General features: G+C 37.2%; 7 protein-coding genes, 2 long non-coding RNA genes and 1 pseudogene across 12 annotated transcripts in view; 5 read left to right on the forward strand and 5 right to left on the reverse strand.

The window, feature by feature from the left end:
- The window catches only part of agtrap (angiotensin II receptor-associated protein), an 11,644-nt gene extending 10,490 nt beyond the window's left edge, over positions 1-1,154 (forward strand). The window contains exons 5-6 of one of the 2 annotated variants that reach the window (XM_059529046.1): positions 1-345; positions 888-1,154. The exon at positions 1-345 is cut by the window's left edge and continues 32 nt beyond it. In XM_059529046.1, the coding sequence (XP_059385029.1) occupies positions 1-93 (93 nt within the window). In that variant the 3' untranslated portion in view covers positions 94-345; positions 888-1,154. Of the gene's footprint in view, positions 346-866 lie in introns of both variants that reach the window. The other variant, XM_059529045.1, reaches the window with a different exon arrangement.
- Positions 1,155-5,917: 4,763 nt separating this feature from the next.
- On the forward strand, positions 5,918-9,949 carry ctbs (chitobiase, di-N-acetyl-). The gene is made up of 7 exons (XM_059528717.1): positions 5,918-6,168; positions 6,863-7,001; positions 7,376-7,584; positions 7,668-7,839; positions 8,212-8,309; positions 9,170-9,331; positions 9,466-9,949. Exons 1-7 carry the CDS (start codon positions 6,052-6,054, stop codon positions 9,691-9,693), a joined length of 1,125 nt encoding a protein of 374 aa, XP_059384700.1. The 5' UTR covers positions 5,918-6,051; the 3' UTR covers positions 9,694-9,949.
- A 101-nt stretch (positions 9,950-10,050) lies between these two features.
- LOC132118970 (uncharacterized) lies at positions 10,051-11,370 on the forward strand. The gene is made up of 2 exons (XR_009426085.1): positions 10,051-10,651; positions 10,761-11,370. It is a non-coding gene; the product is annotated as an uncharacterized LOC132118970 (long non-coding RNA).
- A 939-nt stretch (positions 11,371-12,309) lies between these two features.
- On the reverse strand, positions 12,310-24,008 carry spata1 (spermatogenesis associated 1). Its single transcript, XM_059529048.1, has 12 exons — positions 23,910-24,008; positions 23,682-23,788; positions 22,946-23,063; positions 22,572-22,625; positions 22,175-22,484; positions 20,953-21,088; positions 20,760-20,814; positions 20,357-20,453; positions 20,139-20,264; positions 13,327-13,511; positions 13,065-13,163; positions 12,310-12,982 (listed from the first exon to the last, which is right to left on the reverse strand). The coding sequence occupies exons 1-12, from the start codon at positions 23,946-23,948 to the stop codon at positions 12,911-12,913; spliced, it is 1,398 nt and encodes a 465-aa protein (XP_059385031.1). The 5' UTR covers positions 23,949-24,008; the 3' UTR covers positions 12,310-12,910.
- Positions 19,286-20,724, forward strand: LOC132119242 (uncharacterized). The gene is made up of 2 exons (XR_009426136.1): positions 19,286-19,844; positions 20,382-20,724. It is a non-coding gene; the product is annotated as an uncharacterized LOC132119242 (long non-coding RNA).
- Positions 24,009-24,930: 922 nt separating the features above from the next.
- On the reverse strand, positions 24,931-28,919 carry rpf1 (ribosome production factor 1 homolog). The gene is made up of 9 exons (XM_059528720.1): positions 28,612-28,919; positions 28,226-28,282; positions 27,248-27,328; positions 27,061-27,156; positions 26,814-26,967; positions 26,605-26,687; positions 25,907-26,088; positions 25,470-25,596; positions 24,931-25,346 (listed from the first exon to the last, which is right to left on the reverse strand). The coding sequence occupies exons 1-9, from the start codon at positions 28,855-28,857 to the stop codon at positions 25,305-25,307; spliced, it is 1,068 nt and encodes a 355-aa protein (XP_059384703.1). The 5' UTR covers positions 28,858-28,919; the 3' UTR covers positions 24,931-25,304.
- A 650-nt stretch (positions 28,920-29,569) lies between these two features.
- LOC132118957 (deoxyribonuclease-2-beta-like) lies at positions 29,570-32,104 on the reverse strand (annotated as a pseudogene).
- An 884-nt stretch (positions 32,105-32,988) lies between these two features.
- uox (urate oxidase) lies at positions 32,989-36,085 on the forward strand. Of its 2 annotated transcripts, none has more exons than XM_059529049.1 (8): positions 32,989-33,133; positions 33,244-33,456; positions 33,816-33,932; positions 34,712-34,793; positions 34,915-35,101; positions 35,239-35,362; positions 35,569-35,652; positions 35,962-36,085. In XM_059529049.1, the coding sequence occupies exons 1-8, from the start codon at positions 33,113-33,115 to the stop codon at positions 36,034-36,036; spliced, it is 903 nt and encodes a 300-aa protein (XP_059385032.1). In that variant the 5' UTR covers positions 32,989-33,112; the 3' UTR covers positions 36,037-36,085. The 2 variants fall into 2 exon arrangements, with proteins under 2 accessions (XP_059385032.1, XP_059385033.1); XM_059529050.1 differs by having other exon boundaries at positions 34,715-34,793.
- A 599-nt stretch (positions 36,086-36,684) lies between these two features.
- samd13 (sterile alpha motif domain containing 13) lies at positions 36,685-40,129 on the reverse strand. Of its 2 annotated transcripts, none has more exons than XM_059529053.1 (5): positions 39,991-40,129; positions 38,675-38,834; positions 38,428-38,467; positions 37,937-38,048; positions 36,685-37,614 (listed from the first exon to the last, which is right to left on the reverse strand). In XM_059529053.1, the coding sequence occupies exons 3-5, from the start codon at positions 38,463-38,465 to the stop codon at positions 37,471-37,473; spliced, it is 294 nt and encodes a 97-aa protein (XP_059385036.1). In that variant the 5' UTR covers positions 38,466-38,467; positions 38,675-38,834; positions 39,991-40,129; the 3' UTR covers positions 36,685-37,470. The 2 variants fall into 2 exon arrangements, with proteins under 2 accessions (XP_059385036.1, XP_059385035.1); XM_059529052.1 differs by having other exon boundaries at positions 38,428-38,470.
- Positions 40,130-40,921: 792 nt separating this feature from the next.
- Positions 40,922-48,501, reverse strand: prkacba (protein kinase, cAMP-dependent, catalytic, beta a). Its single transcript, XM_059529054.1, has 10 exons — positions 48,185-48,501; positions 46,707-46,768; positions 46,489-46,617; positions 45,230-45,328; positions 44,973-45,055; positions 44,748-44,874; positions 44,538-44,633; positions 44,338-44,460; positions 41,602-41,766; positions 40,922-41,500 (listed from the first exon to the last, which is right to left on the reverse strand). The coding sequence occupies exons 1-10, from the start codon at positions 48,360-48,362 to the stop codon at positions 41,375-41,377; spliced, it is 1,188 nt and encodes a 395-aa protein (XP_059385037.1). The 5' UTR covers positions 48,363-48,501; the 3' UTR covers positions 40,922-41,374.
- Positions 48,502-60,572: the final 12,071 nt, after the last annotated feature.

Consider the following 60,572-nt stretch of genomic DNA (forward strand, 5'->3'; position numbering starts at 1 on the left):
TACCAGTCCATTGACCATCAGGACCAGTCTGGCAGCTCTGCCAGCTCCTACAACCAAGCAGAAGGTGGCAAACCTGGGCCAAGTTCCTACTAAACAAAGACCAAACCCAAAATATAACCAACAAGCTTTCTCTGCTACCAAGGCCATAATGTATAAGTAATTTTTGATTGGTTTATGGAAATAATTCTTTTAAGAATATTATTTTTTGTATTTCGTGGATAGATAGTACAAGCTTCAAAAACATGAACAATAGTCTTTTAGCAAACTATTTAAACAGCTGTACATTTAGTTGTTTTTCAGCCTGAGGTTTGTGAAGCTCATAATGTTCAGTTTCATCTTAGAAAGGTCTCCTGAAGGTGTTTGGCAGCTGCCAAATGTCCATCTGTTACTGTTGGTGAATTGTTATTTCTTTTCCAAGACAGTTTGTTATACTCAGCATACTGTAGTTTTCTACATTTATTTACTTAATTTTAATTTTGTTTTATTTTTTTTGCATTTGGACTCCAACATTTGTTTATTTTGTAATTCTATCAAGGATTCAAAAGATTATTGGGTTCCACTTTATATGAAGTGTCCCTAATACCTGTGTACTTAAAAAGTAACTAGATGTGTATGTAGTATGTAACCACAGTGTAAGTACACATTGGTACATAGTATCTACAGCTATAATATTTCTGTAACTACACACATGTAACAACCCTCTGAATGGTTTGTGTAAGTACAAATGTGTAACAGGACATACTGTATATAACTCCATTTTGTAACAACATGTATAAGAGTAATCGGAACCATTTGATCCAGGGGAAGGAGATGGGTAGTTTTAGGGGTGGAAATGGGATCCAGGGGGTGGAGATGGGTAAGTTTAGGAATATGTAAAGTGGGAGGAGTTGGATCTCGAGTTGGAGTTGGTGCACCACTGTAATACCAGTGAACTTACATGGTAACTCCTCAGGAACTGTCCTCTTAATATAAAGTGGACACCAACCACAATTTTTATGTAAAGCCTAATTTCCTGGCCACTGCAGTGTAACATCAGAGTAATTACATGATACATCTAATATAAAGTGTAACACTTTCTTTACCAAAAAGTGCTAATAGTCCTGTTACACATTTGTATTTTCATTACCAAAAAGTGTTACCAATGTCCTGTTACACATTTGATTCTTGTTACACCATATGACATGCAATCTGTTCTATATTTATGTAGTTCAATTCATTCAATTATTTATTTGCTAAGCTGTTAAATTTGGACATCTGAGAATTGTGATTTCCTCATTCTAAAGACATATAAATGAAAAGTGATAAATTTGATCCAGGAATTAAAAAAAAGAAATTAGATAAAAACAATTATTTAAAGGAGTGTAAAGCAAACATTAAAACATGGAGATTATGTCTTTTAAAGAAAATTCTGATACCAATATCACCAAATTTGTAAAATAATCATTTCACATCAATGTTGCGTTCCATGTTCGAAAGAAAGTCATGTGTAATGATAAAAGCATTTTATTTTTGGCTGAGCTATTCCTTAAAACAACCGTGAGTGTTATTTTAACAGCTTTAGAAGACAATAAAATTTTACATGTATGTACTTTTGCAGTATAATGCAGTATGTTTACATGAATAGGAAGGCAGTATCGTCATATATGTCACAAGAAGTTATAATTAAAATTCTTAAATCCTAAGAGAATAGTTAACTTCCCTGTTCACATGTATGAGGAAGTTCAGGGTGCTGAATGAACTGAAAGTAGTAGAATGGCAGATGCATGTACATCTAGAAGTCTTTTTCTCCAACAGAGGGTGCACTGTGGCTCATGAAACACCATTCACACTTCAGGTGTTGTTGTAGCTGGGTTACATAACATAAAAAACACAAAAAGAAAGAATAACTAGAACCATATATTTACATTTGCTTTCGGTTATTTAGCAGATGCTTTCATCCAAAGTGACTTACAAATGAGTATACCAGTCAGTTCATTAGGGGCCAAGCACCGAAGGTGCGAGGCACCTATTGTTTTTGTTGGCGTTCTTCTTCTTCTTATTATTATTTTAATTTACATTAAAGAAAACTTAATAGCCTAATCTTAAATGCGTTTTGGTATAACACACTTAATTTAGTGAAATATCTCTGTGAAATATCACATAAAAAGTTGTCTGTTGTGAATACTTTAGCAATGAATGATGCACAGCTCACACGTGGATTCCTATTGAAATTACTGAATTTCACAAGCGAAAAATTGATGAACAATGGTGAATGTGACAGTACCATTATTATTAAAACCAAACAGAATAAACAAGACAATAAATGGCTTTATTAATATGGCTTCATGTGATAAATTGATAATAAGATTTAATTACATAATCCGCTTAGAACAGATGTGCATTGAAATGAAAAAAAAAAAAAAACCTAACATAAAAAGGTCAAAACTGGAATTATAATTTATAAGTATGAAAATAGTCTCTTATTTATAATTTTTTATTAGTAGTATGCAGTAAAAGAATAACAAATAGCCTACAAATAGATATAATAATAATAATGAGGGTTACATACGTTAATCTAAAGCATATTTTATCAGAATCACATGAAAAAGTCTTACATGCAATAGAATTATTAACACTTTCATTGTACAGAGAGCGAAGAACTGTTACGACCGGAGACCCAGGGAAACACAGGAGACAAGAGATCCAGTTGCAGTGTGGGTTTTAATGGGTAATCCAAATCAGCATCCAACAAGCCAGGGTCAAAACCATAAATCCATCCAAAAATAAACAAACAGGGAAGGAGAGGGAACAGGAAACTCGGAAGACGAGGACACTCAGAAGGCGAGGAAACTGGGTGACGGAATGAAAGAACTCCATGAAGACAAACAGAAAAGTTCAGTGTCCCAGGGCCGAACCGACAGGGCAGGAATCCAGAGAGGAGCCAGGTGGAATTGGAGCCATGCCGTCAAGACAGAAGCCCACCAGGGCGGTGCAGAAGACCACCGCATCCGTGCGGTCGAGACAGAAGCCCACCAGTGCAGCGCAGAAGACCACCACCTCCGTGCGGTTGAGACAGAAGCTCACCAGTGCGGCGCAGAAGACCACCACCTCCGTGCGGTGGGGACAGAAGCTCACCATTGCAGCGCAGAAGACCACCGTATCCGTGCGGTCGAGACAGAAGCTCACCAGTGCGGCACATGAGACCACCACCTCCGTGCGGTGGGGACAGAAGCTCACAATTGCGGCGCAGAAGACCACCACCTCCGTGCGGTCGGGACAGAAGCTCACCAGTGCGGCGCAGAAGACCACCACATCCGTGCGGTCGAGACAGAAGCTCACCAGTGCGGCGCAGAAGACCACCGCATCCGTGCGGTCGAGACAGAAGCCCACCGGGGCGGCACAGAAGACCACCACATCCGTGCGGTCGAGACAGAAGCTCACCAGTGCGGCGCAGAAGACCACCACCTCCGTGCGGTCGAGACAGAAGCTCACCAGTGCGGCGCAGAAGACCACCACCTCCGTGCGGTCGAGACAGAAGCTCACCAGTGCGGCGCAGAAGACCACCACCTCCGTGCGGTCGGGACAGAAGCTCACCAGTGCGGCGCAGAAGACCACCACCTCCGTGCGGTCGGGACAGAAGCTCACCAGTGCGGCGCATGAGACCACCACCTCCGTGCGGTCGGGACAGAAGCTCACCAGTGCGGCGCAGAAGACCACCACCTCCGTGCGGTCGGGACAGAAGCTCACCAGTGCGGCGCAGAAGACCACCACATCCGTGCGGTCGAGACAGAAGCCCACCAGGGCGGCGCAGAAGACCACCGCATCTGTGCGGTCGAGACAGAATCTCACCAGTGCGGCGCCGAAGACCACCACATCCGTGCGGTTGAGACAGAAGCCCACCGGGGCGGCGCAGAAGATCACCATATCCGTGCGGTCGAGACGGAAGCCCACCGGGGCGGCGCAGAAGATCACCATATCCGTGCGTTCGAGACGGAAGCCCACCGGGGCGGCTCAGAAGATCACCATATCCGTGCGGTCGAGACGGAAGCCCACCGGGGCGGCGCAGAAGATCACCACATCCGTGCGGTCGAGACAGAAGCCCACCAGGGCGGCGCAGAAGACCACCACATCCGTGCGGTCGAGACAGCAGCCCACCGGGGTGGCGCAGAAGATAACCACATCCGTGCGGTCGGGACAGAATCCCACCCGGGCGGCGCAGAAGACCACCACCTCTGTGCGGTCTAGACAGCAGCCCACCAGGGTGGCGCAGAAGACCACCATATCCATGGGGTCGAGGCAGAGGGCCACCACAGTGGGATCGATGACACAGGAGAGTAAGTCTGGTTAGGTAAGTCTGAAACCGAGAACATGAACAAGTTAAGGGTGGACTCCGTGGTCACGACAGGATCATTCGAGCGCTGAGAGAGTTCGGCTGAGACATGACGAGGCTCTGGAAGTTCAGCCGAGACGTGGAGAGACTCTGGTACATCCGTGGTGTACATCCATTGGTGACTTGACTTTGCCCATGAAGATAGTCGGTGACTTGACTCTGCTCATGAAGATAGTCGGTGACTTGCATTTGTTCATGAAGATCATTGGTGACTTGACTTTGCCCATGAACATAGTCGGTGACTTGACTCAGCTCATGAAGATAGTCGGTGACTTGCATTTGTTCATGAAGATCAATGGTGACTTGACTTTGCCCATGAAGATCACCGGTGACTTGACCTGACTCTGGAGGGTCACGGGAACCTGACTCGATTCTGGAGGGACCAGACAGCGTGACAAGAACATTTACATTAATCATCATTAAAATCATCAAAAAATATTAAGTTATCAGTCAAGACAATTCAATCTCAAAATATCCCATTATAATCACTGAAGCTATTTGCACTGTAAAATCAATATCTTATACTAACATTTGAACGCACATCTGCACTTCTTTGTTTCTGATGAGAGAGCAGAATAAATCAGCGAGCCTGTGCTCTGTACAAAATGGTCGCCGTGATTTTACCAAGTAAGACATGTTCCTGGATCAACATCTTTTGATGATCCTGGATCAACATTATTGTCCAAAAATATCGATTTAACCCAGTCCCTACCCCTAGACCTAACCCTACCCATAATTTATTCGAAAAAAAAAAATGGGAAATGATAGCTGATTAACAAGGCTGTAGAGGCACCTAACCCTGACTGTAAGCCTAAAACATATATTTTCTGAAAATTTATATCTCAATTCTGATTGGTTTATTGGAATGTTGTTCCAGGATCAACAAGGATGTTGATCCAGGAACATGTACTTGGTGAAATCATGCTCGCCGTACAAAACACCGGCGTTACAGCGATGACTCATCTGAGCGCCTCTGATTGGTCCTTGCATTCATAAGCTCAACAGAATCGTATGTGATTGGTTATGATCAGTCTATGGTTATAATGTGCAGAGCTGTACAAATGCTTCTGTCTCTGGCTGTTACCAGGGATTTAATTTTCGTCAGATAGAGAGAATAAAAATTAAGCTATGATCTCTTTTTTTTCTGATCTTTACATACAGTTAGGTATTTGACTTCAGATTTGACTGGGATGTCATAAATTTGAGCAATAAATAGAATCTTTTATGGATAAAAGTTCACATTTATGGAGCTGACCTTTCGACATTTTAAAACTGATCGATTTGCCACAGAGATACCTTTCAAATTACTATTTTGAATGTGGATGGCTAATAATTGCATAGGAAGTAGAATAAGGTGAGATAGGGCAGCCTTGAGGGAGTGGTACCATGTTGTAATTTGATTGAAGCATTTGGCATTATTGTACAAAGTTTGAATCACATTAATAAAATCTATTTATTTACCATACGTTTTACATCATGGAAAGCATGTCATCGAATCAGACCAATGGAAACAGCCCGATTCAGTTGACTCCGCCCCCTTTGTGGTTCAGTTTCATGTGTATTTCGCATCTATCCCTCTCATTTCAGTGGTGTCACATGGCAGTATTGTTTCTGTCTTGTTGATTTTTAGACAGAAGTTGTGTTCTTCATTACAGTGTTTTATCATCTGTTTTAGCATCAACATGTGGATTACTGTATCTCTCTTCGTGCTCGCTTTGACCGCGCAGGTGTGGGCCAAAGTTTGCCCATGTGCACGAGAGGAACTCTGTGAACCCGTCCGATCCCAGCCGGCGTTTGAGGTGAGTGACAGTCACTTAAACCACAATTAAAATGTGTGAATTGTATTGCATTAGATTAGAAAATATCAGATTAGCATATGCAAACAAATAATTTACTCGTTTACTTAATTAGCCATTTTTGGGAAACCTTATGCTTGAGCGTGTCATGTGATTAATGCCATGGCATGCATGTGGCTAATAACTTTTTTGATATAATTGATAATTCAACCCAAAAATGAAAATTATATTGTCATTTACTCACACTGAAGTTAATCCATACCTGTATATATTTCTTTTTGACCAATGAACACAAAATACATTTAATCTTTAAGATTATTATGTGAATAACCAAATAGTTGATGGTCCCTAGTGTCCTCCATAAGTATTATGGAGTCAGTGGTGACCAGAAACTGTAGAAGAGTATCATACAGGGTAAAACTATACACTTTATATTTGACATCAGGTTTTTTTAAATTTATTTTTTTACTCACAGCCCAATTTCATCAGCAGCAATTACTGTTACTTGCTGTATTGTTGAGCATTTTATAAATAAACTGATTTGTAAGCACAATCACATTAAATGTAAGGTTTAAATTTAAAATACTCTCTATCACATAGTATCTTGCAATAAAGACATTAAAAACATTTAAAAACATTTTTCATAGTGAGAGAAAACTGCTAAAGTAAATACATGTAATTAATGCATATTTTCCAGGTTTTTGTATTTGATGTTGGGAAAAAGGCTTGGAAGTTTTATGACTGGACCAAAGTGACAACGGTTGCAGCTTTTGGAGAATATGATGCTGAGCTCATGTGTTATGCTCACTATAAAGGAGCTCGTGTGGTCCTGAAAGGTAGGGTTCGACTGAACATATAGCAAACTTTTCACTCTTTTATAAGCATGATGTAGCCTATATTTCAACTCAAACAAGATTTTTACATGTTCTAAACAACATGTGTGGCACTTTCTCCTTGCAAAATCCACCATCACGATGCTAGTATATTGTGGGTTATTGCCAAGGCCTTGCTATTTAGTTTCTTAGGGTGTTTCTAGGGTATACTGTCTCTCCTTCAATGTAATAATAATAATATCCCACCTATTTTCAGCAAGCTGTCAATATACTGTACTGTATGTGGCAAAATCTAAAATTTAAGATTAGGGTTTCTTCAAATCACTAAGTATGGGCAGTAGTAATAGTGACTATCAATGATCAAAATATTTGCACAGGAGATGTACCACTTTCATATATTGTGGATCCAGTAAATAGGACAGCTTGGATTCAGGAAAAAGTCCAGTTGGCAAAGAGTCAGTTCATGGATGGAATAAACATAGACGTTGAGCAGGCAGTGGAGACCAGTTCCCCTGAATATTATGCTTTGACAGCCCTTGTCAAGGAAACCACTGAAAGCTTCCACACAGAGATCCCAGGCTCTCAGGTAAAACAGCATATCACTGGAAAGTGTGTCATATAGCTACTTTAAAAGCCCTTGACATACTGTCTTCTTATCTTGAATCGCAGGTATCATTTGATGTGGCTTGGTCGCCCAAATGCATTGATAAGCGTTGCTATGACTACCTTACCATTGCAGATTCATGCGATCTCTTGTTTGTTATGTCCTATGATGAGCAAAGCCAGATCTGGGGTGATTGTATTGCCATGGCAAATGCCCCCTTCATTCAGACACTGACAGGTAAGTGATTTCTTGAAAAGTTAAAATAAAATCTCCCTGTTTTTGACAATATTATCTTGCAAGGCATTAGAAAAATTACTTTGCACTTTTGTTTGAGCCCATGCTTTTGTACTTGTGAGTAGCACTTATTTCAAAACAGGTGTTCTACATAGTTTGCCCTTTGCCACAAATGTCAAATCTGACATGTCTTCCTAGATGACATTTCCAAAATATCCCTTCCCTGTATGCAGTCATCACTGCATATTTATATAATTTTTTAAACACGATCTTTGGATTATGTTGGTTGGACCATAACATTATTAATAATGCCTGTTTTCATGTTACCTCCCATTTTATAATAATGCACACCTAAGGTTTAGACATGTTTTTCAGCTTATGATCAATACATCAGCATGAACATAGAGCCAAAGAAACTTGTTATGGGTGTTCCATGGTATGGTTATGACTACAGCTGCCTTAATTTCACAAAGGTAAACCATTTATTTTCAGTACTTAATTTAAAATGACATGCTTGAAATATTTCAGAGTTTAAATCAATATTTTGTGTGTAATTATTTATGTGGCAAATAGCCGTATACAATGTGGAACAACTTATAGCCGGCAGGTTGTTATCACAAATTAATCTTTTCCCATTTTATCTTTTACATAATTTAAATACTTCCCCTCACTCCTGCACATGTTCTGTTCTTATACAACTTACTATTCTGCAGTCTTGCACAAATTATTACAATTATGGCCAGATCCAACATACAAACACTGTTAATAATTGTGTATGCAAACTGTGGATCAGCAAATGTAAACTAAATACAATTTTGAAATAAAAAATTAGTGGGATTGCAGGTGTGCTCATTTATTTTTCTGGATATTTCCCACATGAATCTCATCAGAGTGGGTATCCAAGCTTTTCTAGCAAGATACCATCATTAAGCTGGTGCTTAATATTGCATTAAATATGATTAAACCTTTTAATTTCACAGTTTCTCCATGTCAAAGTTTTTGTTATCAGATCTGTTAATGCCATTTCCGGTCATCTATTTTCTGTAGGCCAAGATTTCATAATACAATAGTTTGCGTTCAATAGACCATACACAGAATATTACCACACAAACATACATTAAACAAAAACAAAAGGAATGGACTATGATGCTTATCCGACCCTTGATTAAACACAAATACAGAGATTAATAACACTGAATCTCTGGTTCGTTGTTATAGTACAACAGTAAGCTAATGGTATGTAAATTAGGTTGAGTTGGGTAGTCAATAGAATAGATAAATTATGTTTTTTAAACAGTTATGTTGTTTGGCACTCTCTTTGTTATTATAACAGGAAGGAACATGTGCAATTCCAAAAGTGCCATTCAGAGGGGCTCCATGTAGCGATGCATCCGGTAAACAAATTCCCTACAGCATCATGATGAAACAGATCAACAGCTCAATTTCAGGAAGACTGTGGGATGACAACCAGCGAGCTCCATATTATAATTACAAGGTACTGTATCAATTCTGCATGTCTCAAAAGTTTAATACCTACTAAAAACACTTGTAAAAACAACATTTTTAAGTGGACAGTTTCACGTTAGACATGTTATCTTTTCCCTTAAATGAATAAGATTTTATTAACAGGACACAGAAGGCAGGGTCCATCAGGTGTGGTATGATGACCCTGAAAGCATTGCTCTGAAGGCTGCCTATGTATCACAACATGGTCTGAAAGGAATCGGAATGTGGAACGGAAATCTCCTGGACTACAGTAGTGATCCAATCGCCCAGCAACAGACGGAGGACATGTGGAACGCCCTTACACCTGGGGAACACAGGGAGTCTGCTGCAGTCTTATCACAAACTGAATAAATAGCACACTACATTTCAGCAAGCCTAAAACCTTTTATTTAATTGAAAATTAACTGACATTGCCACATTTACTAAATGTAATCATTTGTATGATCATAATTTGCTGCTCAATACTGCACGATGATTCTAAATCAGCATAAGGCAGGGTTCTGCAGGTTTTAAAATGTAATTAGTCATTCCAATCAGAGCAGAAAGTCTCAAATTTATAAAGGCATAGAATGAAATGCTGCGTACACTGCAAAATAAAAAAAAATGTTCCTCAGTATTTTTGTCATTTTCCAATTCAGATATCTAAAGTTACATTTACTTGAGATGCAAAATTAAGATAGTTGAAGTCTTAACAAAATTAAGCAAATTTGTGCTTAAAACAAGAACTAATGTCTGCCAGTGAGGTATGAAAACTTGTTTTCTCTTTGAATTAAGTTAAGTTTTCTAAGTCCACTGGCAGATATTTGTTTCTGTTTTAAGTATAAACAATTCATTTTGTGGAAAACACAGTGAGCTAAATTTGAGAACAGCAATGATTGTAGCATGAAGAAAGATTCATGCCACAATCTCAACAAATTCACAACAAAAATGTCTGAAGGTTACAACAGTCAAAAATTGGTAGGAAGTGAACAGGCCCTTGCTTTGAATGACTTCAGTACATCTACAGCCACAGGACATCGCTAGTCTCGAACACTGCTCTGGTCTTGGTCCACTCTTCTTCCAGTTTTTTTCCCACAGTTTAGTGTCTAAGTGGGTTTCTTAACCATAGCTTTGTTGCCAACGATTTTCCTGAAGTTTTCAGTTGGGTTTAGATCTGGACTCTGGGCTGGCCATTTCATTATTTGAATGTTTTCGGCTTCATGGAACTGCTTTAACCATTTTGCCATGTGACAAAGGCATTGTCCTACATGAAAACTGCTGGCTGATTAGGTGATAAAAGCAGGGAAGGAACCGCATGTTGTCGCAGAAGGTTCTTATAAACATTTGCATTCACCCTACCATGTATCTGTATTTACTTATTTGTAAGTAGAATCATTTTTAAGGTTTAATTTTTTATTATTATTATTTTTTTTACACAGAGTGCTCTCTAATGTGGTGAACAGCACATTCTAGAGCCCAGTTTTATGGTGGGGCCCCTCTCTGACCACAACAATGGACAAAGGTTTGCTACATTTTGATTGGATCTTGGTGGACAAACAGAAATAAACTGTCTGCCATCAGACAGAGATGCTAGGACAATGGCCAAACACTTCTTAGAGGGCAAGAAGAAGACCTCTGGTACTAAGCCACTAAGGACATACTAACATCCCATTGGTCCACATGCAGTTTCTGCCCTTCACCCATCTAGAGACTGATTCCTATAGTTGTGTCCTGTGACCGCCATAAAAATTCCTTAGAACCTCCAGATGCATAACTTAAAACCTTAAAACTGGATTTTCAACAACACACCCATCTCATACTAATTCAGAAGAATAAATACTCTCAATAACAGTTATGTGTAGTGCAACACCTTGCACAAACACAGCTGTTAATGGACAAATTAAAGCCACTCAGAATGGTCAGTAGCAAAATATAATGTTCTACATGAATGCAAGTGATATTCACATCATGTTTGGTATCATTTGAAATGTATCAGTGCGACTGGTACAATGGTCCTAGTCTTACAGGAAATAAACTAAAAGCTAATAACGATTCTAAGAGTTTAGAGATATTTTTCCTTACTGTAGGGGGTGTGACCTTTCCAAGTGTCTCTCATCCAAATAATCTGTCCCCAAAAGGTGTAAACTCTCGATGTCTAGGACTTGATCAGTGCAAATTTCAATTGTTAGTCCCTGTCTGCATTTGGAGGATGTTTGTCTTGGTCCTAGGAAATGTTGCAAAAAGATCAGGTCGATTCTGTAGCTAGATGAGCGTGTAGTGTGGACTATCTATACATTCCACACTATTTATTTTTCTCAAATCAGGTATCCATCTTTTACTCTCAGATGTATATTTGAGAATTTGATATCTTGTATTAATTTTCTTTGAACTATGTAATTGGCATGATACATTTAACATAACTAATAATAAATTGTCAAATCTTATATTATTCTGACTTGCTCTGAAATTATTTTTTCAATAAGATTAAGTGAAGGCATATGTTTCTGCAAATCTGCATCCAGGGTTAAGAACATACTAGATTTCAGGTTAGATAGAACATGGGCATCATCAGGTGGAATGCTAGATTTCTAAATAACTGCTCAACTTTAGTTAAGTAGTATTTAGTCGCATTAATTGTGGGGGCTAATCATAGTACTAGTCATAACCGCTGGCTATTGTCTCAGCTTTATTTAAGTTGTCTATGGTTATTTTAACTACCAGGGGGGCTAGATAAAAATACTATTGAAATATTAGCATATTTTATAGTACTAGCACAATCTCTGATTATTGTCTAAACTTTATTCAAGTTGTATGTTGTTATATAACTATTTGGGGCTAGATAAATAGTACTAGCATAACCTCTGATTATTGTTATTGATCATCAGTCATAACCTCTGACTAATGATCAGACTGGTGACTTTGTGACTTTGAGGTCCGTGTAGAACGGCCGAGACACTCTGAGCAACATAGATTCCTAATGAAAAGTAAAATATAAAGGTTTAACTAGAATAATCAAGTGTGAGAATAATAATACTCGAAACAACCAATTTGCATTAAAGTCTAAATTCGAGGTCATAATAAAATGGAACCAGATTAAAATGTATTTTTAATTAAATCACTTTTCACACCAAAAACACTGAATATGCATGAAGCTTTCAGCCACCGGATACCTTTGTTGGGCCAGTTGGGTGAACTTTGCAATTCCTTTAAATTTGTTCGTAAAAAAGGTTTCTAAAAAGGCTTACATTCACCTTCATAAAACCTGCAGAAACCCTAATAAGCTCAAGTAATATGGTTTTCATCAACAGCTCATTTCTCTGAGACATAATTTCTGAAAATAATGATTTTTGTTAAATGTTAAAAGTGAAGTAAACCATTTTTAGCCATTAATATACTCACGTAACCCATCTTAACATGCAATCAACTACAAGTCCACCATCCATGGGTTGCTTTCTAAAATATTTAAACACTGGTGCTTACAAACCCTTGCACCATTAGTTCATCAGCTGAATCACAACTTTTGTCCACAAAGAAATCTAATTTCTAAGAAACCTAATGCTGAGCACATAAACATGTATTCTGTGTTTCTTTATAACTGAGCTCTCTTTTGCATCAGTTCTGCTTTCAGGGCCTGTAGTTCTGTGGCAGCTTGCTTTCTCAACTAGACGAAAGAAAGAAAGAAAAAAACATCACAAGTGCTGAAACAATCCAGAGGAACTAACCAGTGCATGTCTGTTCAGTACCTTGATCTCTGTGGCCAGTTTAATTTTAGCATCATCCACATTTTTCCTCAGATTATCAATTTCACTGCTCTCTGTCATAATCTGGATTATTAACTCATTCTGTAAGTGGCAAAGCACAATGTTTTTGTTTTAATGTATCAAAATATTATATTTAGAAAGAAAGAAATTTACTTTCAGTTACTTCCCTGTTGACGAGATCTATAAATAGAGCATAAATATGTAATTATTTTACTGAAAAAAATAATAAAGAACCATAAACTACCTTTAACTTTGTTCTTGAATGTTTCTTTGCTAGCGTTTGTCGTTTTGCACCATCCCGGGCTTGGATTTGTTGTAGCATTTTACTGTAGAAGGTGTGAAGTTCAAGGCGAACACTCTTCAGTGTGTCCTCCAGAAGTGTTGTTGCCTTCTTAGTATCAAAATATTGCCTCTTCCATCGGTCACGTGCTTCAGAGGCAAACGAAAAAATAAAAATCTTTTTTTATACCATAGCCTAATACCCATTTCATAATCACAAAAATCTGACAGATTAAAGAGATCCTGAAATCCTGCAATAACCCAAACGAAGGGCTTAAAACATTAAAATTCAACAGTAAACTCTCCAACTCTAAGAATCAAAGTTTTAGTTGGAATGAGACAAAATGTTTGCTATGGATTGTATATCCATGCATGAATATTTTGATGTGCAATAATGCCACAAAATGGCAAAAAATAAAAAAATAAAAAAAATTATAATAATTTCTGCAAAAAAAATATAGCTAGTGATTATTCACAACATAATTTTCCTGACTCCCATAATGGGTATAGAAGAGTGAATCTTAATTGATTTGTCTGTTTTTAACTAATTAATTTTTACATTCCTTTTCCAGTAATGATTTACTAAATAATGATTTTTAATTAATTTAATCTTGAAAAAAGGTTTAGAGCTTGGTAAAATTATTAAGTCTTTATTAAGTACTTTATTACTTAACTTTATTAAGGCATAATTATTAAGAGTTGTCGCAAAAGCATTGCCATATGTACATTTATATTACATGTACCTTCTTTTAGAAAATAATATTAATTGCAATAATACTTAAAATGACTTAATATTGCAATTAAACACCTCCGCATCAGCTTTGTGGTTTCATCGATGGTACATACGTTTTTTTTATGCTTTTATGTTCATAATCATTAAATGCTATTAAAATACTGAGAACAAAAATTAACACGTTCATAATTTTATGTATTTATTATTTTTAGTATCTTGACACTCGCTCAAGCAGCGTTTTGAGCTCAGATAAGAGCGCCCTTAGCCAACCGTTAATTTTACATCAGCATGAATACACATTTAAACATTAATTATTATTAAATTACCACCAAATTATCATAATTTTAGTAAGTTAACAACGATGCCACCTCAGTAAATTAGTAAAATATTAAACTGAGTTATTGCCTACATATTTTAATATAAATAATGTATGAAAAAACGTTAAAACAGAAATAATAAAGATGTAAATTGCATCTTTGATTCTAACTCGCTGGCTCCCACTCTCGCTTCCAGCTCGACGGTACTCCGCATTGGATTGTAGGAAATGCTTCAGTGAGTGTACATCGGTTGTACACTCAAAATCAGAATGAATTGTGGGTAAAATGTAGTGGACGAATGTAGGGAATGACTCACCCAGAATTCGGACAGCACTACAAAATGACTGACACCCGATATAGTGCACTATATAGTGGATAGGGAGTGGTTTCGGACACAGCTCCTGTGTTTACTGTCACATTGTGAAGTCTTGCCAGTTGTTACTCTGCAATTATAAGCATTCTCCCTGGTTTTATTTCTCTTGGTTTTTGTATTTCTTGTTGGTCTCTTGAATTACCCTTCTTTGTGAGTTTCCTGCCTTGTTGCTCATTTGGATTGCTTGCCTGTGTATTGACCTGTTGCCTGTATTTTGGATTACGTTTCTGGATTATACCAATAAAACCTGCATTTGGATATCCAACATTACAAGTCTCGGAGCAGTATATAACAAAATACTTCACCATGTACAGATCCAGCAGCCGAGTGAAACCCAAACCCATTATGGGTGGACCAGTTACTGCAGCTACAACAAGGAGACCTGTCTAATATGTTTAGCAATATGTTTGTTAGTTCTGTGAGTAGTCATACCAAGTACTGGTGGCTACGGAGCTTGGTCCATCTTGGTCACCAGCATGTCCAGTGATAACAGTCGCTAATCCCATTCTTTCAGCACCTTCCTGTCCTGTGGTTCCCACACCAAAGCCTGTTCACAACATGGCCGCCACTCCAGAGTCTCATCGTGCGATGGCAGCCAATCTCCAATGTCTCATGCCATTGTTCCCAGCCATCATGAATGTTGCTCTTGAAGCTAGTAAGGCAGTTCCAGGCAACCAAGACCGATGTCCAGTTTGGCGGACCCACCGCTGATGTCGGTGGAAGTGGCAGGAATCCTCAAAATGCTCTCAAGCCCGACGATCTCAGAGTTTCTCCCACCTTCCGCTGCCCTTCCAGTAATGGCGGTCACCATCTTCTGTGTCTGGGCAATTCTGAGGTGGTGGCATCCAATCCAGATCCCACTCAAAGTCAAGTCACCTTTTTTGTATAGCGCTTTATACAATACTGGTTGTATCAAAGCAGCTTTACAGAGACAAACTGAAAAGCTGTTTGAAAAAAATCTAAAATATATCTGAATTACGGCCTATGCTCTCAATGTCAAATGCAGAAATATTAATCCATGCATTTATGACCTCAAGGTTAGATTATTGTAATGCGTTATTGGGTGGTTGTTCTGGACGCTTAGTAAACAAACTACAGCTAGTCCAAAATGCAGCAGCAAGAGTTCTTACTAGAACCAGGAAGTATGATCATATTAGCCCGGTCCTGTCAACACTGCACTGGCTCCCTATCAAGCATCGTATAGATTTTAAAATATTGCTTATTACCTATAAAGCCCTGAATGGTTTAGCACCTCAGTATTTGAATTAGCTCCTTTTACATTATAATCCTCTACATCCGCTACGTTCTCAAAACTCAGGCAATTTGATAATACCTAGAATATCAAAATCAACTGCGTGCGGCAGATCCTTTTCCTATTTGGCGCCTAAACTCTGGAATAACCTACCTAACATTGTTCGGGAGGCAGACACACTCTTGCAGTTTAAATCTAGATTAAAGACCCATCTCTTTAACCTGGCTTACACATAACATACTAATATGCTTTTAATATCCAAATCCGTTAAAGGATTTTTAGGCTACATTAATTAGGTAAACCGGAACCGGAAACACTTCCCATAACACCCTATGTACTTGCTACATCATTAGAAGAATGGCATCTACGCTAATATTTGTCTGTTTCTCTCTTATTCCGAGGTCACCGTAGCCACCAGATCCAGTCTGTATCCAGATCAGAGGGTCACTGCAGTCACCCGGATCCAGTACGTATCCAGACCAGATGGTGGATCAGCACCTAGAAAGGACCTCTACATCCCTGAAAGACAGCGGAGACCAGGACAACTAGAGCCCCAGATACAGATCCCCTGTAAAGACCTTGTCTCAGAGGACCACCAGGACAAGACCACAGGAAACAGATGATTCTTCTGCACAATCTGACTTTGCTGCAGCCTGGAATTGAACTACTGGTTTCGTCTGGTCAGAGGAGAACTGGCCCCCCAACTGAGCCTGGTTTCTCCCAAGGTTTTTTTCTCCATTCTGTCACCGATGGAGTTTCGGTTCCTTGCCGCTGTCGCCTCTGGCTTGCTTAGTTGGGGACACTTCATCTACAGCGATATCATTGACTTGATTGCAAATAAATGCACAGACACTATTTAACTGAACAGAGATGACATCACTGAATTCAAAGATGAACTGTCTTTAACTATCATTTTGCATTATTGACACACTGTTTTCCTAATGAATGTTGTTCAGTTGCTTTGACGCAATGTGTTTTGTTTAAAGCGCTATATAAATAAAGGTGACTTAACTTGACAAACAGGAAAATAGTTTGTCAATAATGCAAGAAGACAATAACGGAGTCATTTTTTACTTCTTGTTCAAGATCTTGTTCTGTCCAGGCTGGACTATTGCAATGCCCTCTTGGCAGGTCTTCCAGCCAATTCCAACAAACCATTACAATTCATTCAAAACGCGGCAGCAAGATTAATTTTTAATGAGCCAAAAAGAATACACGTCACACCTCTGTTTATCAATTTGCACTGGCTTCCAATAGCTGCTCGCATAAAATTCAAGGCATTGATGTTTGCCTACAAAACTACCACTGGCTCTGCACCCCTTTACCTAAATTTGTTACTTCAGACTTATGTGCCCTCTAGAAGCTTGCGTTCTGCAAGTGAACGTCGCTTGATTGTGCCATCCCAAAGAAGCACAGTCACTTTTACGGACTTTTAAATTAACAGTTCCCTCCTGGTGGAATGACCTCCCCAACTCAATCCGAGCAGCTGAGTCCTTAGCCATCTTCAAGAATCGGCTTAAAACACATCTCTTCCATCTTTATTTGACCCTCTAACTTTAACACTCACTATTCTAATTCTATTCTTTAAAAAGAATCTAACTACCTTTCTAATCTTTTTGTATTTCTATTTTTTGTAATCTATTTTCTTTTCATTTATTATGCAATTGTATGTGTGTGTGTGTGTGTGTGTGTGTGTATGTGTAAAGACCTCTAACACTAGCTTGCTCTATTTTTTTTTTATTATCATATCTGTTTTCTTTTTATTTATTATATTATTTAAAATCCCATGTTACGTGTACTGTGTTAACCTAACTGAGACTTGTTATAGCACTTATATCATTGCTCTTTTTGTTGTTTTTGATTACTTCCACTGTCCTCATCTGTAAGTCGCTTTGGATAAAAGCGACTGCTAAATGAATAAATGTAAATGTAATTTTTTTAGCTAAATTCAGTTCATTGATGATTCAGTGATGTCATCATCCAGTTCAGGTCTCTTCCAATAGTGTCAATAGTGCAATCAGTCAAGCATCCCCAACTAAGCAAGCCAAAGGCGACAGTGGCAAGGAAACAAAACTCCGTCGGTGACAGAAATGTAGAAAAGACCTTTGGAGAAACCAGGCTCAGTTGGGGAGGGGGCCAGTTCTCCGCTAGTCAGACAAAACCAGCATGGCATGGCTTAATTCCAGTCTGCAACACCTGTGCAGAGGACTCATTTGTTTCTGTGATCTGTTGCGAATGGTACAGTCCATGAATCTGCTCCAGAGCCCTCTCCAGTCCATGTGTCTGCTCCAGAGCCTGCTTCAGTCCATGAATCCACTCCAGAGCTAACTAAAGCCCCAGAGCTCAGTCCTGTGTTGACATCAGCCCGTAAGTGTCCTGTCTGCTCTGTCTCAACCACAGAGGTTGTTTATGAACTTTCTGCCAGCCCTGAGATAACACCTTAGTTCAACATGGAACACATTGTCATTCCGGTAATGGCCATGGAGGCAATATCTGAACCTTCAGTCTATCCTGTCATGGCCTTTGAGGCCATCACTATGCTCTCAGGCTTTCCAGAAACAGCCATGGAGGCTGTCTCTGAAATCTTAAACTGTCCTGACACAACTGTGAAAGTTGTTGCTGAACTCTCTGAATGTCCTGTTATGGCCACAGGGGCTGTTCCTAACCTCTCTATGCTCTCTATTGCAGTTCTGATTGCTCATCCTTCAGATCTACCGTGGTGAGTTCCAGTTCTGCCTGAGCCATCTCGGTGGTCCCCTGTGCCATCAGCACCTCTGAAGTGGTCCTCAGCTCCATCCTGGTGGCCATCTACTCCACTGTGGGGATCTTCGGTCCCCTCTGCTCTGCCATGGTGGTCTTTTGCTCCGCTCTGGTTGTCTTCAGTGCCGACCTGGCTTCCTGCTCTGCCGGCTCCGCCCTGGCTTCCTGCTCTGCCGGCTCCACCCTGGCTTCCTGCCACCTTGGTTTTCTGCTATGCCCTCATCTCTGTTTTTTTTCATCTTAATGGACCGGGCACAGCATCCCACCCCCTGATCTGCTCTGTCCTGACTTCTCTAACCATCAGATGTGCATATTTGGCTAGAATTGCCCTGAAATAGAGCATCTTCAGATGCAAAGCATCTCAGAAAGTTGAAAAAAGGCAGTGCACGCCACCACGTGAAATGAGTTTGCTCGCACTGAAAGCGAACTTCTACTCTCATAATGGATATAAAAGAGTGATTCTTAAACGATTTTTCTGTTTTTAACTAATTCATTTTTACATGACTTTTCCAGTCTTTCATGATTTACTAGATAAGGATTTTTTTTTTTTTCACCAGAGGGCACCATACCTTTGCCACTCAATCCTGGACTGCATTTCCCATAACCCATTGCCCGGAATCATCATGCCTGATTGTTTTCACCAGTTGCTCCTTACCTCTGCCTATATAAGCCTTGTGTTTAATGTCACATTGTGAAGACTTGCCAGTTGTTAATTTGCAATTCTGGTTTTATGTCTCTCGGTTTTTGGATTTCTTGTCTGTCCCTTGGACTACCCTTTTACCAGAGTTACCTGCCTTGTTGCAAACTGTTTAGGCTGATAGAAGACCTTTAATGTTGGGGGCAGTCGTGGCCTAATGTATAGAGAGCTGGACTTGTAACTCAAAGGTCATGGTTTTGATTCTTAGGTCCGGGAGGGATTGTACGTAGGTGGGGGGAGTGAATTTCCAGTGCTCTCTCCTCCTTTAAAACTATGACTGAGGTGAGACCTTGAGCAAGGCACCGAACCCCCAACTGCTTGCCGCAGCGATATGGCTTCCCACTGCTGCAGGTGAGTGTTCACAGTGTGTGTGCGTGTTTGTTCACTACTCACTGCTGTGGGTGTGCACATTGATGGTTTAAATGCAGAGCACAAATTCCTTTCCACATCCTTTCCTTTAATGGTTAGGTTTTACGGGTGGACCTTCATGCATAAATGCATGCATGCATGCATACATACATACATACTTATTATTATTGTTCTGTAATGAAATCAGGTCCAGGCGTAACCTCACTGAAATGCTATGGCAAAACCTGGAAGGCACATACTTTTTGTGTATATGTTTAATGGTAGAGGACTTTATACCTTGGTTCCTGCGATGTCTGTTAAGAGCTAAAAGCTCTCTGCCCTTTTTCAAAAGCTCTTGCCTTGTTTGTTCAAGCTCCTTCCTTTGCCCTTTGAGTAGCTTAATTTCCTCTATCAGTTCATTTTCTGAAAGCATGAAATGTTTAATATGAAATTCAAGAGCAAGAATAACAACCGCATTCGTTAGTACAGTAACTGCTAATTAGTAACCGCCTTACTAGTGGTTGTTTGTTGTGTATAAAGTTCAAGGGAATAGACAGACAGTGGAGAACTTCTCTCTGCTGGGAGTGGAGAGATTGGTCTACACATAAGAACCTGTGAAAACACATAAAAGCTTCTTACAACAATGTCCAGAACACTCTTCAGCCTCCAGCTGCAAGAGGAATTTTTCTTGGCCAATAAACCTCATGTTGTCTTTATGAGGATGGGCCATTTACAGGTACATTACTTCCTGTTTTGTCTGGAAAATCTTTACTAAACCTTCAGAAACATTCCACAGGAATGTGGGTCTAGGTAAAATGTTGAGACTACAACAACTGCATTCTGTACAAAACCAGAATGGCTTATTAAAGATCCATTGGATGTATCAGATATAATTTGAGACTAATAAGTTTCTCTTACCATATCATCTGTCTTTTCTTTGCTTGATTTCAGTGTCAGACAACTGTTAAATTTCCTAGATGTATAATATAGGTCATTGAATGCAATTAAATATTCCATTACAGATCTAATACAGATAAAAATGTATTACCAGTAAATAGTTAACAATTCTCAGTCTCTACACAAATATAAAAGCAAAAAAAAATCAGGTTACCTTGCCAGTCCATGAGAATCCTCAAATGACTCCGTCGCTCCAGAGTTTCTGTTTTTTCTTTTAAAACAATGTTTCTTTTTTGGAGCTGTATTCATTTCTACTTGAAAAAAGCCTCCCTGCTTAGCAAGATGTCTGTCTACATTGAAAAATAAAAAAACGCAAGATTTGTACATTACATATAATATTTTGTATGTTGCATTTGACATGAATGAACATTACAATAAGATTAACAGACTAACTGCACTGTATTTCATGGATATATATATATATATATATATATATATATATATATATATATATATATATATATATATATATATGCACACACAGACACATTTCATTTATTTTTAGATGTCTCACTTACTGATCACACCAGTTAATTCAGTTGAGAAAAGTTTTTTTTAAACTCCAGGGTAGATTTGCACCAGCTGTTCATATGTTCGTACTAGAGACTAAGTAACTACTAGTTAGTTTGTAACTTAACTTTTTAGTTGCACCACTTGTTCTTAAGGCAGAATGTAGCTAGTGTTCATGAGTTCTCTGTGAAGTAATGTGCAGTCATATGGCATTTACCTTCAATGTTCCAATGCAGCATGTAAATGTGTGAGCCAAAGTTGTGTTGAATTTTAATTATACTTGATTGTAACTTATTTTGCCTAAACATTAAATTGTAATATATTAAAATATTTTAATTAATCATGAATAACAATAGGTATTTTTATATGTAAATAACATTTAGTAATTGTAATTAACAGTAATAAGGATCTATAAATGTATATTGATACAAAGAAAAACATAATAAATTACATTGATTAATTATAATATTATTTAACATGCACAACATGTACCTATGCACACAGAGGTATCACTGTTTAGGACAGGTTGTTTTGAAGAGCCACTATACTATGCCACTCTTATAATGTAAACAAGTGTAAATGTAAAAGATGGAAGTTTACCAGATAAAATGAGCTTACTTGTGCAATTCAGCCAATCAGTTATTCTATTCTAACGGTTACTCCCATTTTAAAGATTCCATTAATATTTAATTTGTATGCAGAATTGTTTCAACTAAATTGAATGGTGCAACGCAAAAATCGTTAGCAGTACATAAGGTGTAATTTAGTGCCCCTTTACATGAAATCTAAGTTGTTTTGCACACAGCTGGTGCAGCTGGCCCCATGTAGTTGAGTGCATCTGTGCTTATGTCCTTAGCATTTCATACCGGATTGTTTGTGTACAGGCCCAATCTGATCTTGCGAACTGTGTGTTAGATGAGGAGTGTCAGTGGATCTTGTGTCTTCATCACTCTCGTCCTCCTCTGCATCCTGCATTAGGACAGACTGCTGAGGTCCTTTATTGATTGAGGGGAATATAATGGGCTCTTTTATGTTGCCAGGCACACACGTTGGTCTGGGCAAATCGTGACTGTGATTGTCAGTGTTGCTTATTAAAGTATCAGTGGTCAGAGAGCTAGAGCAAAGGCAACTGTCATTCTCTCCCATGGGTAAAATGTAGAGCTCAGGAAAAGGAGCCTAAAGGGGTCCAGAAAACAATAAATCACAAGCATAAATCACCAAATATAACTAAACTTAGATCTCCCTTATTTCACAAGCACTTACAAATGGTGGAGTGAAGCATTTTACTGTCAGTTCTCCCTCTTGTCTGAATTTAACCTGAGATCAAATGAAAAAAAGTGGTATTTATTTTAGCTTTACATTTTCCATGCTACTCAAGGGTAATTATGCATCACACATCTGTCTACATAATTGTCTCACATTTTCCAGTTGTAGATTGTCTTTACTGAAAATGAATCATTGTATTTATGTCCTGTGTCTAATCAAACTTTTAATCACCATACTCCTCATCGTCACACCATGTGCTTGATTTGATGTAATGCAAACAACAACAACAAAAAAAAACACCAGCCTTTGGCTGTACACTTACATTCATTTTAGGTAACCAACTTTATTATTTTGCAATGATAGCTACTCACCAGTGCCAAACTTCTGCCAACACATTTTAAGAAAACGTATCTATCTGCAATTCTGTCCAGTCCAAGAAATGTTCCAAGATCAGATCTGAGATCAGACAGACTCGCATCTGAATCAACTCTAAAAACAAAAAGCACTGAGATCAGACATGGTCACATATGAATAAAATGAGTAAGGCTATGGAGGTAGAATTATTATGATCTCTTTACATTTATTTGTGGATTATACTTTTCTGGAAATATGAAACCATTCTGTTTCATATTTATGGAACTATATCTTAGTAAAATTACACAAATGCTAGCAGTATTATTATTTTTTGTTGTTGCTTTCATAAACACCAAGTTAATTTAGGCCATTGTTATGTGAATTCTATTTAATTCATTATTTGACTTATGTAAAAAGTCAATATCATATCATTTCTGTTAATCTGATAAATAAAACCACACCGCCATACAGTCCAGATTCTAGACAAGAATCAACTATGATGATGGTAGATTTTAACCAATGTATCTACTCTCTTTTATAATCAAGAGCATTTTCATGGTAAGTTGTCACACATGGTTTATATTAATTTTTCTTAATTTTCTGGTTAAAACAGTGTTTTGGTAATTGTGTAGGTTTGTTTACGGTTTAATATATGGAGTTTATTTTATTTATTTATTTTTTTAATAATTAACTTTTTGAAGAATATCCACAAGTGTAAACCGTGACTCTCAGTAGACGAACTCCGCGACTGACCTGATAAATCCAGCGGAGATGAAAGTGTCCACAGCTTCAGCTGATACTTTATTCAACCTCCGATCAAACTGTTCATCAGGTACATAAAACACATGCAGCTCCACACGCTTCATTAAACATAAAACAAAAATAACAAATCAAAAGAAGACACGCAAGTAGAATTAGCTGTTGTAATTGCGTGGTTATTAATTAATTTAAACATTTAAAAATGTTATTTATTAAACATACCTCTGTAATTCCACTCCGCTTGCCAGTAAACCCGCTCATGGTCACATTAACCTTATGATGATTTCAGTGTGCGCGTGGGAGTGTGAAGCGCTAAGTAACGCTATCTTGAGTCATCAAACACAGTACCAGGGTGAACGGGACGCCCATAAAACCCCCCGAGCTTCAGTGAACAGGACATTGTGTGAACGCCACCATACATATATGAACGTGTAACCCTACTGTTTATACACCATCGTATATCCATCCATCCAAAAAAATAAAATAATAATAATTGCCTGAATAAATACTACTAGTAATAATATTATTGATATCAATTTAAACCATTCTATATCAAAAACCGTTTTATATTATACTGCACTTTTGACTGATTTACTTTTGTCCACTGTCAGTGTGCAGGATACAGTTACGCCAGTAGGAGGCGATGAGTGACTCCCATTATTTAGTTGGTGTGTTGTTTGATTGGTCTGATATCTAAACTAGCCAAAAAAAAAACTACATTTTTTTTTTTACCATTTACCGATGTATTTTTTTTTTTTTTTAAGATTAATATGTATAACACTTCTGGCCCACTTTATATGACATTACCTTAATTATCTGATATAATTGTTAATTCGCATCACACACTTTCCCAGAACATTTCTTAATTTAACATTTTTCTTAATTGCATTTTGTGCTGTTTGATCTAATCTTTTTAATGTTTATTGCATAGAGAAAGTTTGTTATTTTTGTAAATGCTTGATTTTAATATTTTAATTTAGATTATACAAAAAAAGTTTAATAAGCAATATAAATAGTTTACCCAATTTGAATGATTATTACACTTAGCATTTATCAGAGGAAATAAACTTCTGTGGCAAAAAAAAAAAAAAGAAAACAAAAAAAACCTTCCACAATGGTGCCATTTAAATGTACATTATTTTAAAACAAAGCAAAAAAAGTGAAAAACCTTTCATATCTTCACAAGGCTATGAAGAGTTGTGAAACAATTTCACAGTTAAACACACTAAACAAAAACAAAGACTGTTAGAAAACATTTTTATTAAAAGTTCAGAAATCTACAATGCATTTTGTGTATGTCTTCAGTATTGCAAAATCAAGATGGAACAAGACAGTCTTTTTGATCTGAAATATCACAAACACTCACAAATTAGCCTCTTCCTCCCATGTCTTCAATCAAATATGATGCATTTACTTGATTTATTTGTCGTGCTTTAAGACACATCAAGTCTCTTTGTGTCCAGCCTTGTTATAATATTCTTTTGAACAAATTCTTATGAAGAAAATATGATACAGTAAAGACAAAGCTTGCATTTCTACAACTCTTTCGTTCCTTAACAAAAGATTTTTAGATATTCATGAAAAGTCAACACTGTTTCCCTGTTTTCATTCTGTCCCTCAAAGATGGAATTTTCTTCTGCTGGAGTCCATCTCATGGCGCTGAAACATTTAAAGGAGCAGTTAATCATATGTGATGGATACAAAATATAAATTACTGACAAATGACAGCACATTTAAACAAGCAATGTTGCTCATAAGTGAGATTTTCGATTTGGAACGCACCTTGTGAACCCACTCGTATTCGCCAAACTTTGAGTCAAAGGTTCCTTTCTGTAAAGAGCGAAGTTTAAGAGTGAAGCGAGGTCCTAGTTCCTGTATGCCCACTTTCTTTTCATTCTTGAAGATGTACCTGTAAGATATACACAAGTTTATTCAGTCATGTAGAAGTGGAAGTTCCTAATCTGTATATAATTTTTATCCAGTTAAAATGTAACAATGGAACATATAAGGACTCTAAAAGCAGTGTCAGACTTTTGGACCTTAATTGATATTCTGACCATGTCTTTACTTTTATTACAATACTTACTAGAATCTACAGTGATTTGTAGATGAAAAGAAATTTGCTCACAAGGGGTATCTTAAATTTAGCTCACCAACAAATCTTGCATGTATCTAAGCTTTCATAATTACACAGCCCTTTCAAATGAGAGAATATTTACCTGTGAAACCTGAAAAAAATGAAGTCCCTCTGATTGTGAAATGTGGCGACCTGACGGCCCACAAACTGTGGATCATGAGGAAACAGAGCAGCAAACATCCGGCCGATGGAGTGACCCAGTCTAGTAGTGAAGTTATTAAGGATGACTTCTGGGACGTGTTCCGTTGGGTCCTTACCTCTTCTCTAGTGAGGAAAAACCGCAATTAGGTTTCCATCGTCCCAAAGCATTTATTTATTTATTTTTAACAGGTTTTGGTGAAATGCCTGAAATAAGTTCTTTGGTAAACACAAGCTCACAATATTTTCACTGCTATAATTATTATTAGCTTTTACACATCTTGAAAAAGGCAGTTGCTAATAAATGGCTAAATCGTATTAGAGGCTGTTGAAGGACTTTAAATATCATCATGCCGAAGCATATAGTGGTGGCGATGTTGATTTCCTAACTTCTGCCAACTGCATTGGGGCTTCAAAACTCATAAATGTTGTGTTTGTCATTTTTATGATAAACGGGGTGATGCTTACTTCTGGTTTGAACTACAGAAATGTATCATCCCTGCCGAACTCTATTAATATAATTAGTCAAAATTATTATGTTGTATCACACAACATGGGTCATCAGAATTTACTGCATGACTAATTTCATTAGATTACAATTCAGTAACATAAAATGAAACAAAAAAACAATAATTCACTAACCTTCATTTCCTTGCGAAGTCGAACACTACTGACTTTGAAGTGTGCAGTTGGGCCATCAGGAAGGTGACAGAGAACCAAACCATCTGTGATGCTTTAAGTGAAGGAAAATCCTTCATGTAGCATTCAGTGGCTGCTTCTCATGATCTCATACAACAGAATTTCACAGATCTAAAAATGTGGTTACATACTGAAGCCCGAGTAAAGGATACTTGGCACTTTTCTGTCCTCATTGATCACCATCAGATAAGTGAAACCTCTAGATATACACTGTGGAATGACTCTCTTCAATGCCAGACCTCTTCTGTAGTACACATGTGCATGTGGGATCATTGTGGCCAGCTGCTCACAAAACCTCACGGTCCTCTGAAAACAGGCAGACATGAACCAATAAAAAAAAGACACAAATATTCTAAAAAGCTCATTTATAATGAGAGCGAATTAGAAAACTGAACTCACTCCTCTGGGCCTGTCCGAAGTGGTGATGAGAACTTTGGGATTCGTGAGCCGATTGAAGTAAGCAGAGAACTCGTCGGTTCCTTCATCAAAAGCCACCTGGATTTCAAACATATTAGTTCCAGGTTAGGTTCAAAAGTGTAAATGAGGTCTGAAGCAGTCAGCAGTTGGAATAGGGTTCACACATCACCTCCTCATCCTCTGGGTTGACTGTAGTTTCATCATATACTCTCTGGTTTTCTATTGTCTTGGGAACTTCTTTTGGTGGAGCCTGTAAAAGAGAAAAATGTATGGAAACACCAATAAAGAAAACAAGGCAACCAAATTAAAACGGACTGACAAATTTCTAATAATGTCTAGCAACAAACTGTTTAATTTGCCACAAATGCATTTGAGATGGGCAATTATAATGATACACTGGTAGAAATGTGAGTATTGTTTTGATCAAAGTAATGCTTTTAACCCAAGCTGTGAACAAGTCCATAGTCTGAACTGAATGTGACAAGACAAAAAGAACATTTATAGCAAAAATATAATGCTCCATTTAATAAATCATTCAAAAACTCACAATTTACTTTTCAGATCAGTCTGATGAATACTGAATGAAACCTTTAGAGTGCTTACTGAAGCAACATCTGACTTTTTTTTTTTATCACTTACATTTTTTAGACCATATAGACAGACCATAATATTACAATACAAGGTTTCACTTTAATTGCCCATCCCTAACGGCAAAGAAATAGTTTTTGCAGAGAAATTGTGATATAGATTTACTTGATCACATACTGTAAAATGAATTCTATCATAATTTACTCCCCTTCATTATCACCCTGTATGAGTTTCTTTCTTCTGAATACAAAAGATATTTTGAAGAAAGTGAATAACCAAACAGTTGCTATTCCCTTATTGACTTCAGTAGTATGGAATAAAAAAAAAGTACTATGGAAATTAAAATGCAAGCACTGTTAATGCAAAGCATTATTTTTTTCCTTCAGTTAGTGTAGTTTTTTTTTTTTTTTTTGAATTTGTCTATTTTCCTTCTATACAAACCTGTTAATTTCTTCTGCCGAAGATGGGTGAACTATCCCTTTAATGTAGTTTACTGATTATCAAGTTTTATGAGAGCTAGTCTGATTACAGATGCTGTGAAACAGTCCACCAAACATACCTGATCTCCAAGAGCTTTTCTCTCTTTTTTCTTTTTCTTTTTCTGTTCCAATTTTTGCTGAAAAACACAAACGACAACTTTAACAATTTGGAAAATATATGTTACAGAGTTGCGCCTTTGATGATTAAGGCTGTGTCCCAACCCTTAGCGAGCCACTGTACATTCCTAAAAGGTGTTTTAAATCATTACTCTAAGTGAACCAATTCACTTACAAGTTCTTTTGTGGTCATCAAATGCTCGTTTGGCTATTTGATCATCATTGAAACGTCCTGTCTTGTGCTGCCCAGACTGATGTCTATCCTGGCATCTCGCTAGGTTTTGAAACACAGCCAAATTACGCGATCGTGACAGCTGCAATAAGTGTGTATGTGTTAGTGAGATGTCACCTTTCTTTTCTCCTCCTTGAGTTTGAGGAACATCGCATGTCTGCGCTGCTTGTTCTTGATCTCAGACACGCTGAATGTGGGAGGAAAACAAGCTCCCGACTCCGATTTATCTTCTGTCACTTCAATCTCCGCCTGTTCCATCTCCTGCTTCGGAGCTTTGTCGGCTTTTATCTTTTGCTTTAGTTTCTTCGTTTTCCCCTTTTTCTTGGAAACACTTTCTGAAGTTGTTAACTCGGTAGAATCCATTTTCCGCTTCTGTCTGAAGTCACGTGTGTGAGAAACTTCTTCCGGTTGAACTGGAAGTTCTTGTGAGTTAGTGTTGTTTAGCGTCCTCTAGCGGAGAGTCCAATAAATCAAAATATAAACAAACAAATAAATAATTAAATATAGCTCCGATACTATAGTGATAGTGATGAGAGCCCTTCTTCTTGGTGTCATAATCTATAATAATAAGTTATAAGAAGTGGATCTAGTAACATTTTAAGGTATTTAATGAATACCCACCCCCCCCCCCCCCCCCCCAGTAGATTTCAGAAGTAACTTAAAAGAAATCGCCAACAACACATTGAATGAAAATAATATATTGTAATACATACTCCAGTAAACTTCCTTCCTTCCCTTTTTTTTTACAGTGTAGACTAAGGAAGTCTAATGGTCATCAAAACTGGTTGGTTGGCAACATTATTCAAATTAGCCTACTGTCTTTTGTGCATTGCTAGTAGTTGCATTCTGTTTTTTTCTGTTAAGTTTATCAACTTATAATTGCATCTGGGTTCATGTTAAAACTGGTATAACCAGGGTTTTCAACCAGGGGTTAAACACCCCTGTCATATATTAATGTATGCTCCAAAGTCCGGAGCTAGTTCAGTGTACCGAATCTATTTTTTCAGCAGTGTTTATACCCAGCCATGGCCTGATGGAGAGCTTTATAAATGACCAGCCTGGCCACTGTCTCTGTTCAAGTCCCCAGACATGTCCATTGGTCTTTGGATGCGTATGAATGCACTTAGAATGATCCTCATAGCTTTTGAACATCTGAGGTCCAGGGAGACAAACTCTGTCAACGTTCATCACATGCCGGGTAATTGATCAGTTAGAGGGGAGCCGATGTGCCTGGTGCAGCCATGATTCCACTCCCCAATGCTTGAGCCACCCAACCAGTGTAAATATCGGTAGAGAACATTCAGTATGGAAATAGACTCTGTATTTTGTTAAAGGAATAGTTTACCTGAAACGGTTTAACCAAAAATCCTGTCATTATTTAATCACTTTTAACATTTGTGGAACACAAAAAGCACACAATTTTGAAGTCTTTCTCTTATGTATTGCAATTACAATGAATAAGGACTGAAAAGGATGCCATAATTGTATTCTATAAGCAGTCCATACTACTTTGCTACTTTCCAAGACTTTTGAAGCAGACACTACTTTGGAAAAGAAACATATCAATAAAATGATTAAGATTTAAACTGATGCTTGTTTGTGAGTGAGAGAGAGAGAGAGACAAAGAGATATGAAAAAAAAAACTCTTAGTCCTTATGCATTGCTTTTGCATGGAAAAAACATGCACAGTGATTTCTAGGTTTGCGTTTCACACAAGGGAAATCAAAAGTGATTATTCATTTGGGGGCGTCACGCTACGCTGTATGTTAAAACACACAATGATGATGGAGAACGTTTCTAAAGTCTTTAATCCAACACACAGAATATCCAACAAACAGGATCGCAAAACACAACATTATTATAGACAAGACAGTGAAACTAGAACTGAAAATACAGGAACTCAAATAGACAGACAAAACAAGGATAATTAACTGAACAGAATGATACAATCAACACAAAGACAAACACGTAAAAAGGAAAACCATGTGCATGTGGTTGTGATGGGGTGATAGTTATTAAATTATGACAGAATGATTTGTCATTAATTACAAGACCACCAATTATAGATTACTAGCTTTTAGAAAATTGTATTCAATTTTTGAAAGTTTAGTTTTAGTTAAGTTAGATAAAATGTAGTTTTGCTGGATATGTCAATGTCTATTAGACCTCAAAATTTCATTCCTTTGTAACATGCTCGGTAAGGAATACTGTAAATATGTTTACTGAGGTAAGCTTTACAGTATTTATATTTAACAGCTTTTTTTTACATTCAAAAATCTTGCAATGTGCAAATATTTATGTTAAATTAATCCGTATACCATGACGTGAATAGTGAGGTATAATTAAATAATATATTACGTAATGTTGTAATAATATACTGTGTGTGTGTGTGTTTTTTTTAAAGGATAGTTCAGATTATACAATAGCCATTCAAAGATATGTTAAATACATAAATCTCTAGAAAACATGTAGGGGTTGACATGGAGTCTTGCATGGTTGCATGCTAGTTACATAATCAATGTAAATAGTTGCTTAAGCATGGTGTTGTACTTTGGCATAATGCAATGTCAGTAAACTGCCATGTAGGACCAGCAGTCTAAATATAAAGAGTTTTTAAACTTGAGGGCTCTCACCATCCACACAGTTGTGTGATTTGGCAAAACTGAAAAAAGGTTGTCCACGAACTGTTTCAGCTTCTGCAGGCTCCTTCTGTTTTTAATGGCCGATGTCTTACCATCACAAATTTGTGCCATGACTGCAACACCTGGACGAAATGCCATAGGGACAGATCAGTTATACATGCGTGGATTAAGATATGCTATTTACCTGCCATGCTGTTAAAAGAGAGGTATACTATTTCAGGCAGTGAGCAATAAATCTTAAATCAGACATACCCTATACAATAAGTATTTCATGTGCTCACATATTTGGGGGAACTGTGTATAGCTGTATGTAATACAGTGCAGCATCTGGCTATAGTGTTTTCCTGTAGATGGGAAATTGAAATTTCTCTATGGAAATGAGGGAAAATGCAGAACACTGTGTGTGAGCCAAAATCCCTGAGACAGGTCAAACATCAACACTCCTGCAGAAATCATACACGACAATAGAGTTACTCATGAATCCACATGCAGTTAGATACATATTTGCCAGTTTCATCTTGCTCTACACATCAAAACCAGTGTTCAAGCAAGTTTAGAGTAAGAATACACTCACTCAGTCGAAACAACATTAAACAACATTAACATTTCAGTCTGTGATTCAAAGTGACTAAAACATCTGAATTTCCCTGTTTAAATGAAATATATATATATATATATATATATATATATATATATATATATATATATATATATATATATATATAGAGCGAGAGAGAGAGAGAGAGAGATGCTTTCTCTTGTATTTCATATCTTGTAATGTCTGTAAGAAAGAGGATGTTTGTCTTATGACCGACATCAAGCAGCTGTAGTCTACAGTGACAGAGAAGCCGTCTGAATATAGCAGGGACTGGGGAGAGTGGGGAAATGAAAATCTGGTATCTTGTTTAGAAACCCTAAAATCTGTAAATAAAGTATGACTGATGTTTTTACAGCCTACTGTACCCCATTACCAGGGTGAGTTTTAAACAGTAGATGGGCAGGGCTGTAACACCATATTATAGTTTATTATTTTGTGCATTAATAAAATTATATACAGTAAGTTTATTATTTATAAATAAACTCTGTAAAGTCTAACATGTGAAATAATAGTCTTAAATATTTTTCATAAATATTTAACAAACTAATATATTTAATCTATATTAAATGTAATAAAAAATCTAATATAAAATCTTTATAATTTGCTTCTGGCACAGAAATATTAGTTTTCACTCTATATCTCCAAATAATGTCTAATATTATATTTTAATATAAACACAACATATTCAGGCTCTCTTGGTTTATATATGATACTCTTTGCTCGGGCAACGTATCCAATCATGATAGTTTTCCTAAACATGTAGAAATCAAGCTTGTGGAAAGATTATAAACAAAATTAAACCAGTAATATAATCTGCTGATCTAGATTGTACTTGTTTGTAATTGAATGTTAATTAACACCTCATAGAAATCTGTTAATTTGAAGAACAACCAACCCCTGGAACACCGAAGCAACACCCAGTGATGTCTTTGAAATTTACAGCCAAAATCTCATGGAGATTTCAGTTCCTAAAATACTCTGTTGACATACCATAGCTATTACCAGCTCAGACCTTATTTTCTCTTATTCCTTGAAAAAAAAAAAATCTTTAGACCTTTGGTTGATGTACAGTTGAGGGGTGGTGAAGGGAGGCCAGTGGGCCAAATTAAATGTTGGGTCATGGATGCAGTGGTGAAGGACGTGACTGTGGTCAAAGTGTAAATAGAACAGGTCAGAGGAAAAGAAGCGAGAGGTGGCTTGTTTTGGAAGGCTTTCAGCAAATCAAAATCTCTGTATGGATTATGGAGGTGGGGCAGATCATTGATCATTTAGACCCAAAACATCAAAACTGGTACACCACGTCCTCAGCAAAACCCTTTGGTCCCTCCAAAACCTCCTCCAACTACTGGTGCAGTCAGCAGTAGCTCCAGTTATAATCATGGCCACTACCTCAAATCAGGTAAAGAAATTCAATTTTCATTCATACTCTATAGTGTATTCTGGCATGTGTCGTGCCAGCCTCTTAAAAATGCATTTAAACTGCAGTATTTAATAACATGTCTCATGTAGAATGTGGAGTTTGTGAAAACAGGCTATGGGAAGAATATGATTAAAGTTCTTCACATCCGCCGTGAAGGGATTCATCACCATATTACTGAGCTGATCGCAGATGTTCAGTTAACCCTAAAGACACGCAAAGACTACTTGACAGGAGACAACTCTGATATCATCCCCACTGACACCATCAAAAACACTGTCCACGCTCTTGCCAAACTGAAAGGAGTAAGTCCTTTTTTCATTTAGTTTAGCAACTTACTTGTTTTAGCTAAATTCATAATTTTAAATAAAAATAAAAACAAACAAACACTACATTGTAAAAATATTTTTTGTTAGATAAAAAGGAAATTCATGCCACAAATTAGTCTAGAAGACAAATAAATAATATAACTACAACAGTTCTGAAACAGCACATTTTTGAGTGAATGCCAACCAGATAATCAACACGAATGACTAGTGTACAAATTACTCTATGAACTAGTTATCAAATCAACTTCATCTTGCACTTAAACAATTTTGTTTTGTTATTTCAAGCCATGTCTATATGACTTATTTCAAAGCACAGAATATTTCTTGTCTTGCAGATTAAGACCATTGAGGGCTTTGCACTGGATATCTGTGAACATTTCCTCACAGCTTTCAATCATGTCATAAGAGTGAGGGTCAACATTGATGAAGTTCCCTGGAAAAGACTGGAAAAGGTGTTGTGTTACCGCTAAAGCAGACTATATATTGTGGCTCCCAAAAAGTATGTAGACATTTGTATTTATATTTAGTCTTTCAGCAAATTCTTATGAAAACTAGGTACGAGGAACATCACATTTCATTTATAATACAAAAACCAATAGTACTTATGGTACTGCAAGCGAACCAAGGCTAGAAAAGTTCCTAAAAGCTTATTATTACTATTATTACCATTACTATTATTAGAGCTTTTAAAAATAATTGTCTAGCTTTATCACCATGAGTTCTGTGTTTACAAAGTTAAAAGTGACATTACTTCTGAATCGCAAAAAGAAATACAGTCTGAGAAAGTGAGGTTGTCAGGTTGGAATGACAGCTGTGTATCGTCTGTGTAGTAGTGATGGGAAAAGCTGTTTACTTTCATTATTGGGCTGAGTGAAGAGGTCTATATCAAGAAGAGTAAGGGACCAATGACTGAACCCTGAGGCACCCCAGGGGTTAGCTGATATGACTTTGGACATTTATGGGTTGTTTGTGAAACAAATCCAGAATTAATGTGATGAACTACACCTGTAGTAACTCTGGTGCCAGGACTAGCCAACTTAAACCTAAATGGATCTGACTTTATACATCCACTTAAAATCACCTTGACAACTGTCAATTCAAGATCGTGAAACAAACAATCAAACAAGTTAGCATTGATTTATTTGCAGATGCAAATTTGTTATTAGCTAACATTGTATATAACTGATTAACATGTTTTTAAATGCCCAAAATATTATTGACATGTGTTTAGCAGAATGGAGTTGAGCACACACATGCTTTCATCCATTGTCCTGAGTCCTGGCATTTCTGTGAGGTCGAACAACATTTGAGTAGTGAGTACAAATGAGATTCTGAACTAGTGATGGTTGTCTGAAAGTATTAAGGGGAAAGTATATTCTTGCTTTATTTTTTAGCGAATATATATATATATATATATATATATATCTTTCTCAGTGACTCCAGTGGTTCAGAGTGGTATAAAAGATATGAAGGTACTGAAGACTACTCAGTCTGGATTTGAAGGATTCCTGCGAGACCGTTTCACCACTCTGACAGATGCAAAGGACAGATTCTTCTGTACTTCTGTTTATGCAAGATGGCGCTACAACACACATGTGAATGTGGCATTTGATGCTGCATGGTAAATGCAAAACGTTTAGACATGTCATAGTAAAATGAAAAACATTTAGACATTTCATAGCACATGGTATCCGTTATATGTTGTATTAAATGTTGTACTGTATATTACACCTAACTGTAATGATAATTTCCATGTAGGAAAACTGTTAAGGACACCATCATTCAGAAGTTTGCAGGACCCTACGATCGTGGAGAATACTCTCCGTCTGTTCAGAAAACTCTGTATGATACACAAGTTCTGGTACTTGACAGAATTCCACAGGTAAATCAAACCGATTTCTGTTTTTTTGGTACTTTTGTTAGATGTGTTTGCTAAGGTAAGCATTCACTATTGCTCATACTTAAGAGTTATTGGTCTATTTAAGTGGTTTATTGCATTATTTTGTTACTCATTTACAAGTAAATGTACTTTAAAAGCAATTGTAAAAAGAAAATTACACAAGTCTTGTCATTACTTGAATCCTGTAGGTTGAAGAAATTGAGATAATTATGCCAAATCAGCATTATTTCATCATTGACATGACAAAAATTGGACTTTCAAACAAGGATGAGGTGAGTGACAAAAATCCATTGGAAAATTTTGGGGGGAAAAAGTCAGTAAGAGGTTATCAGTTTAGATCGGTCTGAATATACTTCTGTATTGACACAGGACAAAGTCTAGAGTTTTCAGGCTCTGTGACAAAATCAGGAATTTTGAGACTGCTACTCTTAAAATGACTTTATTGCCAAACTTCTACAAACCACACACACACACAGTAGCAAGTTATCCCAACTTAGAGATGATAAAGTAATGATGTTTCTTTGTTTGTATTTATATTTAGAAACCACAAGTCACATTATGTTGCTGTTCTTTTGTTTCAGGTTTATCTTCCCCTTGATAATCCATCAGGAAACATCACAGGCACTATACGCAGAAAACCAAGAGCCAAAATGTAAAGAAAAACAACATTCACAAACCTCATACAAATACACCCTATAAAAGCAATCTCAAGTTAGACACTAACATGATTATCTACCTAAACATTCAACAAACCTGATTTTTTATTTTTAAAATTAGAAACTTTTTTTTTGTAATCACACAAGTAAAATAAACAATTAAAAATTTTGTTGAAATGAAAACATTCACATCATGGATGAATATATTAATAAATATAGTGCAACAATATGTAGGTGTTCGTCTTTATAACTTCTTTGTTTGAATCCATTTGTATTAGGTTTTATATTTGAGATTTCAGAGTTTGAACCTTGTTTTCCCTAATGAGTATTTTACAACCAAAATTTCAGATTTGTTAAAATTTCTGTTTTTGTTTGAGTTTAAGGTGTTTACAGCAGTGGTTTTGGAGTCACCACAACAATTAAAATCATCATGAACATTAAAGAACAATTATCTCCATTTTCAGCTCACTATAATAAGGAATTAAGTTCAAGAAAAAAAGAAGAAAACAAGCAGATAAACATGCATGCAATGTATCTGGGATTTAATTGTTTTAGGATTTTGACTGATTATTACATTGTGAGATATTATTCAAATACACATATGTACAAAAGGAAGGAAGTCACACAGCACTGTAATGAGGAAGAAGATTTTTTCAGCAATCTGAAAAAGCACCATTTATTGCAGTCTACACTCACTTTAGTTTCATCTTTTAAAAACAACCTGTATCACAAACCGCTGTAGATTTACAGTGTTGTGTTGGTTTTCAACAACAACAATTCACCAATTCATCAGGAATCACATTGTTAGTTACAAAATGAAATAAATAAACTGAATTCATAGCAGCACAAATCACTGTCATTCTGACAGGATTCCTGCAAACAAACCCTTAATATGTTGAGCCTTTATAGCTGTAAACCACAGCACAGTATTCAATTTAATCATTTTCAGACAATTAATCATTTGTGCTGTTACTTTATCTTAGCAAACTTTTTATCTTTTAAAAACCAGAAGAAAAAAAACACACAAAAAAACACACCATCAAACCAATAAAAATCGAAACTGGCTGTAACCTCCCTCTCTCTTCTGTTCAAACGTACTTCAAGCGTTACTCTTCATCTTCAAGAATAGTGTTTCAGTTTTAGTTCAAGCCACTTTTCATTTTATGTCACAGATCACATTATTAAACCAAGCATTTAATCATAAAAGCAATAATGACTTGCGTACAAGTACAGAGTGAAGATAAAATCTGAATGAACATGTTAAACGTAGGTAAACTAAAAACAGTAAATATGCCTGTACAGCAGAATGAGCCTTAAAAGCAATAAATTCACCATGTTTATTCATTAAGATGGATAAAATGCATTAGCTCTGCCTGCAGTTACCCTGCGCCCCTTGCTGTGATTGTCTTCCATGTATCCATGTGGCTGCAGCAGTTATGAGACGTTACTTTTTAAGTGCTGGGTTTGGAGAGGCTTGACGTGATACTCATAGATCTTCAGTGCAGGACCCAGTTTTATTGACAGTCCGGTCAGAACGTCATTTCGAGTCATTAATAAAAGGGATTTGCCATCAATTTCCTGCCGGGGAAAGTTTAGCAAAAAAGACACATGAGATAAATAATAAGATTTTATTATTTATTAATAACATCATTGTCTTGCTGAACAATTACTATCAAATTCCCATAATTTTTTTTTTTATATATACAGCTGACTTGAGAGATTAGTGACTGAGCATTTAGTTATGTTAAAAAAGTGCAGGGAATTTGAGTTTAATATTCCAGATCTAAAGTATATCATACATAATAATATTTGGTTGGTTTGTAGAAATATTTACAGAAAACAAGTGCAGCAATAAGATTTAGGAATTCTTAGATTTAGGAATATGAAAACAAATCCCTACCTGATCCTGGAAAGCGTTAGCTTGCTCTTCAAATCCTGTAGCTTTAAAATAATTGACCACATCCGCTACGGCCCAGTGGGCTGGATCAGAAAGCTGCCCGTTCTCCACAGAACTATAAAAGAGAGAAAAAGATTTCATGGATGCATTAGCATGATTTAACCAAATACTGTATGTCTGTATGTGTGGATTCCTTTGACAACAGTTACCATAAAAACAGTTATTTTCAGTCTGGTTTATTTAAATGTGATTTTTTTTTTTTTTTTTTTCGAGAATTGTTTTACACAAACTGAATGCAGAAAATGAAACATTTCTAAAAATTGTTTAGAAAAAAAATGCTATTTCTTCCTTGTGATGAAATGGGTGTACTAGTTTTGATGAGTTACAACATAAAATTAAGATAACAAGCCATTACTAAACGTTTCTCACTCAAATGCAATTGCTAAAGACTTGGAAACAACTTGAACCCAACGTTACTGTATATATACACCTACCTTTTGGTGTCCACTGAACCATTTTCCTTGGTTTCCATGACTACTGGATAAAATAATAATAATAAAACAGTTTAATACATTAAGTTTTGTAGATTTTAAGAACTACAACAGTATGGTAGATGCATTATCAAAATTCAATAAACAGTTTCATGTTTAAGTAAATACGAAATAATTTCTTGAGGTGTACAACAGAAGCTCTGCTTTCATGTGAACAATAATAATCTTATTAATCTGATCTATTGCTCACCTGTTTGTGAGAGAGGTGAGACTGCTCTATTCCATCAGATGCGTTGAGTTGTGTCCTGCTCATTCCCTCCTCATCAGTCTCCTGCTGTGCAAAGCTGCCCCATCTTCTATAAATGTACACAAGTTTCTGAATAAATCTCGGTATACTTAGAGAATTGGTTCTGCAAAATAATAAAAGTTCTGAGAAAACAAGAAGATGATCAAGCATGTATGCACTGATAGTTCATTAAGTAGTAAGAAAGACATGTTAAACATGCAAAACTGTGAAATATATTTTAAACTCTTAGTTTATTTGTTTTATTTGAAAATAAATTTTGGTCCAAAAAAAAAAAAAAATTACGACTTTATTCAGCGACTTTATTCTCTTCTGGGTCTATTGTGAGTGCGTTCTCGAAGAGAAGACAATGCTGAATAAAGTAATTTTTGTTATTTTTGGGCCGAAATTTATTTTCGATGCTTCAACAAATTCTAACTGACCCTCTGATGTCACATGGACAATTTTGATGATGTTTTTCTTACCTTTCTGGACATGGACAGTATACCGTACACACAGCTTCAATGGAGGCACTGAGAGCTCTCGGACTAAATCTAAAATATCTTAAACTGTGTTCCAAAAATAAACTGAGGTCTTACGCGTTTGGAACAACATGAGGGTGAGTCATTGATAACATAATTTTCATTTTTGGGTGAACTTATCCTTTAAGGTTATCTGTCAAAAATAAAACATATTATTAACAAATAAAATATATTAATATTACTGTCATAAAACGACTATCATCACAATTTTGGTATAAACAGCTTTTAACTTTGTAAAACAGCTTGAGAAAATATCTCAATTATGAGGGAAATTTAAAAAAAAAAGCATTTCCCTTCACATTTGTGCTGGTTTGACAGGTTCAGTGTTTATGAAGAGAAACACGATGAACAAAATGACAGCCATCATTTTTTAACCAGAAAATAGATTTTTAATTGTAAATAAAGTATTTATTAATTTATTTTAAATTAAGTATCCTTGATTTTTAATAATTGAAAAATGCCGTATGAAATATATTTATAAGAAGACCGAATGTATCTGTAACTGCATCACTGGAGCTGAATTCTGACAGGTTAAACAGAAGTATCGGATCATCAAAATATCTATTTAATAAATTACAAGTGTTTTCATGATGAATTTCGACAGTGTGATGATTAATAAAGCAGATGATAAACTCATTAGCTAGCTAGCTTCCATTAACTCAACATTTATGAAATTTGCCGTCTTTCTGAGAAAACAAAACGACAATTTCCAATTATTTGGATGAAAAGCTTTTATCTTACCAATTTAACAGATGTTTTATGTAGATGGTTCGAATGTTATTGACTCTCGATCATTGGAGCAATATTACGCTTTTTTTTCCCCAAGCACAATCCGACAAATGCAGGCGCGGGGCTTCATGGGTAATGTAGTCTCGAACGATGGGAAATGTAGTTGTTCAAAATCTTGTTGCAGTCTCTTCAACAATGAATAACAATTAAGAGCAGTTTTAATTACATCAAGAGAAAATAAATAATGAAAAAAGATAATTCAGCTTCTTGACAAGGAATTAACATACATTTATTGCAACGGACAGTAAGACAGAAAGTCTTTTTTTGTTTCGTTATTTCTTGTTTCTGTTGATGAGTGACGGTAGTGACCTATTTCTTCAGATGAGTAATATATATATATATATATATATATATATATATATATATATATATATATATATATATATATATATATTATTTTTTTTACAATGCCCATTTACATTTCCAATATATGAGTAAATTCACAATATAGCATATATATATATATATATATATATATATATATATATATATATATATATATATATAGCTATTCATTGTTAGTGATAAGAAACAAAAATAAACAAAAAACTGTAAATGAATGAATACATAAATAAAAAAGGCATAAATTATTAGTTGTTATAACAGGCTTTTAACACCACCTAAAAAGCATTAACATTCTACTTATAATATTAAAACATAGTATCTTTCACAATTATGCTCACAATACTCACAGACAAGCAGAGGTGACAAAAGGCATTGGACATTATAAACCAATGTAAGTAATTTTCTTTTATTCAGTGTCAAAATAATTTGATTTTTTATAAAGCAGATATAAAAATTTTCTTAAAAAAAAAATTCACATGGTCCATATAAAAAGACAGATGACTGTAGAAGGTGCACAAATCAAAAGCATATCTTTAGATGAAATTTTGGCATTTTGATATTTCTGAACAACCAAAAGCTTTCTTCAGCACACAAACAGATATCATGCACACACACTTAAACATAATGTGGAATTGAGCTTTTCTCATGTATTAATACTGAACATACAGTATGCAGCACATTTCTTTAATGTGTAACAGACTTGAGTGAAAATAAAAGTTAAACGCAGGAAAAATAGCCTTTATTCATTTTATAAATTAATTTACATATAAAAGATGAACACAAGTAAAAAATCTCAAATTTAAACATAAATGTTTCCAAACAGAAGACTATGTGATCTTTTTTAATGCAGTAGACTAAACTTCACTGATAAAGGCACCTGTGAATTTCCAAATCTCCTAAAGTCTCTTTGCATGACATAATGTTGGAAGAAATTGTGATGTTCTTTGAAGGTGCAAAACAAGACAAAATAAATAAAGCCTTTACAGAGACCCTAAAACTCTAAGAACTCCTTTGTACATTTCTCTGTGACAGATAACCGGATTTCTTCCTCGTCGTACTCATCAAAGTTACTTGTGTCTCCAGGTCCTCTGCACTTTGGTATGATGGGAGCATTAATCTGTAAAATCATTGAAAAGATAAACCAGCTTACAAAAGCATAGTTCTTAAGAACCAGTAAAAAATAAGTGAAACTTGAAAGTAAAAAACAAAAGGCCACACCTTCTTCTCAAAGATTGCAATCCAGTCTGTTGTAGCGAACCATCTGTGGTTTTTTATGTCGCTGACTCCATTTTTCAAATTGCCAAAGCGTTTTGTGAGGTCCACCTGCAGCAGATTGCGCAGAAGATCCTTCAGGTCTGAACTAAAGTGTGAAGGGAATCTCACCTGTGAAAATGAAATATTCTCATCTGTTGGGTTTTAAAGGTGAGGCACAGTATACACAAAACAAAAAAACAACTACTATATTTATGATTTGCCTCAAACTTTAAATTTTGATTAAATATTCATCACAACATAACATTCAAACTAATTAAAAATGTATTTAAAGACCCCGCACTGAAGAAAGTGTGTTGGATTTACATTATTTATACATGTACATCAGTTGCACATTTGTTCACATGACTTCCAAATCATTGAATTAAGTTATTTTGAAGTGAACAAATTAAGTAGCATTATGTGTAATATTATGTGGCAAAACTGTTTTGTTACTTCACTGAATTATTAGATTGTACTATTTAACAACTAATTAACAACTAAGTAACTAACAAACTGTTAACAAACATTAGCACATATTAGCATAATAAATGGAAATTCTATACATATCCATCCTCTGCCTATAAGCAAAAGCTCCACTCTTCATCAATGGTAACCTGGTGTTACTGAAATGGTTCAAAATCCCAACATTGTTTGGTTGCAGGTTCGAGTCTCAGTGCCAGCAGGAGTTGTAGGTGGGGGGTGAGTGAATGAACAGTGCTCTTTTCCACCCTCAATACCATGGCTGAAGTGCCCTTGAGCAAGGCACTGAACCTCATAATGCTTCCCGGGCACTGAAACAAACAGCTGCCCACTGCTCCGGGTGTGTGTTCACAGTGTGTTCCTTACACATTACTGTGTGTGTGTGTGCACTTGGATGGGTTAAAAGCAGAGCACCAATTTCGAGTATGGTTTACCAGACTTGGCAAACGTCACACACAAAAAAAAAACCTTAAACATAAACAGTTCTCCCCCTTTTCAAATTTTTCTTAAAAAAAAACACACACACACACACACACACACACACACACGCACACTCGTACGTGCACACACGCGCACACACGCATAACACATGCATGAGTCAAGTGTGGACGTCAGCTGTTTGGACTCTCATTCTGACGGCACCCATTCACTGCCAATGAACCATTGGTGAGCAAGTGATGCAATGCAAAATTTTTCTTGGTTTTCAAAGAAAAAAGAAAAAAGTACTGGCCTGAGGGGTGTCACATACCTGGACTCATTTTGTGTGTTTTTGCCCCTGTGTTCCAGTTTCTGTCTTCCGTGTGTGGTTTGATTAGTTCCCAGGTGTGTCTATTCATTTCTCCATGTGTTCTATTTCCCTGTTAATTTAGTGATTCCATCCACCGGTGTTTCCCCATTATCCCTTGTATAAGAACCTTGTCCTTTCAGTTCTGTTTTGTCGGGTCTACTTGTTACTTGCCACCAGTTACCAGTCACTTACCTGTGTCTTCCTCTGTGATCCATATTTGGATAATGCCTATGTTGGATATAATAAAGCCTTGTTTCGTTTATCCTTAGGTTCCGTGTTCCTTCCAGCAGCGTAAGCCGTGACAGAAGACCCGACCCAAAAGTTTAAAAACTGCGTGTTTTCCCTCCGTTTTGTTTTCCGTTTTTTCACAGTCTTTTTCTTTCCGTAGTGTGTCATGGATCCTCTCTATCGCCCCGAATTCCTCCTTCTCCTGCTGAAGCAGGAGGAACTTTCTCTCGAGGACCATACCAGACGGTTTTTACTGCTAGCTAATGCCACCAGCTACCCGGACAGCGCGCTCTGCTGCTTCTATCACACCAGCCTGAACTCCAAGTGCAGAGCGTTGTCGAACCGAAGATTGGCCTCGGGAGGACTTCGCCGCGTTTGTAGAGTGGAATCTGGTGAGAAATGGGTCACCTCTCACGGTCTGCCCAATGGAGGATCTTGCCAGGTCCACTCTGGACCCAGAACCCAGCCTACAATCTCCCCACGGTACGGGGCATAAGCCCGAGCCCACCGATGACGGAGAGCCAGAGAGCAACCCGTCAGACCAGGTGCGAGAGCCGGCGACACTGCCCACCACGAGGGAGCAAAATGTGGAGCGCCAAATGGGTCAAAATGAGGGGGTTTTCAATTCACCGATGCCTGATCCTTCGTTAAGCCCAGGACGGGCTCCTGATCCCCCGTTAAGCCCAGGACGGGCTCAGCGGGACCGCCATCCTCCAATCAAATTTAGTGATTCCATCCACCTGTGTTTCCCCATTATCCCTTGTATAAGAGCCTTGTCCTTTCAGTTCTGTTTTGTCGGGTCTACTTGTTACTTGCCACCAGTTACCAGTCACTTACCTGTGTCTTCCTCTGTGATCCATATTTGGATAATGCCTATGTTGGATATAATAAAGCCTTGTTTCGTTTATCCTTCGGTTCCGTGTTCCTTCCAGCAGCGTAAGCCGTGACAAGGGGGAACACATTTTCTGCAAATTATATAATTTTGGGGTAAACTTGTTCTTTCTTTCATTCAGGTCCCAAAACATATAATGTCATGAAATTCTTCGTATTTGACCTGTTCTGATAACCTAATTTTAGCAAAATAATTTGTGTAGAAATAAATGGTTAAAGAAATAGAGTTAGAGTATAGCTATGCAGGGCCAACACCAAGAGGGAATTTTACTGGCAATTATGGTACTGTAATAAATGATTGAAGTTCTTCTGACCTTGCCAGATACAATCTTCTCATAGATCTGAATAGGCTGGTCAGCAAAGAAAGGTGGATATCCAGCAGCCATTTCATAGATCAGAACACCCAACGCCCACCAGTCAACAGCTTTGTTGTAGCCCTAACAAAGAAAAAGAGAAAACATTGAGGATATATTGAACTTCCAGAGGAGTAAGAACTACTGCTGTGTTTTCTTACCTTGCTGAGAATGATCTCTGGTGCCAGGTACTCTGGTGTACCGCACAACGTCCAAGTTCTGCCTTTGACTCGTTTGGCAAAGCCAAAGTCTGTTACCTAAATCATGTTCAAATATAAGAGTTATAAATACAGTAAAAGCTCATTAAAATATAAATTACACGACCAAAGTGCAGGTAACATTTAATCAGAGCTATTAAGTGACTGGCACACCTGGATGTATCCCTGATGATCAATGAGCAAGTTTTCAGGTTTAAGGTCTCTGTAGATGAGGTCTAGAGCATGAAGATACTCGAAGGTCAGAACAATCTGAGCAGCATAGAACCGTGCATTCTGCTCACTATGAGGAAAAAACATCCTTATTTCATTTATTATAGAAAAAGACAGGTAAAGGCACATAATAAAGAAATTGTATTAGCTAGTTTTTAAGCTGCTTGCCTGAATTTTCCAACCCGTCTCAGATGTGAGAACATCTCACCACCTTGGATGTATTCCATGACCATGTATAAATTTGAATGATCCTGTTACGGTTATTAAAAATAAAATCATCACCATGCTATGTAACATAATCAGTTCTTGTTTTTCATGTATTAACTCAGATTACTTTCAGTAGCTTTATCCCTGACAATGATGCAACATCCTAGAACCACACACTCCGAAATTATATTTATTTACAATTGAAATTGAATGTGTACCTTAAAAGCAAACGCCAGCTTCACAAGGAAAGGAAATGACACTGCTTGTAATATTTTCTTCTCGTTTAATGTGTGTTCTATCTGTTTAAGCTTCACCACCTGAAAAATCATCAAAAGAAGGAGGAAATATGGATTTATGTTTGATTTCGATTTTTGCTTTGATTTAGGTGTTTACTTTAAATGAGTGCAACTTTCTATAATTTGCATAGCAAATGTATTTGTGGAAAAAACATGCAATAAATAAAACACATTACGTAAAAAATGAAGTTAGGCCATTTAGTTTGAGAAACTTAAAATAATACACAGCAAGAGCTTACAATGTCAAATCTGTCACAATGAATGATTCAATTCAATTTTTTATGATTAAATTCTTTAGAAATTCTTTATTGGTTAAAGTTTATGTCACTAACTGTAAAAATTAAGCAAACTTAGTTTAGTGGAAAGGTCTAGTTATTGCATCAGCAATGTGGAATATTGCTACTCAGTGAAGTTTATTGAGCTTAATGATAACTGTAACGTTTTAATGAAGTTTAAAAGTACAAAGCATTAATAATTATTCTAATTCTATGATAATAGGGAAGTTCACACCACATGCTATTACATTGATGACAAAGAGGAACAGCTTTTTTTCCAACCGATGAAAGAGCTTTAGCCTTTAAAGCAGTAGACAAAAGAAAAACAGTGGCTAACAAACTCGCTCATAATAAACAGAACATAAACGGGTCTAAAATCACTTACTTTTGGGTTTAATGAACTTATTATAGCTTATTATGTTCTCTGAAATAACAGAAAACCCTTAATGGTTATGGTGATCAAACAAGTTTTTCCGATAAGTTGAGTAAACTAACTAACTATATTTATTTATTTATTTTAACAGTGATGCACTTAATAAATATATTTACAGTAAAATCATACTCTATTTGGAAAACTTTCAAAGTAATATACATTCAGCATCTACAAGAAAAACATATGATACTCATTAAGAGACACCAGGACTGTGTTAAAGGATGGTATGTCTCATAGAAAGTCACACACACACACACACACACACACACACACACACACACACACACACACACACACACACACACACACACACACACACACACACACACACACACACACACACACACACACACACACACACACACACACACACACACACACACACACACACACACACACACACACACACACACACACACACACACAAAACAATTGCTGGGTGCTAAAGAAGGATATACAACAGTCATACTCACTTTTTCTTTGTCCAGAATCTTCATAGCATAGTATTGTCCTGACTGTCTGTGCTTGACTAGCATTACTCTTCCAAAAGATCCAGTGCCAAGAGTTTTCAATCGGTCAAATTCATCTAGACACGATGTGTTCTGCAGAACCGAAGCCAGAAGTCAACAATTATTTCTGCTTAAAACAACTGTATCTGACGTTCATGTTTATTGCAACAAAGCTCACATACCTGTGGCTGAAAGTCCCATTTTCTCAAGAAATCCTCTTTGGCTTGTGCAAAGAATTCTTTCACTAATTAAAGAGACAACACAATTAACACGATCAGTTAGCTCAATGCATGATTTCTTTAATCCTTTATTTGAAACAACATAATCTTTAACCATTTTCAACAAATATTCATTTTAATCCAATTAAATTTGTAACACAGCTTATTAAATGCATTGAAGTTGGTCTATATATGGTCTATATTTATAACGCCATATGTTAGACATACTAAAACATGCAAATATATGCAAATATAAAAAAGAGTGTTCTACAGTGAAGTGAAAGATATCAAGTTGCAGGTAGGTAATTATTAAAATGCATTTCCAAAATGGGAAACCACTGTGCAAACTGAAACTTTTTTTTTAAAGTGCAAAAATAAATAAATGAATAAAAATAGAATATGTTATGAAATGTGGATGATTTCTGCTTGTTTGAGGTCTTGCCAATTTAATTTAGGCAGCAACAGAGATGCTGTTAGTGACTAATCAACTAATTTGTCTTTTAATCTGGTTGGTCAGTCAAAGCAGACATAAAATGCAAATTAAAAGGACAACACTGCCATCTTTTGATTATTATTTAATGTAGAACGACACAACCATCTGACCATTAGCCACACATCAGCAATTACTTACTTTTGAATTTATCTTAATTTTACGGAGACTCCTGAAATTACGTTAAAATGCACACACGTTTTAACTATGTGATACTCATGCTGATCAATACAGCAGTATCTTCTGACATTTATTAAGAAATAAATAAATAATAAGTAGCAGATTGAGAAATGACAATAAGACAACATAGCACTACAAAAAATTGCATAAAAAAGAAAAAAAGAAAAAAGTTTTTCTACAGAGTATTATCACTTCACTTGACGGCAAACATTTTAATAATATAACTTTACATAGACATCACTTTTGTATCTTAATGAGGTTTACCTGAACATGAACATATGCTTGTCAGTGGATATATTATTAGTAAAATTTGGTTACATTTACATTTTAGCCAAGCAGGGCAACCTACAGATATTATCAAGTCTGCCATTAACTAGAAGGAAAGACCATACTTTATGTATTGGAAACTTGATGTTTAGAAACTAACAGGTTTAGTGTGCTTTATGTTTTGCTGGCTGTGAAAAGCAAACTGACCTCTTCCTGTTGAAACCACAAAAAGTCTGAAAACACTCAAAAAGAGTACAGAAATATACTGAATGCACTTAATAAAGGCTAACACATTTTACTCCGCATTCTTCAGTTAATTACAATAAAAACTTCCTACATCATATCCTTTAATCTAGAGGTTGTGAAAATGCATCCGAGACCATCTACAGTATACGAAATGAGTTTATTTAGATCAAGAGTCAATCATTTTAGGAAAACAGGCCTTTTGTGCATTTAATATAAATTATGAAATATTAATAAATATGCTTAAAAGGCTTTGACTTACTTGTTGCATCCCAAAGAATGGCATACTCTGACACATGTGGCCCCTCATTCTCTAGTCCTTTCTCCTGGTGCCCTTTTCGATATTTGTAAAAAAATCTGCTAGCTAACGTGTCCAGCTTCTGAAGGGCAGAGTTAGTGCCTGATGACTGCCCAAAGTTTGGATCTTTTGTCTGGGCCATCACATGCACAGCTCACACTGGAGGAAACTCTCAACTGTTGATAACCACAAATGTTCTTCAACTTAAGTCTCTGTAGCACAGAAGTAAAAGTCATTTCCTGTTTGAGAGGCTTGGATTAACAAGCAAGTTTTTGTCTTACCACCAGCTAGTTATACTTCCTGTTAGAATATGTTAATGAAGAAGTAAACACATCAGGCCCTTTGCTCAACACCCAAAACAGTGGAGCAAAACAAAAAGACACTTTGATGTTCCAAAGGCCATCACAGGGAGAATGTATTAATTGTCACTGAGAGATAACTTGTGAACACTACCCTGCAGGAATGTTTTACTTATTCTCTTACATTATTACAAAGTTACATGTTAAGATATTGAGAACATGATGAGATGTACATGCATTAGTCTTAACTTTTCATTAAAAATTTAATAAAAGAATATTATTATTTGTTTATTTTTTATTATTATTAATTTTTTTTTTATAAAATGACTTATTGTAATGAGTTAAAATATTAAAATCGAACGTGTCTGCTATTTCATTATTTTTTGTTGCTGTTGTGTCACTATGCACTCTATAAAACCATTTAACATTAATAGGTTACAAGTATTACTCAGTCCTGTCTAATGCAATTGTTAATTTTGTGTTTTTTTTTTCTCAGCAGGATGCAAATAAATACCCATGTTGTCAGTGCTTTCCTTGGCATATGAATTTACTATCACTTACTCCAGAGAACAATTTGTAGCCTTAGTAAAAAAACTGCACCCAAACAAGCAAACAAAACCAAGAAAATACACTGAACAAAATTATAATTGCAACACTTTTGTTTTTGCCCCCATTTATCATGAGCTGAACTCAAAGATCTAAGACTTTTTCTATATACACAAAAGCCCTGTTTCTCTCAAATATTTTTCACAAATCTGTCTAAATCTGTGTTAGTGAGCACTTCTCCTCTGTTGAGATAATCCATACACTTCACAGGCGTGGCGTATCAAGATGCTGATTAGACAGCATGATTATTGCACAGGTGTGCCTTAGGCTGGCCACAATAAAAGGCCACTTGTGGAGTTTTATCACACAGCACAATGCCACAGATGTCGCAAGTTTTGAGGGAGAGTGCAATTGGCATGCTGACTGCAGGATGTCCACCAGAGCTGTTGCCCGTGAACTGAGTGTTCATTTCTCTACCATAAGCCGTCTCCAAAGGCATTTCAGATAATTTTGCAGTACATCCAACTGGCCTCACCACACCATCTATTAACACACCAGCCCAGGCCCTCCACATCCAGCATCTTCACCTTCAAGACCAGAGATCTGAGACCAACCAACTCCAGTTACTGCAACACTCGCTTTGCGTAACCAAAGAATTTCTGCACAAACTGTCAGAAACTGTCTCAGGGAAGCTCATCTGCATGCTCATCGTCCTCATTGGGGTCTCGACCTGACTCCAGTTCGTCGTCATAACCGACTTGATTGCAAATGCTCACATTAGATGGCATCCGGCTTTTTGGAGAGGTGTTCTCTTCACAGATGAATCCTGGTTTTCACTGTACAGGGCAGATGGCAGACAGTATGTATGGTATCGTTGTCAGTAAGTGGTTTGCTGATGTCAATGTTGTAGATCAAGTGGCCCATTGTGGCGGTGGGGTTATGGTATGGGCAGGCGTATGATATGGACAACGAACACAGGTGCATTTTATTGATGGCATTTTGAGTGACGAGATCCTGAGGCCCATTGTTGTGCCATTGTGCCAATGTACAACATTCCACAAATAGGCCTTTTGTGTACATAGAAGAAGTCTTAGATCTTTGAGTTCAGCTCATGAAAAATGGGGTCAAAAAACAAAAATCTTGCGTTTAACATTTTGTTCAGTGTAAATGAGAGGGCCGTAATGTGTTAATGTGTGGCGCCATCAAGTGGAGAACAAACATCAGTGATGAAACAGAAATTCTTAGTACTGTATGTTAGCAAATCATCTATCTTTTTTATTGGCCAGCTTATTCAAATTCACTTTACTAAATCGTATCTTTTAAACAGTGATGTTACGACAAATTGCTACGACAAATTTACACTACCATTGCATCAATATTTGTAAAAAAAAAAAAAAAAAAAAAAAAAAAATGTGACTTTTATCTTTTAGTTGGGATCTATACACATGCTTGAAATTGGATTTTAAATAGGTTTCGGTGTTAGGTTCATACAATAACATCGAAAAAGTCGAAAATATTAATTATTACTTTAGAAATAGGAAATATATAATATTTATTAGTAGCCTCTGAATAAGAACCCGGATGCAAACATTGGTTTGTTGCTATGAGTCCGTGTGCTCCAGAAGACTCCATGTATTTAAGAGTGGGTAATTATGGCTACTAAACAGTGAATTTTATAGATTCGATAGGAAATACCAATTGACAAAGTGTGGTTAAATTACATAATGTTATTAGTACTGTGCAGTCCATGCGCCCCTATTGGCGCAATGGATCGGTCCATCTTCATCGTACACTTGCTGTAACTGGACAACACACAGAGCAGACTGAGGGATTTTATTCAAAGTCACTGACATGTTAAAAATAAATAATATACATTGCAGCCAAAAATAAGACGTATAAACAAAGATATAGAAAAGAAAGGGCAACAGCGACAGCATCGCAGACAGAAGCTGGAACCTGTGTAAGTTATAGGTAATTCATTCAAAACCTTCTCATTTGTATCATCATTGATCTGATCACTGCAATACGTAGTTTATAGATAATAATAATAATAAAAATGTTACTGACATACAATTATTCAATGGCTTGGGCTCATGGCTGTAAGCCATCAGAATGTATTGATGTCAGGATGCGGTTCATGTCTCAAAGCATCCCCATCAGCCTTTTTTAATTAATGATTATTTGTTACTTTAATAATATGCACCACACCCTAAGCATTATATATAAGTTTTCGTTGTGTAGTTGAAGAGCTTCATAAATCCTGGCAATGCAGTGTTTTATTAGCATCTTGGCCTCCTTGCATCAGGAGATCTTGCAGATAATTCAGAGGCAAATGAAACACATGATAGCGCAAAGTATCCTGTTTTTAACTGTGAGTTATTATGAAAACAGGAAAAGGAGAATTAAAGGAGGAAAGCAGGTGTTTGGATGCTGATCTGGACTAAAGCATTCTCATTGAAAACAGCCTACACAAAGGCCAGCACTTCTATAACATACAGTAGTGATCACGAATTAACCGGAGCCCATGAGCCAGATCAGCAACAACCCATGCCTCAGGATCTATCCTTCTTAGCAGTAGACTTATATAATATATGGGTGTCATGAGTTTTGTGCTGACCACAGATCAGTGATTCAAGTAGATTACATCACTGAAGTCCTCTGTTGACGGCCAAGAGAATGGTTTCTTGGATGGACTGATGTTGTTTGCTTATTGGTTCATTGTTATTCCTAATTTTAGAAACTTACACAAAAGTTAACACTCCACACTTAGTGTGATTTCACACATATGCTTTTTTATGCAGAGTTTGAGTCTTTTTTTTTTCAATGCTTAATCCATGAAAAGGTGTTTTTAATTACCACTGCCAGAAAACGTTTATATTATACCTTACAGTTGTCATGCAATTGGCATACAGATTTGAAACAATGTCAGGGTGAGTAAATTATACTAATATTTTTGGTTGACTCTTCCTTTAAGGGTAACTTAAGGTACTAATATGCACCCTTTAGGGGTAGAAGGGGCACAAAGGGTGCTGCCCCAGTGACAAGCTACAATTTTTGTAATGGAAATCTTGGAATAGGCAATTTTCAAGCAGTTTTTTGGTAATCGACCAACCTTTTTTAAAATTAATATTGGAATGAATAAAGTATCCATAGCAAGTCCTTTATTTTATTTTAATTAAATTTTTTGGAAATTGCAATGAACAAACAATTCACATATATTTTTTTAAATATATTATTCACACATTTTAAATATTTTCTACTTTACAATAATTTATGAAATGTTAGATAATGTAATAATAATACTGATTTTATAGTTGTATAGTACAACTGTGAAATTGCAATACTAATGTTTGTTTCTTAATTTTTTTAATATTCAAAAGCTAATCCATTAAACTTTTATTTTGAAAACCACAGATAGTTCTTCTCCTTTGTATGCAACATGTTAATAAATGCTTCTCAGCACAAATCTGGTGAAATAAGTGCTGCATAAATGTACATTATCAACATCCTAAACTCACAGCTCATCCATTAATGGAGTTCCTAATAAGCAGCTTTTACTATGAACTGAGCTGCTCTGAGATCTATGTATATTGCAGTCTTTGTTTTTTGATTATCACACTAAGTCCTGTCATGTAAAAAACAAACAAACAAACAAACAAACAAACAAACAAACAAACAAAAAGACACTTTTGTACATTAATCATGTTCATTCTCATTGCAGAATTCATTTCAGAATAAATCTTTTGGGATATTTTTATACACTGTCATCAGTCCAGTTTAAGAATGAACTTGTTATTAGTAGCCTATTGTAATGTATCAGATGCATACAGAATCTTGGTTTGTGAGGTACTTTTTATATATGATAAACATAAGTGTCATTAAATTCCTTTTTTTTATTGACATGCCATGTTTTTTAATTTCCTGTCAAAAGTCCTCAGATTTTGTGTTGGCAGTTTGAGAGGAGTTTTTAAATTTAAGGAGCAAGTTTGGTTGATATGCTGTCTGAATGGAGGCACAGATGACAGATAGTTGACATGAGCCACGTCTAAAAGGCAAAGGTGGAGGTGTTGCTTCAATTTATAACAACGTTTTCAGGATTTCTCAGAGGGCAGGCTTCAAGTATAACTCATTTGAAGTAATGGTACTTCATATAACATTATCCAAAGAAACAAATGTTAATGATAAATCCCCTGTTATGTTTGTACTGGCTACTGTATACAGGCCACCAGGGCACCATACAGACTTTATTAAAGAGTTTGGTGATTTTACATCCGAGTTAGTTCTGGCTGCAGATAAAGTTTTAATAGTTGGTGATTTTAATATCCATGTTGATAATGAAAACGATGCATTGGGATCAGCATTTATAGACATTCTGAACTCTATTGGTGTTAGACAACACGTTTCAGGACCTACTCATTGTCGAAATCATACTCTAGATTTAATACTGTCACATGGAATTGATGTTGATGGTGTTGAAATTATTCAGCCAAGTGATGATATCTCAGATCATTATTTAGTTCTTTGCAAAATTCATATAGCCAAAATTGTAAATTCTACTTCTTGTTACAAGTATGGAAGAACCATCACTTCTAACACAAAAGACTGCTTTTTAAGTTATCTTCCTGATGTATCCAAATTCCTTAGCATATCCAAAACCTAAGAACAACTTGATGATGTAACAGAAACTATGGACTCTCTCTTTTCTAGCACTTTAAATAAAGTTGCTCCTTTACGCTTAAGGAAGGTTAAGGAAAACAGTTTGACACCATGGTATAATGAGCATACTCGCACCCTAAAGAGAGCAGCCCGAAAAATGGAGCGCAGCTGGAGGAAAACAAAACTAGAGGTATTTCGTATTGCTTGGCGGGAAAGTAACATATCCTACAGAAAAGCATTAAAAACTGCTAGATCCGATTACTTTTCTTCTCTTTAAGAAGAAAACAAACATAACCCCAGGTATTTATTCAATACAGTGGCTAAATTAACGAAAAATAAAGCCTCAACAAGTGTTGACATTTCCCAACACCACAGCAGTAATGACTTTATGAACTACTTTACTTCTAAAATCAATACTATTAGAGATAAAATTGCAACCATTCAGCCGTCAGCTAAAGTATCACATCAGACAGTGCACTATAGATCCCCTGAGGAACAGTTCCACTCATTCTCTACTATAGGAGAGGAAGAATTGTATAAACTTGTTAAATCATCTAAACCAACAACATGTATATTAGACCCTATACCATCTAAGCTCCTGAAAGAGGTGCTTCCAGAAGTCATAGATCCTCTTCTGACTATTATTAATTCCTCATTGTCATTAGGACATGTCCCCAAAACCTTCAAACTGGCTGTTATTAAGCCTCTCATCAAAAAACCACAACTTGACCCCAAAGAACTAGTTAATTATAGACCAATCTCGAATCTCCCTTTTCTGTCCAAGATACTAGAAAAGGTGGTATCCACACAATTATATTCCTTCTTAGAGAAAAATGGTATATGTGAGGATTTCCAGTCAGGATTTAGACTGTATCATAGTACTGAGACTGCTCTTCTTAGAGTTACAAATGATCTGCTCTTATCATCTGATCGTGGGTGTATCTCTCTATTAGTTTTATTGGATCTTAGTGCTGCGTTTGACACAATTGACCACAACATTCTTTTGCATAGACTTGAATACTTTGTTGGCATCAGTGGAAGTGCATTAGCATGGTTTAAATCGTACTTATATGACCGCCATCAGTTCGTAGCAGTGAATGAAGATGTATCCTATCGATCACAAGTGCAGTATGGAGTACCTCAAGGCTCAGTACTAGGGCCGCTACTCTTCACACTTTATATGTTACCCTTGGGAGATATCATCAGGAAACATGGTGTTAGCTTTCACTGTTATGCTGATGATACTCAGCTCTATATTTCTTCGCAGCCCGGTGAAACACACCAATTTGAAAAACTAATGGATTGCATAGTCGATATAAAAAACTGGATGACGAGTAATTTCTTACTGCTAAATTCTGAAAAAACAGAGGTGTTAATTATAGGACCTAAAAACTCTGCTTGTAATAACCTGGAACACTGTCTAAGACTTGATGGTTGCTCTGTCAATTCTTCATCATCAGTTAGGAACCTAGGTGTGCTACTTGATCGCAATCTTTCCTTAGAAAGCCACGTTTCTAGCATTTGTAAAACTGCATTTTTCCATCTCAAAAATATATCTAAATTACGGCCTATGCTCTCAATGTCAAATGCAGAAATGTTAATTCATGCATTTATGACCTCAAGGTTAGATTATTGTAATGCTTTATTGGGTGGTTGTTCTGCACGCTTAGTAAACAAACTACAGCTAGTCCAAAATGCAGCAGCAAGAGTTCTTACTAGAACCAGGAAGTATGACCATATTAGCCCGGTCCTGTCAACACTGCACTGGCTCCCTATCAAGCATCGCATAGATTTTAAAATATTGCTTATTACTTATAAAGCCCTGAATGGTTTAGCACCTCAGTATTTGAATGAGCTCCTTTTACATTATAATCCTCTACGTCCGCTACGTTCTCAAAACTCAGGCAATTTGATAATACCTAGAATATCAAAATCAACTGCAGGCGGCAGATCCTTTTCCTATTTGGCGCCCAAACTCTGGAATAACCTACCTAACATTGTTCGGGAGGCAGACACACTCTTGCAGTTTAAATCTAGATTAAAGACCCATCTCTTTAACCTGGCATACACATAACATACTAATATGCTTTTATTATCCAAATCCGTTAAAGGATTTTTAGGCTGCATTAATTAGGTAAACAGGAACCGGAAACACTTCCCATAACAACCTATGTACTTGCTACATCATTAGAAGAATGGCATCTATGCTAATATTTGTCTGTTTCTCTCTTGTTCCGAGGTCACCGTGGCCACCAGATCCAGTCTGTGTCCAGATCAGAGGGTCACTGCAGTCACCCGGATCCAGTACGTATCCAGACCAGATGGTGGATCAGCACCTAGAAAGGACCTCTACATCCCTGAAAGACAGCGGAGACCAGGACAACTAGAGCCCCAGATACAGATCCCCTGTAAAGACCTTGTCTCAGAGGAGCACCAGGACAAGACCACAGGAAACAGATGATTCTTCTGCACAATCTGACTTTGCTGCAGCCTGGAATTGAACTACTGGTTTCGTCTGGTCAGAGGAGAACTGGCCCCCCAACTGAGCCTGGTTTCTCCCAAGGTTTTTTTCTCCATTCTGTCACCGATGGAGTTTCGGTTCCTTGCCGCTGTCGCCTCTGGCTTGCTTAGTTGGGGACACTTCATCTACAGCGATATCGTTGACTTGATTGCAAATAAATGCACAGACACTATTTAACTGAACAGAGATGACATAACTGAATCCAACGATGAACTGCCTTTAACTCTCATTTTTGCATTATTGACACTGTTTTCCTAATGAATGTTGTTCAGTTGCTTTGACGCAATGTATTTTGTTTAAAGCGCTATATAAATAAAGGTGACATTGACATTGACATTGACACTGGTCATACATGGCATGTGGTTTTGTGGGTCACGTTTTGCTCTCAGTCACCAGTATTTGAACCTTTGCCTTCATCAACCTCTCTTGGAACAGAAAGTATTATCTAAAAATTCTGATGAGTTTGAAAAGAATATTCAGCTGGTGAAATTTATCATCCATTAGTAGCAACTAGGGATGCACCGAATTTTCGGCCACCGAAAATTCTCGGCCGAAAATGGCATTTTCGGTTTTCGGCCGATAGACATTTATCACCGAAACAACACGGCCGAAATGTTGTGATGACGCAAACAGAAACCGCGACCTGCACGTGCACCTGCATAGCGCAGACCACGAGCTCCCCGCGACATTCACTTCACACCAGTGAGAACATTCTCTCTCTTCTTATTCCTTTATTCGCAGCACTAAAGCGTCTCCTAACAAAGAGATTAAGACGGACCACGAAGTGAAAACAAAGAAAAGTAGAGTCTGTTAGCACACGTCTCACTGAGATCTTTTCGGATCCTCTGTACTTCATCGCGAATGTGCTTGATCCGCGTTATAAAGACCATTACTTGGATGCGGAAATAAGGCAGCGCGCACGAGAAATGATCCAGGCCGCGCTGGATGCGGAGAACCCGCGTGGAGACGGAGAAGCGCCAAGCACAGGAGACAGATCAGAGCGCAGAAAAAAAGTCTCGTGACTGCACCAGATGAGGGGCATGCACCCTCGTTGTCTGATGTGTTCAGTGGAATTCTGCAAGAAATGGCTATTTTGTTCTTAGGCTACTATATATGTGACACACACACATACACACACACACACACACACACACCCACACACATACATAATATCAGATTGTAGCCATTTATCTGCTAGATTTTCTGCTAGATTTCTGGTTTAATTTGATAAAAGTTTATTTATGCCCTGGCCCTATTTAAATACACTCTCTCAAATATTTCTCAAATGTCAGGCAGATGACAAGCTCAACAGCTAGATGGTTATCTGTCTGAAGTCCCCATCCCCAGAAGTGATAACAGTCTTGCCTACTGGAGAAGTAATGCACATTCTAGTCCTACAGAGAAAAATTTCAAATGCACTTCACCTAAATGCACTTTGTTTTTATGAGAGAACAGTTAATTTTAAAAACTTTCTGCAGACCAGTAGGCCTGTACATTATTATTTAATATACACATGAGTGGGATACATTTTTAGTTTGAATTTTATTTTAATACTGTGCATTGTTGCAATGTGCTTAATAAATATTTGCATAATTTGTAATTATGTATTTTTATGTTTTTTTTTTAAATAATTTATGTAATTGTAATTATCTTTGAAACTTTAATATTAATTTATGCAATTGCAATGTCTTAATTTTAGTAAAGTTAGTACACGGTCATAGCAATAAATGCAATGGTACTAATAATTGGCATAATTTGTTTCGGTGTTTCGGTTTCGGTTTTCGGCCTCGGTTTTCTCTTTTTCGGTTTTCGGTTTCGGCCAAGAATTTTCATTTCGGTGCATCCCTAGTAGCAACTTATGGATGCTGTGGCAAAGAGAACCTTCCCCTTCATGTTCAACTTTGTAATAGTCACAGAGGAAAAACTGGCCATCATACACTAAATGATTGAGGATCATACAGTAGCATACTTTTTTATTTGCTTTTTTTCCAAATGCAACTGTTACATTTTCAAACCACTAGTAGTGTCACAACAGATCATCAAAAGAGCAATTTGTTTTGAAACATTTCAGCATATTCTCACTTGTCTTAGTACAATACACACAATCATGAAGTATCCTTTTCACAACATAAAATGTTTCATTCACAGTAACAGCCTTTCATAAAGCTCTCACTATCAAACTTTTAATGTGCATGTCTTCTCATTTGGTTTAATACATTTGTCTATTATTTAATGTAACTCATCTTAAATTTTAAACAGTGAATCATTTGGTGAATCTATAGAAATCGTCCCTAGGTTACGAATGTAACCCTAGTTCCTCGAGGGAACGAGACGCTGCGTCGAGCGCTTTTGGGGAACGCCTTTGGCAAGAAGCACGTGCCGTGCAGCTGGCTTCAGCTTCGAGTAGGGAAAAAAGCGCCAGCAGGGGTGCCGGGAGTATGGCTCTGCGACGCAGCGTCTCGTTCCCTCGAGGAACTAGGGTTACATTCGTAACCTAGGGACGTTCCTCTTCGGGAACTCGAGCTGCGTCGAGCGCTTTTGGGGAACGATGTGCCAACGCTGCTAGACTACCAAACACCTGCTTAGTGTGTATCCGAAGAGCACAGCTAAGGCGAGAGGACAGAAGAGCAAGGAGCGGCTCGCATATCAAGATTGTAAAATCTGGCAAATGTAGAGGGCGTGGACCATCCCGCAGCGTTGCGGATGTCCAAGAGGGACACACCTGCTAGAAAGGCCTTAGAGGCAGCCATACTCCGTGTAGAGTGAGCCTTGGCTCCCAAAGGAAGGGGAAGACCAGAGGACTCATATGAGACGTTGATAGCCTCGACTATCCAACGACTAAGGGTCTGCTTAGAGGACCGTAGCAAACAAGCAATTGGTCAGATTTTCTCCACAGGGCAGCTCTGTGGACGTATGCGTCCAGTGCTCGCACTGGACACATACAGTTTAGCTTTTCCTGGTCTGGCTCCCGAAAGGGAGGAGGACAGAAGGCCTGCAGTACCATAGGTTGTGGTGTAACAGAGGGAACTTTGGGAACATAACCCGCTCGAGGGTATAAGAATGCTTTGGCCATACCAGGGGCAAAGTCTAGGTAGTTAGGGGCCACCAAAAGGGCCTGAAGGTCTCCAACTCTCTTTAGAGACATAATCGCCAGTAACAGGGCAGTCTTATGGGTCAGATGTCTATCTGAAATATCTTGAATTGGCTCGAATGGAGCTTTACAGAGAGCCTCTAATACCACAACCAAGTCCCACGGGGGAATACGGGACCGTAATGGAGGTCTCAGCCTCAGTGCACCGTGGAGGAAACGTGTAACTAGGGGGTGCCTACCCACTGACTGACCATCGAAAGGAACGTGGTAAGTAGCTATGGCCGCTACGTACACCTTTAGGGTGGAGTGAGTTAACCCTGCAGAGAGCCTAGCTTGTAGAAACTCCAGAACTGTACCAACTGGGCAGTTAACAGGGTCAAGCTGGCGGTCTCTGCACCATGAAGTGAAGAGTTTCCACTTCAGGGCGTACAGTTTTCTCGTAGAGGGAGCTCTGGATTGGAGGAGGGTCTCAACAACCTCTGTTGAGAGACCGGAAGCTAGGAACTGTGCCCCCTCAGGGGCCACACCCACAACTTCCACAGCTCCGGGCGAGGGTGGATTATTTTGCCCTGTGCCTGTGAGAGTAGATCTGTCCTGATCGGAATCTCCCATGGAGAGCCATCGAGGAGAGAGATCAGATCTGCAAACCATACTCGGCCCGGCCAGAACGGGGCTACTAATAGCAGACGGACCCCGTCCCGGCGTACTCTCGCCAGAACTCCCGGGAGCAGAGCGATGGGGGGAAAGGCATACAGACGAAGCCTCGGCCAAGTCTGTGTCATGGCATCTAGTCCCAGTGGAGCTGGGTGAACTAGAGAGAACCAGAGGGGACATTGCGATGTCTCTCGAGTCGCGAAGAGGTCCACCTGAGCTTTGCCAAATATCTGCCATATCTGCTTCACCACCTCGGGGTGAAGCATCCATTCCCCGGGCCTCGGCCCCTGTCTCGACAGCATGTCTGCTCCCACATTCAATCTCCCAGGAATATACACTGCTCTTAACGAGAGGAGTTTGCCCTGGGACCACAGGAGGATCTGGTATACCAGCTTGTGCAAGGGGCGTGAACGCAGACCCCCCTGGTGATTGATATAAGAGACCACTAACACATGACAGCCTCTCAGGTCTGGGAGGAAATATTTCAATGCTCGATACACTGCTAGCATTTCTAGACAATTGATGTGCCATGTCAGATGGCGACCACTCCACAGACCGCGGGCAGGGTGGCCACTCATGACCGCA

The sequence above is a fragment of the Carassius carassius genome, chromosome 38 (assembly GCF_963082965.1).
Source record: "Carassius carassius chromosome 38, fCarCar2.1, whole genome shotgun sequence".
Classification (NCBI taxonomy): Eukaryota; Metazoa; Chordata; class Actinopteri; order Cypriniformes; family Cyprinidae; genus Carassius; species Carassius carassius.

Bases quoted from the DNA above. Each gene is read 5' to 3' on its own strand.
- ctbs (XM_059528717.1), top strand. From the start codon at position 6,052: ATGTGGATTACTGTATCTCTCTTCGTGCTCGCTTTGACCGCGCAGGTG. The intron at 7,585-7,667 runs GTAAAACAGCAT...CTTGAATCGCAG, and splicing joins CAGAGATCCCAGGCTCTCAG to GTATCATTTGATGTGGCTTG. The intron at 7,840-8,211 runs GTAAGTGATTTC...CATGTTTTTCAG, and splicing joins CTTCATTCAGACACTGACAG to CTTATGATCAATACATCAGC.
- prkacba (XM_059529054.1), bottom strand. From the start codon at position 48,362: ATGGCCCAGACAAAAGATCCAAACTTTGGGCAGTCATCAGGCACTAAC. The intron at 46,769-48,184 runs GTAAGTCAAAGC...CTCTTTAATTAG, and splicing joins CATTCTTTGGGATGCAACAA to TGAAAGAATTCTTTGCACAA. The intron at 44,634-44,747 runs GTGTGCCAGTCA...AACATGATTTAG, and splicing joins ATCATCAGGGATACATCCAG to GTAACAGACTTTGGCTTTGC.
- rpf1 (XM_059528720.1), bottom strand. From the start codon at position 28,857: ATGGATTCTACCGAGTTAACAACTTCAGAAAGTGTTTCCAAGAAAAAG. The intron at 27,329-28,225 runs GTATGTTTGGTG...TCTCTTTTACAG, and splicing joins GAAAAGCTCTTGGAGATCAG to GCTCCACCAAAAGAAGTTCC. The intron at 25,347-25,469 runs GTGCGTTCCAAA...TAAATGTTTCAG, and splicing joins AATACGAGTGGGTTCACAAG to CGCCATGAGATGGACTCCAG.
- uox (XM_059529049.1), top strand. From the start codon at position 33,113: ATGGCCACTACCTCAAATCAG. The intron at 33,134-33,243 runs GTAAAGAAATTC...TGTCTCATGTAG, and splicing joins TGGCCACTACCTCAAATCAG to AATGTGGAGTTTGTGAAAAC. The intron at 35,363-35,568 runs GTAAATCAAACC...TGAATCCTGTAG, and splicing joins TACTTGACAGAATTCCACAG to GTTGAAGAAATTGAGATAAT.
- spata1 (XM_059529048.1), bottom strand. From the start codon at position 23,948: ATGAGCGGGTTTACTGGCAAGCGGAGTGGAATTACAGAG. The intron at 20,454-20,759 runs GTAAGAGAAACT...GTGTTTTCACAG, and splicing joins AAGAAAAGACAGATGATATG to GTTCTTATGTGTAGACCAAT. The intron at 13,512-20,138 runs GTATAAAGTCCT...TTGCCTCTGAAG, and splicing joins CAGACATCGCAGGAACCAAG to CACGTGACCGATGGAAGAGG.
- samd13 (XM_059529053.1), bottom strand. From the start codon at position 38,465: ATGGAAACCAAGGAAAATGGTTCAGTGGACACCAAAAG. The intron at 38,049-38,427 runs GTAGGTGTATAT...TCTCTTTTATAG, and splicing joins GGTTCAGTGGACACCAAAAG to TTCTGTGGAGAACGGGCAGC. The intron at 37,615-37,936 runs GTAGGGATTTGT...TTTCCCCGGCAG, and splicing joins CTAACGCTTTCCAGGATCAG to GAAATTGATGGCAAATCCCT.